The sequence below is a fragment of the Heteronotia binoei genome, chromosome 13, assembly GCF_032191835.1.
Source record: "Heteronotia binoei isolate CCM8104 ecotype False Entrance Well chromosome 13, APGP_CSIRO_Hbin_v1, whole genome shotgun sequence".
Classification (NCBI taxonomy): domain Eukaryota; kingdom Metazoa; phylum Chordata; class Lepidosauria; order Squamata; family Gekkonidae; genus Heteronotia; species Heteronotia binoei.
In genome coordinates, this window is record NC_083235.1 from 4453172 (window position 1) to 4524203 (window position 71032).

The 71032-nt window shown below is 47.9% G+C and overlaps 2 protein-coding genes across 2 annotated transcripts; both read left to right on the forward strand.

Moving 5' to 3' along the window:
* The first annotated feature begins 18995 nt into the window (after positions 1-18995).
* On the forward strand, positions 18996-45065 carry LOC132581292 (uncharacterized). Its single transcript, XM_060252477.1, has 5 exons — positions 18996-19053; positions 24785-24995; positions 38498-38570; positions 40687-40785; positions 43896-45065. Exons 1-5 carry the CDS (start codon positions 19023-19025, stop codon positions 45063-45065), a joined length of 1584 nt encoding a protein of 527 aa, XP_060108460.1. The 5' UTR covers positions 18996-19022.
* Positions 45066-48957: 3892 nt separating this feature from the next.
* BRME1 (break repair meiotic recombinase recruitment factor 1) lies at positions 48958-54563 on the forward strand. The gene is made up of 2 exons (XM_060252889.1): positions 48958-49048; positions 53252-54563. The coding sequence occupies exons 1-2, from the start codon at positions 48963-48965 to the stop codon at positions 53508-53510; spliced, it is 345 nt and encodes a 114-aa protein (XP_060108872.1). The 5' UTR covers positions 48958-48962; the 3' UTR covers positions 53511-54563.
* The last annotated feature ends 16469 nt before the right edge of the window (positions 54564-71032 follow it).

Genomic DNA, 71032 nt, shown 5'->3' on the forward strand with positions numbered 1-71032 from the left:
CAAGCATCAAGAATACAGAGTATCACTTGCCCCAGACAGAGAGTTCCAACAATATGCTGTGACTAATAGCCACTGATGGACCTCTGCTCCAGATGCTGAGCCAATCCTTTCTTGAAGCTGTCTGAGCTTAAGAACATAAGAGAAGCCATGTTGGATCAGGCCAATGGCCCATCCAGTCCAACAGTGTCACACAGCGGCCAAAAAACCCAGGGGCCATCAGGTCCATCAGTGGGGCCAGGACACCAGAAGCCCTCCCACCGTTGCTCCCCACCCAAGCACCAAGCACAGAGCATCACCTGCCCCAGACAGAGAGTTCCAACAATATGCTGTGGCTAATAACCACTGATGGAGCTCTGCTCCAGATGTTGATCCAATCCCCTCATGAAGCTGTTAATGCTTGTAGCTGCCACCACCTCCTGTGGCAGTGAATTGTTTTTGTTATTTCCCTATTTTTTTGTGGGGGGAAATATTAGAAAGATTGTCATATCTTAGGAGTCCAGCAAAGTTTGTCATATTTTAAGAGTTCAGCAAATTCTCACAGGGGTTTTGAACAGCGGAGAGCCCAGAAGCAAAATATTTTCGGGGGGTTGTGGTGGTTAAGAAAGAATGAGCACAATAAAATTTAGAGGTTCTGGAGCTTTGGGGTTTGTAGAATCTTTCGGGCTCAAGTGCCGTGTTCTATTGGAGAAAGTTTTTCTTCCAGACGTTTCGTTCTCGGCTGCGGAGAACATCCTCAGCGGCGTTGCAGCCGGAGCAGGCGCTCTGACCTTCTTGGCTGCTGTGCATTGAGTTCTGGAGCTGTGCTCCTGGGAGCTCCTATCCAAAACAAGGCCTGGCTTCAGTAGATTATAATTGCACTACAAAAGGGTAAATATTTTGCAAGTGGGTATGGTAAGGCTGCCCTGGCAACAAAGTTTCCTACCGCAAGAAATGAGGCAAAACTGTTTCCAGGAGTCAAAAGAACAAAGTATCTTCCCAAACTCCTGCAAATCAAGGTGTATGTTGCAAGCTTCTTACAGAAGCACAAAAGACAAAGCTGAAATTCTAGCTCAGCGGTGGCCATACTGGGAGCACTTTCCCTATGAAGAAAGGTTGAAACGCTTGGGGCTCTTTAGCTTGGAGAAATGTCAACTGAGGGGTGACATGAGAGAGGTTTACAAGATAACGCATGGGATGGAGAAAGTAGAGAAAGAAGTACTTTTCTCCCTTTCTCACAATACAAGAACTCGTGGGCATTCGATGAAATTGCTGAGCAGTCAGGTTAAAACGGATAAAAGGAAGTACTTCTTCACCCAAAGGGTGATTAACATGTGGAATTCACTGCCACAGGAGGTGGTGGCGGCCACAAGCATAGCCACCTTCAAGAGGGGTTTAGATAAAAAATATGGAGCACAGGTCCATCAGTGGCTATTAGCCACAGTGTATGTGTGTATATAAAATTTTTTGCCACTGTGTGACACAGAGTGTTGGACTGGATGGGCTATTGGCCTGATCCAATATGGCTTCTCTTATGTTCTTATGTGACACAGAGTGTTGGACTGGATGGGCTATTGGCCTGATCCAACATGGCTTCTCTTATGTTCTTATGTGACACAGAGTGTTGGACTGGATGGGCTATTGGCCTGATCCAATATGGCTTCTCTTATGTTCTTATGTGACACAGAGTGTTGGACTTGATGGGCTGTTGGCCTGATCCAACATGGCTTCTCTTATGTTCTTATGTTCTCTTTCATACACGTTGTGCGGCTCTTGAAACCTCCACTGCCCTCACTTCACCAAGCCAGTCAGCCACTTGGAGAATGCATTTAAAGTTAAAGTTGCTTTCTTTCCACCTCCCTTCCTCATCTATTTTTTCCCCTTCCTTCCTTCCTTCCCTCCCTCCTTTGAACGAACAAATTGGGACATCTTTGAACATCCAGACCTAGAGTGTTATACAGATACAGTTTTGGGGTATATGGCCCACTGTATTGATATTGTTACAACAAACAAGTGTATTCGAACCTATCCAAATCAAAAGCCATGGATGACTGGCACTGTTAGGTTTCTCTTGCATAGGAGATATAAGGCTTTTAAGTCTGGGGATGCCTCACTTTACAGTGTGGCCAGAGCAAATTTGAAGCGGGGTATTAAACAGGCCAAAGCTGCATATAAGGGCAGGATAGAAGAATGGCTTTCTCAGAATAATTTGAGACAAGCCTGGCAGGGGATTCAGCAGTTAACTAATTTCAAGGCGCTAAAGGCTAGTACGAATGGAAAGCAGGAGCTGGCAGAGGAGTTAAATACTTTTTATGCCCGGTTTGAAGTGGATCAAAAGGAAGCGGAATTACTAGTAACATCATCATTGGGGACCGAGCAAGGTGCTCCTTTCGTTGTGAGGGAGCACGATGTTAGGTGTATAATGAAGGCAGTAAATTCTAGAAAGGCTGCAGGTCCCGATAATATCCCTGGTTGTGTGGTAAAGGAATGTGCAGGGCAGTTAGCCGGGGTGTGGACTGAGATTTTCAATCGTTCTTTGTCACAATCCATTGTTCCCACTTGTTTGAAGGCTTCCCTTATTGTCCCAATACCAAAGAGGACGCCAGCAAAGGTTTTAAATGACTATAGGCCAGTGGCCTTGACTTCTGTGATAATGAAGTGTTTTGAACAATTAGTTCGAAAATATATTATTTCCTGCCTTCCTGTTATTTTTGATGAATATCAGTTTGCTTACAGGAAAAATAGATCTACTGAGGATGCTGTTAATACTGTTCTTTATACTGCTTTATCGCATTTGGATAAAAAGGGGACGTATGTTAGAATGTTGTTTGCAGATTTTAGTTCTGCTTTTAATACAATATCACCCCATAGATTGTTGTCTAAGCTTAAAGATTTGAAGCTGTCGGACTCTATATGTGAGTGGATTTTGAATTTTTTGTCAGGTCGTTCACAAAGGGTTAAAATGGATGGATATATTTCCTCCGTGAAGATCTTAAATACTGGCACCCCTCAGGGATGTGTCTTGAGTCCACTTCTTTTCACTATTTACACATCTGATTGTGTTTCCAGCAGTCTGAGTAACAAAATCATTAAGTATGCAGATGATACAACGTTGGTAGGGCTCATCTCTGAAGATGATGAGTCTGCGTACAGGAGGGAAGTTCAACAGCTGTCCCTTTGGTGTAAAGTAAATAATCTTATTTTAAATATAAATAAGACGAAGGAAATTATAGTGGATTACAGGAAGAGTAGTTTGGACACCCAGCCGTTGTTTATTGATGGTGTTATGGTAGAACAGGTGACAGAATGGAAGTTTCTGGGAATTACCATGAAACAGGATCTAACATGGGGGGCAAATACTTTAGCTCTAGAGAAAAAGGCCCAGCAACGACTATACTACTTAAGACTCTTAAGATCACTACAACTGTCAGGGAGTCTGCTGGTTGCCTTTTATCGTAGTTCCATTGAGAGCATTTTATCTTATTGCCTCTGCGCGTGGTTTGGGAGCTGCACGGAAGCAGAGAGAAGGGTGCTCCAAAGAGTGACGAGAAGAGCACAAAAGATTTGTGGATGTTCTCTCCCCTCATTGGTGGATCTGTATAATATGGCATGTAAAAGGAAGATACAAATGATCCTAAGGGACCATACACATCTGGGCCATTTGCTTTTTGAGATCTTACCGTCAGGTAGACGATATAGAGTGTTGAAGGCTAGGACAAACAGATTTAAGGACAGTTTCTATCCAAGTGCTGTGGTTAGGTTAAATGCAGGGTTATGAAGGATTATCTGTTTTAGATGTATTTAATGGTTTAAATGGTTTTAATGGTTTTATGAATGTTTAATGGTTTTATGAATGTTTATTTAAGGGTTTAAATGGTTTTAATGGTTTTATGAATGTTTATCCGTTTTAGATGTATTTAAATGGTTTTAATGGTTTAAATGGTTTAATGGTTTCAGATGTATTTAAATGGTTTATGAATATGTGTGTTTGATGTGTTGGTATGTTTGTGGAAGAGCACCTCATTTCGTTGCTCTCTTTTTGTTGAGAACAATGACAATAAATTCATCTATCTATCTATCTATCTATCTTCCCTCCCACATCCCTCCTTCCCTCCCACATTTGAGGCTCTCAAACATCTTATGTTTATTCTGTGTGGCTCTTATGTCAAGCAGGTTTGGCCACACGTGAGCTAGCTTTTTGCCATAGACGTGGCGGCCAAGGGACAGCTGTGCCGCTTTGCACGCATGACACCGTGAGACGTTATCGCAGCAGGATCCCGAGGACAATGGAGGAAACTCAGAAGATATCCTGCCCCGAGCAAAAGTTGTGTTTTGCTTTAACACCTCTTTGGCTTCGATACTTTCCCCTCCCTTGTCTTGCAGAAATAACAGCGGCAGAACAACACCACCTATAAAATTAGGATTGTCCAAAGGGCAGCACAGGGAGCAACCTGACAGGAAAGACACCGGCACTTTTGCGCCCTGCAGTCTGTGGGATGCCCACAGTGCCCGATCAGATGATATGTAATGGCCCTGCAAGGTTTGATTTCCAGTAAAGTACACAGCTTGGAGAAACGGCAGCATGATATAGCCCGACCTTGTCAGATCTCAGAAGGGGAGGGACGGTGGCTCAGTGGTAGAGCATCTGCTTGGGAAGCAGAAGGTCCCAGGTTCAATCCCTGGCATCTCCAAAAAAGGGTCCAGGGCAAATACGCATGAAAACCCTCAGCTTGAGACCCTGGAGAGCCATGAATGGGGCTGTGGCTCAGTGGTAGAGCATCTGCTTGGGAAGCAGAAGGTCCCAGGTTCAATCCCTGGCATCTCCAAAAAAGGGTCCAGGCAAATAGGTGTGAAAAACCTCCGCTTGAGACCCTGGAGAGCCGCTGCCAGTCTGAGAAGACAATACTGACTTTGATGGACCGAGGGTCTGATTCAGTATAAGGCAGCTTCATATGTTCAAGCTAAACAGGGTTAAGTGCTGGTTAGCACTTGCATGCAGGGCCAGCGCATGGGGTTCTGCCGCCTGAAGCAGAACCCCGACGCGCGCCCACCCCCCCTCTCACCATAGAAAAGTGCATGGGCCATGATCTCAGAGAGCACTGAGATCTAGTTCCCAAAATCTTTTAAAAATCCCTGGACCAAGGGAGGCCAGACTGAAAACGACGAGGGAGCAAGCCTTCTCAACAATGGCTCCCCAATGGTGGAATCAGCTACCAGAGGAGGTGCGAGCCCTGCGAGACCTAAACCGCCCTCTTTCAGCTCGCATTTCAGATGGAACCCGGTTAATGACATCTAGCCATCCTATACATATTTTGAACTGTAGCACCTTAATTGATAATCTATAATGGTGTAACTGTTTTATCTAACTTTTAACTTAATTTATGAATGTAACTTAGCTATATTCTAACTGTTTTTATAGTAATGATTGTATTTTACTGTAATCATGGTATACACCATGTCCTGTGAGCCGCCCTGAGCCTGCCTTCGGCGGGGCAGGGCGGGATATAAAAATAAATTTATTATTATTAAAATTTACGTTATATTTATATCCTGCCTATTCTATGCAGACTCAGGGCGGCTAACAACATAACAATAGACAGTAAGCAATATTAAAACAATAAAACCATCAGATAAATTGCAATGTCACCCAGAGGTGATGTCATCTCATCAGTCACTGAAGCACCATTTCTGGGCACTGAGGGACCGGGGGAATTCCATCCAGTCCAACACTCTATGTCAGGGATGTCAAACATGCAGCCCGGGGGGCCAAATCAGGCCCCCGGAAGGCTCCTATCAGGCCCCCAAGCAACAGGCTGTCATCTGCTTCCTTCTCCCTGGCTTCCTCCTGCATCACAATTTGCTTTACCCAAGCTTGCTCAATGGCACAGGAGCTACAGAGCAAAGTCTCTATTTTCTCCATTGGCTGAGACTCCTCCCTTCGGGAAGAAGGGTGGGGAGGGAGAGCTTGCTTCAAAGGAAGCTCTGGTTCTTTCCTTCCTTCCCCAGTAGGGGGAGGAGCCTCAGCCAAAAGAAGGAAGAGAGACTTGGCTCAGTAGCTGTGCTGCGCAACTGAGAGAACTTGGATTGCTCAGGAGAAATACAAAGAAAACACCTTTAGGACCAACAAATGCATTGTTTAAGAACTTTTTTTTTTTTTTTAATCTTTGTCTTCGTCTGTGTCCTTTATAAAGTATATATCTCTGCTACCTGGCATTGCATTTTATGACACACATGGCCCGACCCAGCAAGGTCTCATGTATGTCAGATTTGGCCCTCATAACAAATGAGTTCGACACCCCTGCTCTATGTCATACAGTGGCTGAAACCCAGGTGCCATCAGGAGGCCCATCAGAGGGGCCGGAACTCCAGAAGCCCTCCCACTCTTGCCCCCCCCAAGCACCAAGAAGACAGAGTATCACTGCCCCAGACATAAGAACATAAGAGAAGCCATGTTGGGTCAAGCTAATGGCCCCTCCAGTCCTACACTCTGTGTCACACAGTGGCCAAAACCCAGGTGCCATCAGGAGGTCCAACAATGGGGCCAGAACTCCAGAAGGCCTTCTACTGTTGCTCCCCGCCAAGCACCAAGAATGCAGAGCATCCCTGCCCCAGACATAAGAATGCAAGAGAAGCCATGTTGGGTCAGGCCAACGGCCCATCCAGTCCAACGTTCTGTGTCACACAGTGGCCAAAACCCAAGGGCCGAGGCCCACCAGAGGGTCAGAACTTCAGAAGCCCTCCCACTGTCGCCCCCCCAAGCACCAAGAAGACAGAGCTTCACTGCCCCAGACATAAGAATATAAGAGAAGCCATGTTGGATCAGGCCAATCACCCATCCAGTCCAACACTCTGTGTCATACAGTGGCCAAAAAACCCAGGTGCCATAAATTTACAATAAATCATAATTTATTTGCAATAAATCACAGATCTCCAGCAATTCCCATCTTTCTGGATTACTGTGGCCCCTCAGCCATTTTTAATACTTTGTACAATAACCACAGAACAGTTTTGGGAGCACCAGAGTTTAAAATAGACAAAATAGGTACAAGAACAATTCTTAGAAATTCCAGGGCTCAAATGGTTCCTCCTGTTTGTGCTTCAAGGTAACGCCAAAGTGAAGAATTCCTAATTTGTAACAGACCGCAATTTGTTGTAATGTCCAAATTGGGTGATTTGACAAACTATGGTTTGTTTCTTGCTTACATAACATGATTCTAAGCAAGCATTAAACTGTAGTTTAAACTGCAATCTAGTAGCCAAATTGGGCATCGCAAATTGTGACCACAGGAACCCTTTCATCTCAGATTGGCATAATAATAATAATAGTGTAGATTTATACCCCATCTTTCTCTCTGAATCAGAGTCTCAGAGAAGCTTACAATCTCCATTATCTTCCTCCCCCACAACAGACACCCTGTGAGGTAGGTGGAGCTGAGAGAGCTCTCACAGAAGCTGCCCTTTCAAGGACAACCTCTGCCAGAGCTACGGCTGACCCAAGGCCATTCCAGCAGCTGTGTGGGGAATCAAACCTGGTTCTCCCAGATAAGAGTCCGTGCACTTAACCACGACACCAAACTGGCTCTCAGGTCCACCCTGTGGGGTGGGGCTGAGAGAGCTCTCCCAGAAGCTGCCCTTTCAAGGACAACTGTTACGAGACCTATGGCTGACCCAAGGCCATTCCAGCAGCTGCAAGTGGAGGAGTGGGGAATCAAACCTGGTTCTCCCAGATAAGAGTCTGTACACTTAACCACTGTGCCAAACTGGCTTTCATGCGTGTGCATCCTAAGCAGTGTTCCCTCCAAGCTGAGTTAGCGTGAGCTAGCTCACAGATTTTTAGCCTCCAGCTCACGCATTTTTGTCTTAGAGCAGGAAAAATTGCCCCAGAGCACAATAATTTATGCAGTAGCTCACAACTTTAATACCAGTAGTTCACAAAGCAGAATATCTGCTCACAAGACTCTGCAGCTTAGACGGAACTTTGATCCTAAGGTGATCTTAAGATAATCTGGCAGCCAGAAGATCTAGCTCTTTTAGCATTATGCCCCACTTGATGGTGAGCTAGACTTACTTTTAAGGCAAGAGATCTTTCAGGGGTAGTTTGCCATTGCCTGCCTCCGTGTCATGACCCTGGTATACCTTGGAGGTTGCCCTTCCAAATACTAGCCAAAGCTGAGCCTACTTAGTTTTCAAGATCTGATGAGATCAGGCTAGCCAGTTTGGTGTAGTGGTTAAATCTGTGGACTCTTATCTGGGAGAACCAGGTTTGATTCCCCACTCCTCCACTTGCAGCTACAGGAATGGCCTTGGGTCAGCCACAGCTCTTGCAGAGTTGTCTTTGAAAAGGTAGCTTCTTGGAGAGCTCTCTCAGCCCCATCCACCTCCCAGGGTGTCTGTTGTGGGGGGGGGAGATAAAGGAGATTGTAAGCTGCTCTGAGTCTCTGATTCGGAGAGAAGGGCGGGGTATAAATCCGTGGTTGTCTTCTTCTAGCCTGGTCTATCCAGGTCAGACTGGCAAATGCGGGGGAAGAGTGTGGGAAGCACAAGACTGGTTTATTCTTGTTGCAAGCCAATTATGGGTGCTCTGTGAACCTGAGCATAGGCTCTCATTTCTTACAGACAATTAGAAATCACAGCAGACTACAAAAGTTAGCTAAAAAAAATATAACGATGTAAAGATAACAAAGGCATTTGCTCAGTTATAGTTAGGATTATACCAGTTCTTTTTACAGCTGGGAAGCTTCCTGCGAGGGAAGATTTTACAAGCTGCGACTGTAAGCAGAGCCAGAATAAAGAGGGTTCATTATACACGTCGCAGAGTTTCACAAGACAGAGCAGCATTTCCCAATGCAATGCCCTTTAACAGGGCCCTTGAAAGGAAGGCTGTTTAGAGACACGACAAGAGGGCAGAGACGCAGGAGGACTCACCTGCCGAGGTGTGGCAAGGCCTTTGCCTCCCGGTGGCTTCCTGTTTTTGTTCATTGCGCTTCTCTCTGCTCTCAAGCAGGACAAAACAAGGTTAGAGGAGCAGGCCAGATGGCAGCTGGGCATTTTAATGGGATCAGACAGCCCTTGTCCCAGTTATCTGTATTATCTCCCTCTTCTGTTCATCCCTTCTTTCCCTGATTGTAGCCCAACTCAGCTCATTTCTTCACATAGGAGGAGGCGGCTCAGTGACTGCCAAGCAAAGCCAGGTCTAAGGTTCTTGGACACCCCCTCCTTTCCCCTTTTTTCCACTGCCATAGTTCTGTACAAGCTTCATCAGAGGCTACAGGTGAGCCAGTTTGGTGTCCTGGTTAAGTGCATGGACTCTTATCTGGAGGAACTGGGTTTGATTCCCCACTCCTCCACTTGCAGCTGCTGGGATGGCCTTGGGTCAGCCATAGTGGTGAAGTGTGCAGACTCTTATCTGGGAGAACCAGGTTTGATTCCCCACTCCTCAACTTGCACCTGCTGGAATGGTCTTGGGTCAGCCATAGCTCTCGCAGAGGTTGTCCTTGAAAGGGCAGCTGCTGTGAGAGCTCTCTCAGCCCCATCCGCCTCACAGGCAGTGTTCCCTCTAAGCTGAGTTAGTGTGAACTAACTTACAGATTTTTAGCCTCCAGCTCACACGTTTTTGTCTTAGCTCAGGAAGGATGACCCCAGAGCACAATAATTTAGGCAGTAGCTCACAACGTTAATACCAGTAGCTCACAAAGGAGAATTTTTGCTCACAAGACTCTGCAGCTTAGAGGGAACATTGCTCACAGGGTGTCTGTTGTGGGGGAGGGGGAAGGGAAAGGAGATTGCGAGCCGCTCTGAGACTCTTCGGAGTGGAGGGCGGGATATAAATCCAATATCTTCATCTACCTCACGGGGTGTCTGTTGTGGGGGAGGAAGAGAAAGGAGGTTGTGAGCCGCTCTGAGACTCTTCGGAGTGGAGGGCGGGATATAAATCCACTACCATCATCTTCTTCTACAGACAGAATTACAAACGTCAGCATATCTATTAGGGACTGAACTTGCTGGGGGTTCTGGTAACAGCAACCCTTGGGAGGTAGCCCCACTGAAATCAGTGGGACATTTCTATTATACCTTGCTTTTCTCTCCAAAAGAGCCCCGTGGCGCAGAGTGTTAAAGCTGCAGTACTGCAGTCCTAAGCTCTGCTTACGACCCGCGTTCAATCCCCGGCAGAAGTACCCTCTGGGGAACGAGTGGGGAGAGGCGGTCAAGGTCCCGCAAGGCCCCCACCTCCTCTGGCAGTTGATTCCACCAGTAGGGGGCTGCAATCGAGAAGGCCCTCTCTCTGGCGGTCTTTAATTTGGCCTCCTTCGGCCCAGGGATTGCTAGTAGATTTTGAGATCCAGATCTAAGTACCCTCTGGGGAACGTGTGGGGAGAGACGGTCCCTAAGGTAGGCAGGTCCTCGGCCATACAGGGCTTTAAAGGTAACAACCAGCACCTTGTAGCAAATCCAGTATACTACTGGCAGCCAGTGCAGTTTGCGCAGTCCCGGCTGTATGTGCTCCCACTTGGGAAGCCCCAATTTATATTCACTCACTCCAAAGAGTGTTCAGGGTTTGAAAGTTTAGGAAAGGAAAGGTCCCCTGTGCAAGCACCAGTTGTTTCCGACTCTGGGGTGACGTTGCTTTCACAACGTTTTCACGGCAGACTTTTTACGGGGCAGTTTGCCATTGCCTTCCCCAGTCATCTCCACTTTCCCCCCAGCAAGCTGGGGACTCAAATGACTGACCTCGGAAGGATGGAAGGCTGAGTCAACCTCGAGCTGGCTACCTGAAAACCCAGCTTCCGCCGGGGATTGAACTTGGTGTCAGGAGGTGGTGGCTTAATATGCTAATGAATTCCTGCTGGGCTTTTTCTACAAAAAGGCCCTATGTTAAAACAATGGTGACATCAAGGGGTGTGGCCTAATATGCAAATGAGTCCTGTTGGGCTTTTTCTACCCCAACAGCCCCGTTCATGCACAAGGAGGCCTGATTCAGATGAGGACCTCAGGGAAGGGAGATCAATACATTTATTATCTAGAGGAACAGCGTGTGCACACGAAACCTCACACTTTAAATTAAATTGTTGGTCTTAAAGTTGCCCCTGGACTCAAAATTTGTTCAGTTGGTTCATTCACCTTTCTCCACAGTGGGGTCCTATATCATCTTACATCATTACCCGCTCCTCCATTTTACTCTCACAACAACCCTGTGGGGTAGGTCAGTCTGAGAGACCCAGATCTTAGCTCTAGCCCAGGGGCGGCCAAACTGCAGCTCTGGAGCCACACGTGGCTCTTTCACACCTATTGTGTGGCTCTCAAAACCCTCAACTCATCAGTCAGCTTGGAGAAGGCATTTCTCTCTTTAAATCACTTCTCCAAGTCAAGCCAGATGGTGGCTTGGAGAATGCATTTATAGTTAAAGTTGCTTTCTTTCCAACTCTCTCTTCCTTCTCCATTTTCCTTCATTCCTCCCTTCTTGTTTTGTGGCTCTCAAACATCTTGTATTTATTCAACATGCAAAGCTGCCTTATACTGAATCAGACCCTCGGTCCATCAAAGTCAATATTGTCTCCTCAGACTGGCAGCGGCTCTCCAGGGTCTCAAGCGGAGGTTTTTCATGCCTCTTTGCCTGGACCCCCTTTTTAGTTGGAGATGCCGGGGATTGAACCTGGGACCTTCTTGCTTACCCAGCAGATGCTCTGCCACTGAGCCACCATCCCACTTTAGAATGAGTTTCAGTTCTCATCTATATGAACGTATGAAGCTGATTTGTTTACTCAGACTGGCAGCGGCTCTTCAGGGTCTCAAGCTGAGGTTTTTCACCCCTACTTGCCTGGACCCTTTTTAGTTGGCAATGCCAGGGATTGAACCTGGGACCTTCTGCTTACCCAGCAGATGCTCTGCCACTGAGCCACTGTCCCATCCTGAATCAGTCTTGTCTACTCAGACTGGCAGCAGCTCTCCAGGGTCTCAAGCTGAGGTTTTTCACACCTACTTGCCTGGACTGTTTTTAGCTGGAGATGCCGGGGATTGAAGCTGGGACCGTCTGCTTACCAAGCAGATGCTCTACTACTAAGCCACCATCCCTCCCCAAATGAACATATGAAGCTGCCTTCTACTGAAACACACCCTGGGTCCATCAAAGTCAGTCTTGTCTACTCAGACTGGCAGCAGCTCTCCAGGGTCTCAAGCTGAGGTTTATCACGCCTACTTGCCTAGACCCTTTTTAGTTCGAGATGCCGGGGATTGAACCTGGGACCTTCTGCTTACCAAGCAGATGCTCTGCCACTGAGCCACCGTCCCTCCCCTGCTTTCCAGGGTCTCAAGCTGAGGTTTTCCACACCTCTTTGCCTGGACCCTTTTTAGTTGTCGATGCCGGGATTGAACCTGGGACCTTCTGCTTACCCAGCAGATGCTCTACCACTGAGCCACTGTCCCTTCCTGAATCAGTCTTGTCTACTCAGACTGGCAGCAGCTCTCCAGAGTCTCAAGCTGAGGTTTTTCACACCTACTTGCCTGGACTCTTTTTAGTTGGAGATGCCGGGGATTGAAGCTGGGACCTTCTGCTTACCAAGCAGATGCTCTACCACTAAGCCACCATCCCTCCCCAAATGAACATATGAAGCTGCCTTCTACTGAAACACACCCTGGGTCCATCGAAGTCAGTCTTGTCTACTCAGACTGGCAGCCGCTCTCCAGGGTCTCAAGCTGAGGTTTATCACGCCTACTTGCCTGGACCCTTTTTAGTTCGAGATGCCGGGGATTGAACCTGGGACCTTCTGCTTACCAAGCAGATGCTCTGCCACTGAGCCACCGTCCCTCCCCTGCTTTCCAGGGTCTCAAGCTGAGGTTTTCCACACCTCTTTGCCTGGACCCTTTTTAGTTGTCGATGCCGGGATTGAACGTGGGACCTTCTGCTTACCCAGCAGATGCTCTACCACTGAGCCACTGTCCCTTCCTGAATCAGTCTTGTCTACTCAGACTGGCAGCAGCTCTCCAGAGTCTCAAGCTGAGGTTTTTCACACCTACTTGCCTGGACTCTTTTTAGTTGGAGATGCCGGGGATTGAAGCTGGGACCTTCTGCTTACCAAGCAGATGCTCTACCACTAAGCCACCATCCCTCCCCAAATGAACATATGAAGCTGCCTTCTACTGAAACACACCCTGGGTCCATCGAAGTCAGTCTTGTCTACTCAGACTGGCAGCCGCTCTCCAGGGTCTCAAGCTGAGGTTTATCACGCCTACTTGCCTGGACCCTTTTTAGTTGGAGATGCCGGGGATTGAACCTGGGACCTTCTGCTTACCAAGCAGATGCTCTACCACTGAGCCACAGCCCCATTCATGGCTCTCCAGGGTCTCAAGCTGAGGTTTTCCACGCCTACTTGCATGGACCCTTTTTAGTTGGAGATGCCGGGGATTGAAGCTGGGACCTTCTGCTTACCAAGCAGATGCTCTACCGCTGAGGCACAGCTGAGGTTTTCCATGCCTACTTGCCTGGACCCTTTTTAGTTGGAGATGCCGGGGATTGAAGCTGGGACCTTCTGCTTACCAAGCAGATGCTCTACCGCTGAGGCACAGCTGAGGTTTTCCATGCCTACTTGCCTGGACCCTTTTTAGTTGGAGATGCCGGGGATTGAACCTGGGACCTTCTGCTTCCCAAGTAGATGCTCTACCACTGAGCCACAGCCCCATTCATGGCTCTCCAGGGTCTCAAGCTGAGGTTTTCCACGCCTACTTGCATGGACCCTTTTTAGTTGGAGATGCCGGGGATTGAAGCTGGGACCTTCTGCTTACCAAGCAGATGCTCTACCGCTGAGGCACAGCCCCATTCATGGCTCTCCAGGGTCTCAAGCTGAGGTTTTCCATGCCTACTTGCCTGGACCCTTTTTAGTTGGAGATGCCGGGGATTGAACCTGGGACCTTCTGCTTCCCAAGTAGATGCTCTGCCACTGAGCCACAGCCCCATTCATGGCTCTCCAGGGTCTCAAGCTGAGGTTTTTCACGCCTATTTGCCTGGACCCTTTTTTGGAGATGCCGGGGATTGAACCTGGGACCTTCTGCTTCCCAAGTAGATGCTCTACCACTGAGCCACAGCCCCATTCATGGCTCTCCAGGGTCTCAAGCTGAGGTTTTCCACGCCTACTTGCATGGACCCTTTTTAGTTGGAGATGCCGGGGATTGAAGCTGGGACCTTCTGCTTACCAAGCAGATGCTCTACCACTGAACCACCATCCCTCCCCTAATATAAACATATGAAGCTGCCTTCTACTGAATCAGACCCCCTTTGGTCCATCAAAGTCAGTCTTGTCTACTCAGACTGGCAGCGGCTCTCCAGGGTCTCCAGCTGAGGTTTTTCATGCCTCTTTGCCTGGATCCTTTTGAGTTGGAGATGCCGGGATTGAACCTGGGACCTTCTGCTTCCCAAGCAGACGCTCTACCGCTGAGCCACCGCCCCTCCCATGAGGCCCAGCTTGCTGTGGGGGGGGTTAAGCGTAGAGGGCTGGGGAAGGCCCTGGCCAACCACCCCGTCAAAAGTCTGCCGTGAAAACACTGCTGACGTCACCCCAGAGTCGGACACGCCCGGTGCTTGCACGGGGGACCTTCCTTTCCCTTCCCTTCCTTGCATTAAGCAAGTCTGGTCGCCCCTGGTCTGGCTCTCCTAAGGATCCCGGATCCGAAACGGGACGTGCAAATCGCAGGGGGAGCCGAACACGTAACTACGAGCGCACGTGTGAACCCGCCTCCGACGCGTGTCCGGCCTTCTCACAAGGGCCCACCCTCCTCTCCCCGCCCCACCCGGGGAAAAGCGCGGGAAAAGCGACCCCCTTCTGCCCTCCCCTCCTCCGCACTCACTTCCTGCTTCCCTCGGGCAGCCGTCAACAACCCGCTCTGCTTTACGGCTCCGCGGGCCCGACGCTGTCGCAAAACGAAGCCGCCCTCGCGTCCCGTTGCCCTTGCTTTGCGGCAGAGCCTCCTGCGGAGAGGCAGGAGGGAGTCTTAGAGGTACGGGTCTTTTGCCCCCAAAGGAAAAATTCTGGTTCGCTTTCGACGACGAGGGAAGGGAGGGAGGCCGAAGAGAGGGGCTTTTGACAACCGCGCTCCAGTAGGATGTTCAAGTGGGGAGCCGTGTTGGTTGGAAGCAGCAGGAGAGAGCTGGAGTCCGCCTCGAAGACCAACGAAGTTTTATTCTGGGTATAAGCTTCCCTGTGCATGCGCACTTGTTGTATCTGATGAAGTGTGCATGCACAAGGCTTCTATCCAGTATAAAACTTTGGTGGTTTGCAAAGTGCTACTGGACTCAAACTTTGTTAAAGTGCAGAAAAGGGCAACTCGAATGATTAAGGGTGGGAACACTTTCCCAAGAAGAAAGGTTAAAACGCTTGGGGCTCTTCAGCTTGGAGAAACGTCGACTGAGGGGTGACATGATAGAGGTTTACAAGATTACCCATGGGAGAGAGAAGGTAGAGAAAGAACTCCTTTTCTCCCTTTCTCACAATATGAGAACTCGTGGACATTCAATGAAATTGCTGAGCAGTTGGGTTAGAATGGATAAAAGGAAGTCCTTCTTCACCCAAAGGATGATTAACACCTGGAATTCACTGCCACAGGAGGTGGCGGTGGGTACAAGCATAGACGAGAGGGGATTGGATGAACATATGGAGCAGAGGTCCATCGGTGGCTATTAGCCACAGCTTATCGTTGGAAGTCTCAGTCTGGGGCAGTGATGTTCTGTATTCTTGGTGTTTATGGGGGGGGGGGGCGGGCACAGTGGGAGGGCTTCTGGTGTCCTGGCCCCACTGGTGGACCTCCTGATGGCACCTGGATTTTTTGGCCAATATGTGGCACAGAGTGTTGGACTGGATGGGCCATTGGCCTGATCCAACATGGCTTCTCTTATATTCTTATGTCTGGCACATACAGATGCTCTGTATTCTTGGTGCTGGGGTACAACAGTGGAAGGGCTTCTATTGTCCTGACGCCACTGATGGACCTTCTGATGACACCTGGGGTTTTTTGGCCACTGTGTGACACAGAGTGTTGAACTGGATGGGTCATTGGCCTGATCCAACATGGCTTCTCTTGCGTTCTTATGTTTGTTCCGGTATAATATGTAAGGTATAGTAGAGCTGAGGCTGAGAGAGGGTAGATTGTAAGACCCCTGCAATGTAGCCCAGTGTTCTTGTCTGCTTTGCACGTCGCAAGTACATGGGTTTAAGCCAACCTCAGGGAGTAGTCAGACTTGGGTGTCTAGTGCAGAGAATGCCACAGAATGTGTGAAATGAAATTGTTTCAGAAGGGCATTTTTTTTTAGAAAATAAAGGGAACAGGGCTGCAGTTATTGCCCGGGAAATTATTGGCAGTCTGCATTGGACGTTATCATAATTTGTAATCTGCACAATACAAATTGATTGAAAATCCGCCTTGAGTCCCAAGTTAGAAAGGCCAGGAAAATCATGTTAATAATTCAGATTGTAATATCGTTTTGTTGCATCATTCTCCGGTTTTCTTATCCTGCTTTATTGTATCTTTATACAAGTTTCTAGCGTATTCTATAATTCTGTAACCAAGGATGTTTATTTTCATTTTTTTTTTTTTTGCATTTTTAATACATTACACTGTATCGCATAACCAGCCTTGAAGCCAGCAAGTAAATAAATAACACCGCAAATGAGGGGGTGTTTAGTTTTTTGCCTATCTCTATACTCCTATATTTGGAAGGGGGGGAATAAAGCTAGTTTCGAGCAAAGGGCGGGGCTGAGACCCGCGCGAGCAAGGTGGGCGTGGCAGAGGAGAGGGAACGTTTGGTTGGCTGAAAGGCGGTGGAATGTCAGCTGAGGCAACGGTAGAGGGGCGGGGTTAGAGGCTGAGAATTGGCGGGAAGGACTTTGGCGGGAAGTGGTCTCTTTTGGTACTTCAGGCTGTTCCTAAAACGAGGTGGTGAAATTCACCTCAGGTTGTTATAGTGTCGCACAGTGGCCAATATATATATGTGTGTGTGTATATATATACACCCCAGAGCACAATAATTTATGCAGGAGCTCACAGCTTTAATGCCAAGAGCTCACAAAGTAGAATTTTTGCTCACAAGACTCTGCAGCTTAAAGGAAACACTGGTCACTACAGTCTCTAAGTGAAAATTAACTGATTTTTGGATCAGGTTATAGTCTGATAAAAACAACTGAAAGCCAACTAAAATGTACAAAAATTAGGTCCAGTGGGTATCTGGGACTCGGGGGGGGGCTGTTTTTTGGGGTAGAGGCACCAAATTTTCAGTATAGCATCTAGTGCCTCTCCCCCAAATACCCCCCAAGTTTCAAAAAGATTGGACCAGGGGGTCCAATTCTATGAGCCCCCAAAGAAGGTGCCCCTATCCTTCATTATTTTCTATGGAAGGAAGGAATTGAAAAGGTGTGCCGTCCCTTTAAATGTGATGGCCAGAACTCCCTTGGAGTTCATTTATGCTTGCCACACCCTTGCTCCTGGTTCCGCCCCTAATGTCTCCTGGCTCCACCCCCAAAGTCTCCTGGCTCCACCCCCAAAGTCCCCAGATATTTCTTGAATTGGACTTGGCAACCCTAGTAGGCAGCCATGTTGGTCTGAAGCAATAGAATAAAGCAGTAGACAAGTGCACCTTTAAGACCAACTAAGTTCATCAGGCAAATTGTCTGATGAAGTCTGCTTATGAAAGCTTACATTCTAAATAAAATTTAGTTGGTCTTAAAGGTGCACTTGTCTACTGCTTTGTTTTAATGCCAGTAGTTCATGAAGTGAATTACACCATGAGCATTTCAACTATAAAAATGTAAGGGCAAAGGGGAATCAGGTGTCAGTCCTGTGGTAAATTGGCATGAAGTAGAATTTTTGCTCACCAAACTCTACAGCTTAGGGCAGGGGTGTCAAACATGCAGCCCCGGGGGCCAAATCAGGCCCTCGGAGGGCTTCTATCAGGCCCCCAAGCAACTGGCTGTCATCTGCTTCCTTCCTTTTCCCTCTCTATTGCCTCCTTCTGTATCACAGCTTGCTTTGCCAGGCTTGCAAAATCACACAGGAGCCAACTCCAGAGCAAAGCCTCTCTTTTCTCCATTGGCTGAGGCTCCTTCCTTGGGGAAGAAGTGGGGAGGGATAGTTTGCTTTGCCAGGCTCCCTCAATCACAAAGCAGAGCTACTGAGTCTTATCAGCCCCCCCCCCCCGAGCAACTGGCTGTCATCTGCTTCTTTCTCCCTCTCTCTTGCTTCCTTCTGCATCACAGCTTGCTCTGCCAGGCTTGCTCAATCACACGGGAGCTACAGAGCAAAGCCTCTCTTTTCTCATTGGCTGAGGTTCCTCCCTTGGGGAGGAAGGGGGGGGGAGGGATAGCTTTTTTTGCCGGGCTCTCTCAATTGCGCAGCAGAGCTGCTGAGCCAAGCCTCTCTTCCTTCTGGTGGCTGAGGCTCCCCCCCTTCTGGTGATGGAAGGAAAAAGACAGAGCTTCTTTTGCCCAGTTCCCTGGATCCTATGGGAGGAATACAAAGAAAGCACCTTTAAGACTAATGAGTGCTAATTTTAAGCATTTAAAAATATTTTTAAAATATCTAATTGTGTTTCCCTGCGTGCTTTATAAAGTTTCTATCTCCGCTACCTGGCATTACATTTTATGACACACATGGCCCAGCCCGACAAAATCTCATTTATGTCAGATCTGGCCCTCATAACAAATGAGTTTGACACCCCTGGCCCAGAGAGAGGCTTGATTGCTGCCCATCCTGGCTCGAGGTTGACTCAGCCGTCCATCCTTCCGAGGTCAGTAAGATGAGTACCCAGCTTGCTGGGGGGGAAAGTGTAGAGGACTGGGGAAGGCAATGGCAAACCACCCCATTAAAAGTCTGCCATGAAAACGTTGTGATGCGACGTCACCCCAGAGTCGGAAACGACTGGTGCTTGCACAGGGGACTGCCTTTACCTTTTTTACATGTATCTACTATCTACGTATCTACTATGGCATAATATTTACTACTGAAGCAATATATTTTACTTTGACTGACCTTAAGTGCTGTTTCTTTTTAAGGTTTAATGAGCTTCTAACATGAGTAAAAGGAAGAAGACACAAATGTCAGGTACGGCAATATACTCACGATATTCCTGTGCATAAGATCTTCTATTCAGATTTACGTGCAAACTCCATTCAACACCTGATTGGAATGTATGAGTATATCCTTCTAGCTTTATCAGTAAGGAAATGAGAGTGTAAAGGTCAAAGTGAGAGACGCCAGCCTCCAGGCAGGACCTGGAGATCCCCCGGAATCACACCTCATCTCTAGGCTACATTGGGTTGCCAATCCCCAGACGGAGGCCGGGGGGGGGGGGTTCCCTTGGCTTGGAGGTCTTCCCCCTGCTTCAGGGTCATCAGAAAGCAGGGAGGGGGGATGTCTACTGGGCACTCCATTATTCCCTATGGAGACCAATTCCCATAGGGTATAATAGAGAATTGATTTGTGGGTATCTGGGGCTCTGGTGGGGCTGTTTTTGAGGTAGACACACCAAATTTGCAGCATAGCATCCAGTGCCTCTTCTCAAAACACCTACTAAGTTTCAAAAATATTGGACCAGGCGGTCCAATTCTATGAGCCCCAGAAGAAGGTGCTCCTATCCTTATTTCTAATGCAGGGAAGGCATTTAAAAGATGCGTGCCCCCCCTTAAATATGATGTCCAGAACTCCCTTTGGAGTTCAGTTATGCTCATCACACCCTTGCTCCTGGTTCCACTCCAGTGTCTCCTGGCTCCATCCACAAAGTCTCCCAGCTCCACCCCCAAAGTCCCCAGATATTTCTTGAATTGGACTTGGCAACCCTGAGGCTACAGCAGTCAGTTTCCCTGGAGAAAACTGATGCTTCAGAGGGTGGACTCTGCGGCATTCTACTAGGCATTCTATTAGATCCATTTTGGGGGAATACCTGGAGATTTTGGGGGTGGAGCCTGAAAAGGGGCAGGTTTGGGGTGGGGAGGAACTTCAATGGAGTATTAGTGCCATAGAGCCCGCTTCCCAAAGTGGCTATATTCTCCAGGAGAACTGATCTCTGTCATAGGGTTGCCAATCCCCAGGTGGGGGCAGGGGATCCCCCGGTTTGGAGGTCCTCCCCCCGCTTCAGGGTCGTCAGAAAGCGGGGGGAGGGGAGGGAAATGTCTTCTGGGAACTCTATTATTCCCTGTGGAGATTTATTCCCAAAGAAAATCATGGAGAATTCACCCACGGGTATCTGGGGCTCTGGGGGGGCTGTTTTTTGGGGTAGAGGCACCAAATTTTCCCTATAGCATCCAGTGCCCCTCCCCAAAATACCCCCCAAGTTTCAAAAAGATTGGACCAGGGGGTCCAATTTTGTGAGCCCCAAAAGAAGGTGCCCCTATCCTTCATGATTTCCTATGGAAGGAAGGAATTGAAAAGGTGTGCCGTCCCTTTAAATGTGATGGCCAGAACTGCCTTTGGAGTTCAATTATGCTTGTCAGAGCCTTGATCTTGGCTCCACCCCTAATGTATCCTGGCTCCACCCCCAAAATCTCCTGGCTCCACCCCCAAAGTCCCCAGATATTTCTTGAATTGGACTTGGGAACCCTACTCTGTCGTCTGGAGATCAGTTGTAATAGTGAGAGATTTCTGGCCACCACCTAGAATGTGGCCATCTTACATTATATCCACTGAGGTCCCTGTCCTTCTCAGCCTCCCCCCCCCCAAAAAAAAAAATCTCCAGGAGTTTCCCAAACTGGATCTGATAACCCCATGCCCCCACTACCTGTCAGTGACCAAGGGGAATCTACCCCTAGGGCAGGGGTGGCCAAACTTGCTTAACATAAGAGCCACACAGAATAAACATCCGATGTTTGAGAGCTGGAAAGAAGGTAGATGGGGGAGGGAGAAGTGGAAAGAAACCAACTTTAACTTCAAGTGCATTTTCAGGCTTGGAAAATTAATTTAAAGAGAGAAATGCCTTTTCCAAGATTGGGGGGGCACTTCAGGAGCCACACAATAGGTGTGAAGGAGCCACACGTGGTTCCTGAGCTGCAGTTAGGCCACCCCTGGCCTAGGTAAACAAGCAAACCAGCACTTCAATCTTTGCCCATCTTACTTTGAAACAATGACAACGTCTAGTATTTTGATTTTGTTGAGCTGATATTATAACTACTTGAAGAAGTTTCTCATTCTTACAGTATATCCCAGGGGTGGCCAAACTTGCTTAATGTTAGAGCCACGTGGAATAAACGTCAGATGTTCAAGAGCTGAAGACATGAATGTCAGATGTTTGAAAAAACAGGCAGGCAGGAAAATAGATGAGAAAGATGTGGAAAGATAGCAACTTTAACTGTAAATGTATTCTCCAAGAACTATAACTTTTATCGCCTGCCCAAGATAGTCAGCTTCCAGGAAAGATGTGGAGGAGGACTTAGCAAAAAATCACCCACTTCTGCAAATTAAAATGTCATTTGATTGGTGGAACTGCTCTTATACAGGTAGAATGGCAGTTGAGCACGTGGGCAGTAAAATATTAAAATATGAAACTCCTTAAAGGCATGAGATGTTTTCACAGATGTTCCGTGTAATGGCAGCCTAGGGTTTTGCTACCATGTGCATAAGCCTTCCTCCTCCCTTTCTGCTTGGCCAGCTAATTAGAAAATTCTACTGCAAACCATCATATGAAATTGTGTCTAGGCCAGAAAAACATTTCAGTAATTCCAGAGCCCCTTGGCACAGTGTCAAACGCGCTTATTTCTGAACCACATTTTACTAAACAGCTCTCCCTCATTATTTACAACCCAGAGGGCACATAGCGAAAACATCTGGCCCTGGGATGTTTATACTAGAGGCTGGCCGCTGGTACCTCCAAGCCGCCTCCCGCCCCCCCCCCTTTCACACAGACAACTCCACAGAGAAGTGTGAGAAGGTTTGATGTTTTCAATAGCCTAGGATTCCTTAGTAGTAAAATAGATAGTTGCTTAGTAACTTTTGAGCCCGTGACTCAAGTATGCATCTGTGATGGAAGCTTTGATGACATCCTATATAGCAACTGTATAACTGTTTATACCCCATTACTCCCAAGGCTTGTATCCTTGGCAAAGCTCCTGAGTTTCTTACAATAAACCTATCTTTTGATTCAAAACAAAAGGACTCTGTTATAATAATAATAATACATTTTATTTGTATCCCACCCTCCCCGCCGAAGCAGGCTCAGGGCGGCTCACAACATGTAAATCGATATACAACAAAACATTCATACAATTCAATAAATAATACATTAATAAAACCATCATTTAAAACCAACATTGCTATTAAAAATTAACATTTATGGTGCTACATCTCAAACCTTCAGTAAATTTAGTGGCGGAAACGTCAACAGCGGATCTAACTTAACTCCATATTTAGACGAAGGCCATCTTAAAAAGAGTGGTCTTGCAGGCCCTGCGGAATTGATCAAGACTCCGCAGGGTCCGCACTTCATCCGGAAGTTGATTCCACCAGTGTGGAGCTACCAACGAAAAGGCCCGTTCTCGTGTGGTCTTCAGTTTGGCCTCCTTCGGCCCAGGGATTGTCAACCAGTTTTTTCCCGCTGACCTCAGTACTCTCTCGACCATATAGGACTTTAAAGGTAATAACCAGCACTTTGTAACGAACCCGATATACAACTGGCAGCCAGTGCAGCTCACGCAGCCCTGGCTGTATGTGCTCCCACTTCAGGAGCCCTAATAACAGCCTAGCTGCCGCGTTCTGCACCAGCTGCAGCTTCCGGGTTCGGCACAAAGGCAGCCCCATGTAGAGGGCATTACAGTAATCCAGTCTTGAGGTGACTGTTGCATGGATCACTGTTGCTGCCATGATGCTCCAGGAAGGGGGCCAACTGCTTCGCCCGTCTCAGATGAAAAAACGCGGATTTGGCAGTGGCCGCTATTTGGGCCTCCATTAACAATGAGGGCTCCATTAGAACCCCCAAGCTCTTGACTCTGTGGGCCGCTTTCAGTGACACACTGTCAAAAACTGGGAGGGGGATTTCTCTTCCTGGAGTGCCACGACTCAAGCAAAGGACCTCTGTCTTCGTTGGATTCGGTTTCAACCTACTCAGCCTGAGCCAACCTGCCACGGCTTGCAAAGCTAGGTCCAGATTTTGTGGGGCGCAGTCAGGCTGACTGTCCATTAGTCGATAGAGCTGGGTGTCATCTGCATATTGATGACACCCAAGCCCATACCTCCGGGCAATCTGGGCAAGGGGGCGCATGTAGATGTTAAATAACATCGGAGAGAGGACTGCCCCTTGTGGCACCCCACAATCTAGTGAGTGCCTCTGGGACAGCTCTCCCCCAATTGCCACCCTTTGTCCCCTTCCATCAAGGAAGGAGGAAAGCCACTGTAAGGCCAGCCCCCTAATCCCTGCATCGGCAAGCCGGCGGGTCAGTAACTGATGGTCGACCGTGTCCAACGCAGCCGACAGATCTAACAACATCAGCACCGCCACGCCACCTCGGTCCAGATGCCACTGGAGGTCATCTACCAAAGCAACCAGCACTGTCTCCGTCCCATGACCCGGGCGGAAGCCGGACTGGTAAGGATCTAAGATGGAAGCGTCATCCAGAAAACCCTGCAACTGTAACACTACTGCCCTCTCAATAATTTCACCCAAAAATGGTAAATTTGACACCGGTCGATAATTTGCCAATTTGGCCGGATCTGCTGTACTCTTTTTCAAGAGAGGGCGGACCATAGCCTCTTTAAGAGGTGTTGGAAAATGCCCCTCTTAAAGGGATCTATTTATGATGTCCCGTATAGGATATCTAAGTTCCCTCTGGCAAGATTTAATCAGCCAAGAGGGACATGGGTCCAGATATGCCCTATATGGTCAAGGACCTGCCTACCTGAGGGACCGTCTTTCCCCATACGAGCCCCAGAGAGCACTGAGGTCAGCAGGGAAGAACAAGCTGACTTTCCCTGGGCCAAAGGAGGCGAAATTGCAGAATACCCGCGCACAGGCCTTCTCCATTGCAGCTCCATGCCTATGGAACCAGCTCCCAGGAGAGGTGCGGGCCCTGCGGAGTCTTGACCAATTCCGCAGGGCCTGCAAGACCATCCTTTTTAGGTTGGCCTCTGCGGACCGCTGATTAAGGATCGCTGAACTGATGGATCCACTTAAGTGACTTCTGCCTCAGTGATCTTCGCCATTATGCTGACAGAATAGCACCAGGAATACCACTGCCACTGTTAAATTATGTTAAACGTGAATTAGAATGGTTTTAAGATAATGTTGGTTTTAAAAGTTTTTGTATAACTATTGTATGAATGTGTTGTTAGCCGCCCTGAGCCTGCCTAGGCGGGGAGGGTGGGATATAAATAAAATTTTATTATTATTATTATTATTAGATCACAAGTTGTAGGGCGTACAGTAGAGAGAATTCCATCAACTTCCCCCAGGCTAAGTGCGTCAAAGTGGGAAATATCGGCGCTTGACATTTTGGGAGTAGTTCCACCTGGGGACTTAACCGAAGTGGAAACTTTCTACCATGATGGCGGAGAGAGCTCCAGATAATGGAGAGGCCCCCGACAACCCAGAACCGCCGGTTGGTGAGGATCAAGGACCCGACACAGTCCCGTGACATTGCTTTCACAGTGTTTTCATGGCAGACTTTTAACGTGGTGGTTTGCCATTGCCTTCCCCAGTCCTCTACGCTTTCTTGTTATGGTCAGGAGGTCAAAATTGCTCAAACTTAGCTGCTGATAGCTTTCAAAGCACAAGTAATATTTACTATACTCCTTTTGCATAAAACTTCTCTGGTTTCATTGGTTTATGTGGATTCTTTCCTCTTAAAAGAAGAAAACCAGGAGCTCAGCATTTCCAAAGCAAAGAAAACCCACAAGAGGAAGAGCCATAAAGCAAGAGACTCTGATTTAGAAAAGCCAGCAGACGCTTCTGACTCTAATGACATCCTTTCAAAAGCTACTGTGGCTGAAGCAGTTCAAGAATGTCGAGAACACAGCCTGGACAATACAGAGATGGAAATTTTGCCTACACATCTGGATTCAAGGTAACAAGATGCCTTCCAGAGTAATATATGAAATTAGGAAAACATAGGGTTGCCAATCCCCAGGTGGGGTCAGGGGATCCCCCAGTTTGGAGACCCTCCTCCCACTTCAGGGTCATCAAGAAGTGTGTGGGGGGGGAGGGAAATGTCTGCTGGGCACTCCATTATTCTCTATGGAGATCAATTCCCTTGGGTATAATGGAGATCTGTGGATATCTGGGGCTCTAGGGGGGTTGTTTGTTTGAGTTAGAGGAATCAAATTTGCAGCATAGCATCCAGTGCCTCTCCTTAAAACACCCCCTAAGTTTCAAAAGGATTGGGCCAGGGGGTCCAATTCTATGAGCCCCCAAAGAAGGTGCCCCTATCCTTCATTATTTCCGGTGGAGGGAAGGCATTTAAAAGGTGTGTGGTTCCTTTAAATGTGATGGTCAGAAATCCTTTTGGAGTTCCATTATGCTTGTCCCAACCTTGCTCCTGCCTCCACCCCCAATGTCTCCTGGCTCCACCCCCAAGGTACTCAGATATTTCTTGAATTGGACCTAGCAATGCTGTTATAGACATGATACGCCAAACTGTTCAGAAAATGGTATTCCATAAGTAGAGAACAATGGAGTATATTGTCCTTATTTCTTTGCCTGCAATGCATTACACTTCTGTCAAAGGTTATTAATATATGTATGTGTGTTAAGTCCTGTCCAATTAGGGTTGCCAGCCTCCAGGCGGGGCCTGGAGATCTCCTGCTTTTCCAACTGATCTCCAGCTGGCATTTTCTTCCCTGGAGAAAATGGCTTCTTTGAAGGGTGGGTTCTATGGCACTGTACCTTGCTGAGGCCCCTCCCCTCCCCAAACCCCACCCTCTCTCAGATCCACCCCCAAAGTCTCCAGGTATTTTCCAGGACAGACATGGCAATCCTATGTCAAGTTGTTTCCAAACGGTATGAATTAATGACCTCCAAAATGTCCTATTGTTAGCAACCTTGCTTAGATCTTGGAAACAGAGGGCTGCAGCTTTTTGGATAGAATCCATCTCAGGCGGGGTCTTCAACTTTTCCTAGCATGATTGTCTTTTCCAGTGACTCGGCAGATGGATTGTATCTAAAACCCTGTGATTTGTCTTTTTCGTGGTCTGTGGTAGCCATAAAACTCTCCTCCAACACAACAAAATATGTGTCCACCTTTTCACAAGCAAAGATTTATCTCTGGGATCAGATGCTTAACTCTTGTTAAACACTGCAGATGCTGACCTCTAGGTCACTAATTTGCAACTCAACCATTTCTCAAATGCCATGCATCACAAAACCTATTTACTTGACTGTAGATTGGTCTGGAAACACTAAAGAACAGTCAATAGCCACGTGTCTACAGCAGTTGTCAACAACTCTTGTTAACAAACTGCTAAATTCAGGGGTTTCTCACAAGCCTTTCAGAGGGAAATAAGAGAGTAAAAACAACATGGTCATGAAGGAACAATAACAAAAATAATTACAGCGAGAAGTTTGCCGCCTGTGGAAGAGAGGTTATCACAAAGTGTGAATTCTCTGCTGTCTAACTGCAATAAAAGCAGCCCCTCCCATGGCACAGAGTGTTAAGGCTGCAGCACTGCAGTCCTAAGCTCTGCTCATGACCTGAGTTCGATCCCCGGCGGAAACTGGGTTTTCAGGTAGCTAGCTCGAGGTTGACTCAGCCTTCCATCCCTCCGAGGTCGGTAAAATGAGTCCCCAGCTTGCTGGGGGGAAAATGTAGACAACTGGGGAAGGCAATGGCAAACCACCCCGTAAAAAGTCTGCCGTGAAAACGTTGTAAAAGCAACATCACCCCAGAGTCGGTAACAACTGGTGCTTGCACAGGGGACCTTTCCTTTCCTTTCCTTTCCTTTCCTTTCCTTTCCTTTCCTTTCCTTTCCTTTCCTTTCCTTTCCTTTCCTTTCCTTTCCTTTCCTTTCCTTTCCTTTCCTAGGGTTTGCTATGCTGATACAGATACCAGTAGATTAAATTTTGGCTTTTATAGCCATCAGCGTCCTGTGAGCCAGTTACATTGGGGTTTGGAGAATTTTCATTACACATTTCCTAACTTAAAACTTTGCATTACTAATCATGTTTATGCAACGCATTACATACCTTTTCCTCCTTTCAATCTCCTCTACCTTCCCTCCCCCACAACAGACACCCTGTGAGGTAGGTGGGGCTGAGAGAGCGCTTACAGCAGCTGCCCTTTCAAGGCCAACTCCTACAAGAGCTATGGCTGACCCAAGGCCATTCCAGCAGGTGCAAGTGGTGAAGTGGGGAATCAAACCCAGTTCTCGCAGATAAGAGAGCTCTGGCTGACCCAAGGCCATTCCAGCAGGTGCAAGTGGAGGAGTGGGGAATCAAACCCGGTTCTCCCAGATAAGAGAGCTCTGGCTGACCCAAGGCCATTCCAGCAGGTGCAAGTGGAGGAGTGGGGAATCAAACCCGGTTCTCCCAGATAAGAGAGCTATGGCTGACCCAAGGCCATTCCAGCAGGTGCAAGTGGTGAAGTGGGGAATCAAACCCAGTTCTCCCAGATAAAAGTCTGCACACTTAACCACTACACCAAACTGGCTCTCCCTTACCAGTTTAGCAGGAAGGAAGGAAAGGAAGAAGGGAGGGGGAGAGGGGGAAAGAAAGCAATTTAAAATGCGTTCTCCAAACCATCAGCTGGCATTGCTTGGAGAAGTGATTTAAAGAGACAAATGCCTTCTCCTGTCAAGCCTGACTATTTTAGCAAAGGGTGGGGGAGCAAATGTCAAACCCATGCTCTGGTTCATCTCCATTATTTACAACCCATCCTCCACGTCCTCCCTGTCATCTGGCCAAGGATGTTTATATTACTGGGAATGGCATGCTATGTCTGAAGAACCTACTCCTTAAAATTCACAGGCCTGTTATCAGTTCACGTGTTAGTGACAGAATGCTTTTGTAGAGTCAAAGAGAGTTACTGCTGTACCCTTTGAACTATAGATTTGAAAGAAGCGCTTTTTTGTAACGGTTTATGATACCCGATATAGCACGATGTAACCTCCGGTATCTCAGTCTTTCCAAGGACCATGTTCCTTGGGCACCTTCAAGTTCTTAAATAAACTAGTCTATTTGAAATAAAACAAAGGACTTCATTATTGGGAATATCGGGGCTTGACATTTTGGAAAGACTCCCACCGGGGGACTTAAACTAAATTGGAAGACTTTTTAACGCTATGACGGAGAAAGTCCCTGATGACGGAGAAGCCCCCACCCAGCCAGGCACTCCGGCAGATGAGGAGTCGAATACCTGAGAGATCCCGAGGCCCCCTCCGTGGGACGTACTGGACGCATGGAGGTAAGTCAGGAAAGGGTCACCGCTGTACTTCCAGCGCTTATTCATCACCTCAAAAGACTGGGGTCCTTGCAGGTCAACAACCCTGATGGATGCCAGGCCTGATCGCAGAGAAGCAATCCTGGAACTACTACCCCTGCATATTCGACCAGGGGAAGAGGAAAACCCAGGGACTTCCGAGACAAGCGGGGGTGATGGCAGAGAGGATTGAGGAACAGACCCGATCCCCGAAGAGGAGGAGGAGGATCAGAACCCCGACCCCCGGGACTTCCTCTAGCTGATGCAATTCCAGATGGTGGAGATGGCTCAGAATCTCCGCAAAGAAATGCGGACAAATAACGCATTCATGATCCAAGAGGTGAGGAGGCAACTTGACCAAGCTCTAAACCCTCCGGCACCAGCAGGAGAGCAACTGGCCCGCCGCAGCTTCCACCCCCGCTGCCGCCTAACTATGGGAGGGGCCAAAAACTGACGGCTATCTTCGATGGGGACCCCGAAGAAGTAGAGTACTTCACCATTCAGGCGAATAGCTTCATGTACTACTGAGGCAAGTTTAGTCGGGTGGACCACCAAAGTTCCAAACTGAAAGGAGTGGCTAAGCGGTGGTATGTGAGCCTGCACAGGACCCGCAGCCCCGAACTAGATACGGTGGCGGCGTTCCTAGGGGTGATCCTAATACAATATGAAGACCCCCCCCCTCCAGGAGACCAGAGCACTAACGGCTCTCTGAGACATGGAAAAGGGTTCCCGATCAGTGAGGGAATACGTGGCTGACTTTCGGGCCAATGCCGCGAAAGTAAAGGGGGTGGCATGAGCAAATGAAAATTGAGCAATTCCAGAGAGGCCTGAACACAAGTGTCCTGGATCGAGCCCTCAAACAGGGACAACCTACAACCCTGATAGGATGGGTCCAATTAGCAGGGGAAGTCAAAACTAATTTGAAACAAGTGGCTCTCCAGCGTCAACAGCAGCAAGGGGGAAAGGGGGGACATGTGTCTCAGTCTGGGGCAAAGGCTGAAGAAGGCATCCGTTGGGACGGGGGAACCAAAAACCCCTAACCTGTGCTGATGTTTCCGATGCAGAGACCCAAACCACCTAGCTGTTAATTGCCTGGAGAGATCTCGAGGCCCCCCCTTACTCTGAAGCCCAGCGCTCCCAAAGCAAAGAAACCAGATGTGTGTCCAAGGGAACTGGCTAAAGGCAACGTGGCTACCCCAACTCCTTGGGAGGAGGAGATCATCTTGGTGACTGAATCGGGCGAAGAGTCCTGGGGAGAAGAACTGGTGGAAAACGAGAGCGACCTGCACTAAGCAGCGCCAAGCAGCAGGTCAGGGAACTAACGGTGCCATTACAGGTGAGAGTAACGGGAACTTTATTTTTTACACCTTTGACTCTAATGAACCCCAACCTCATGCGAGAGCCTTACTAGACTCGGGGTGCCTGAGAGACATTATCACCCCAAAATTGCTGGAGGCCCTAGGTCTCCAAACAAGCCCTTTACACAACCCCATTCAGCTCAAACAGATGAATGGGACTATAATGAAAGGAGAACCGTGGTCGGGATAGTAGACCACTGGGACATGGAGATTTTTGTAATAGCCCCCTCCTCTTTTTTCGATGTAATGTTAGGGGTAGTTTGGTTAGCCAAACACGAACCAAACATTAAGTGGGGAGATCAAATCATAGATTTCAAAGAACATGTGTGTAAGACCCACACATGGAGGGGGACTTGGGCCCTGAACCACCACCCCTATGTCTCACTATAGAGGAGGTGGGGTCGATCCCCTGGGAATACTGTCAGAACTTGAAGAACTTCAAACGAAACTCATTACTTTGTTTCAAAAGTATAAGACGTTTATTGAGAACTGTGTTCAGGGAAAGCACAAGTTGACTCTGATAATGGGTTCAGCTATCGATACATTCTTTATGCAGTTGTAACAGAAACAATAAAACCATTTCTCACACTCTGGGAGACAGTTGTCTGTTCCCAGGGTCCCTTATCTCCATGGAGGAGGAAGGAGCCCTGCTGTGATGCTTTGGCAGGCTAGCTTCAAAGGACACCTGCAGATGTTTTCCAGAGGCTATCTGTCACCCTTCAGTGGTTACAGTTTGTTTGAAATGCAAAGCATTTGGTTAGTAGGCCTGACTACAAGGACATAGGATTAGTAGGCAGTTTACAATATGGAGTCGGTTAGGCTAATGTTCTCAAGCTCAGCATACATAACAGATACAAGTTCTGACAAATACAGAGACTTGAAGGCGGTGTTCAGTGAGGAGGAAGCCAACGAACTCCCCCCCCCCCCCCAGAGACACTGATTGTGCAATAGAATTATTACCCGGGCAAGGTCTACCCAAAGCAAAAATCTACTCCATGGAGTGGGCAGAGAAAACTGAACTCCGGAAGTTCCAAGACAAGAACTTAGAGCATGGGTTCATATGCCCAGCCACAGCACCCCATGCTGCACCAGTACTGTTTTGAAAAAAAGAAGGATGGGGGGCTAAGGCTTTGCACGGATTTTCACAGGATAAATGCGATTTCAGTCTCGAACGCGTACCCCATTCCCCTCATAAAGGACCTCCTAAGTACAGTATCATAGGGGGAAATATTTACTAAGTTGGATCTGAGAGATGCGTACTTCCAAGTCTGCATAAAAGAAGGGGACGAGTGGAAAACGGCATTCAACACCCCCATGGGGCAGTTCGAATATTTCGTAATGCCGTTTGGATTACAAGGAGCGCCCGGAGTGTTTATGAACTTTATAAACGAGGTGCTCCAGAAGTACCTATACCAAGGGGTGGTGGTGTACCTGGATGATATCATAATCTATTTGGAAGACCTTCCCACGCACATCAAGTTGGTATGAGTGGTATTGGAAACCTTGTATGAACATAAGCTATTTGCCAAACTGTCGAAGTGCGAGTTTCACAAGATGGAACTCGACTACCCAGGATACAGAGTATCGGGGAAGGGGTTAGCAATGAACCCATCCAAAATACAGGAAGTGCTAGCCTGGGAACCCCCCCAAGCACGCAAGAAACTGCATTCCTTTATTGGATTTTCGAACTTTTACCGTAATTTTATTCAAGGGTTCACTCACATCATACTGCCCCTAATAGACCTACTAAAAACAAAAGGAAAGGGGCCAGAGGCAAAACGGCCCGGAGCAAAACTAGTCTGGACAGACAAAAGCCAGGAAGCTTTTGGCCGTCTAAAAAGACTGTTCACTAGTCGACCGATCCTCATCCATCAAAATGAATTAAAACAATTTGTGGTGCAATGCGACGCCAGTGATGTCGCTGTGGGGGGAATTTTAATGCAACCTGACGAGGGGGAAGTCCTCAGACCCTGTGGATGCATCTCGAAAAAATTCTCCCCCGAACAAAGAAATTGGTCCATGTGGGATAAGGAGGCATTTGCTGTAAAATTCGCACTAGAGACTTGAAGATCTTGGTTGGAGGGGGCCCGAGTTCCATTCGAGATTTGGACTAACCACAAAAACTTAGAGGCACTAACAGGCTGCTGAAAACTTACAGAAAAACAAATCAGAGGGGTGGGTTTTTTTGCCAAATTTGATTTTGAATTAAACACATCCCTGGGTCAAAAAACTTCTTAGCGGACACCTTCCTCAGGACAACAGCCAAAAGGAGGAAGTAATTGACTCTTTGATTTCCCCCTCACACCTGGGTGGGCCATAGCCACCAGGTCTCAAAAACTCTGCCAAGCAACTGAAGAGCAATGGGGGGGGGGCAAGACTTAAAGCTGAGGCGGAAAAGAAAAGGGACAGTAGACCGGAGGGGGTGAAAAAGGGTGAAGGAGGATTTTGATACAAAGATGATAAATTGTACGTGCCGGAGAGCATGCGCAAAGAGGTATTACAAGTTTGCCATGACAATAAAACGGCTGGGCATTTTGGCTACGTGAAAATCCTGCACCTAACAAATAGACAATTCTGGTGACCCTTTATGAAAAAGGACATTTCCAAATATGTAGCCTCGTGCCCAATTTGCATCATGGCAAAAAAGGGGGGGGAAACCACCCGGATTCCTGCAACAATTAGAATGCGACACCAGACCCTGGTGAATGGTATAGCTAGACTTCATTGTCGAATTACCCCCCTCCCAGGGAAAAACCATAATCCTGGTAATAGTTGACACCTTCTCAAAGCAAGCGCACTTTGTCCCGTACTCAAAGTTGCCCACAGCCAAAAGGCTGGCACATCTATTCTTCCAACATGTCATAAGATTACATTCATTTCCCAATAAGGTAATTAGTGACAGAGGATCTCAGTTCATTGCCAATTTATGGCAGGAGTTCTGCAAACTAGCCCACATTGAGCAAGGGAATATCAGGGCTTGACATCTCCAAGCCCAGCCAAGCCCAGCCAAAGGCAGAGGGGCTTCGAGAGCCACACAGAATGTAGGAAAGAGCCACAGTTTGGCCACCTCTGGTCTATCCCATGTTGAGTCTTCCTTTTTTCCCCCCTACTGGCTCCAATTTTTCCTAGCATTATCGCCTTTTCTAGTGACTCTTGGCCATGCTGGCTGGGGCTGATGGACGTTGTAGGCAAAAGCATCTGGAGAGCTACCGTTGGCCACCCCTGTTTTATAACATGACCCAAGACTACAGATTATTATTGTTATTATTTACTAAATTTCTATACCCATAGCTAAAGCTGGGCGGTATACAACTATATAAAACAATAAAATAAAATGTATAAAGACATTAAGAATGAAAGATTTTGTCACATTCTCCGGGTGCAGGCAGGCAGGAGTCCAAAGCCAGTCCAAGGTGAAAGTCCAGTAAGACAAGCAGAAGCCAGGTCATCGATGCAGAATCACAAACCGGAATCAGAAGTCAATGTCCAAAAGCCAAAAGGTCAGGGTGCCAAGGAAATCAAGCAGGCCAGAATCAGGAAGGAGTGTGGATGCAAGCCAGAGAATAGACTTGTTGCTTCCACAAGGTTACCAGGTCCTGGGTGGGAGCTATATGGGAGTCTCAATCAGCCTGCTCCCTGGGTGGCAGCGACTCTGCTAGAACTCAGGGCTGAGAGATCTGAAGCCTCGGCGTGCCTCATGTCTTCACTCTGAAAGTTCTTTCCGGAGTCTGCTTCGAACTCTTGAGATGGGAGGAGGAGGAGAGCTTGGAGGAGATCGATCGTCAACAGCTGACACTGGTGCCTGGAGAGTGACTGATGGGCCAGCTGCTGTTTGTTCAGCTGAGGAACTGGCTGGCAACTTTTCCAGGTCTGTTAACCCTTCCAGCTCTTCCTTGTCAGAGCTCATGACAGATTACATCAAATACATAAAAACATTAATAGACAGAAAAACCAGTAAAAAAAAAACAGTTGACAGGGCACTTGATTAATCATGCTAGGCCCCTGAGTAATCCTCTTTTAAAGACTTTGTCAAGATGGCTGTCTTGACCTGGAGCTGGAAAGCAGGGCTGGATTAACAATTAGGCCAAGTGGGCACTGTGGCCTATGGGCCCCCACGCCTTTAGGGGCCCCAAGCAGGCTCCTCCCCCCTTTCCCCACAGCTTACATCCCTCCCAGCCTGCACCCATAGCCAGCAACTGAGCCGCTCTTTGCTCGACTGGCCTGGTGGGGCTGCTGATGGCGTCGTCTCCAAGTTTGCCTCGCTCAACTTCTACCCCTACAGCTTCGTTAAAGGGGCTTTTGAGAAGGGGCCTTCGGGCTGCAGCGGGGGCTGTGGACGGGCGCTCCGACTCTGAGGTTATTTGCAAGGGGGCCCCCAAGATTTTGACTGCCTAAGGGCCTGCACAGGTAGGGCCAGTGCGTGGGAGTAGGCAAAGTAGGCCTTCACCTAGGGCGCCACTTGGTCTAGGGGGCACCACTGGGTGCCCCCTCCCTGATGCCTGACTCTGGCTCCTGACCACTGTCCCCTTGTCCTCGCCCATCACCCAGCTGCCCTCAACAAAGCCAAGCCACCCCCCCTCTCCTCACCCCGATGTGTGACTTGGCCTCCCACCTCATCCTATCCTGTCACCCTCCTTCATAACATGGCCGCCAAGCACTTATTCTCACAATTTTTTTTGATAGCATCGCATTTTTTTTGAAAAATCAGTAAATTAAAAATGTGAAAGGTTTCAAGCTTAGCACTCTTCAATTTCCCTATATTTTTTAATAATTGTGGGGGGCACTGGTGGGTGATTCGCCTAGGGCAGGGGTAGGGAACGTTGGCTCTCCAGATGTTTTTTGCCTACAAGTCCCATCAGCCCCAGCCATTGGCCATGCTGGCTGGGGCTGATGGGAGTTGTAGGCAAAAAGCATCTGGAGAGCCAACGTTCCCTACCCCTGGCCTAGGGCGCTAGAAAGCTTAGCTCCGGCCCTGTGCACAGGGTTTAATCTGGCACTGCTGGAAAGATGGCAGATTTGGTGACGTTTGGCCCTAGTTGGGCTGGAATTAAATTAAAACAAATGGTAACCATATAAACTAAGAATCTGTTAAACATCTTCATTATGCTTTATGCTAATTTGCTGCTCACCTTCTACCTATATATGTATGGACTGGTAATAGGCTTCCCAACCCTCCTGCCCTGGCGGGGGACCCCAGGATTTCCACACTCTTCCCTCGCTCCCCAAAAAAACGGAAGTGGGGGGGAAACAGCACCGGGGAGCATGGCGAGCCGCCCCATCCTGGAGCGGGTGAGGCCGCCGCACCGCCGCCTCCCCGCCCACCGCAGCTGCTCCTCCGAGATGGGCCCAGGCTGAGCCCATCTCGGAGGAGCAGCCAAGAGGTGGCAGCAGCGCAGGCAAAACCAGGGGAGGGCGGAGGCAGGCCAGGAGCATGGCGAGCCGCGAATCCAGGTCCTTCTAGGACCCGGACTCGCGGCTCGCCACGCCCCCGGCCCGCCTCCACCCCCCCTCCGATTCCACCCCAGAGGCAAAGCGGAGCGGGCGAGGCCGCCGCGCCACCTCTTCTCTGCTCACCGTGGCTGCTCCTCCGAGATGGGCTCAGGGTGAGCCCATCTCAGAGGAGCAGCCACGGCGAGCGGAGAAGAGGCGGCAGCAGCGCAGCGGCGTCGCCCGCTCCGAGACGGGGCGGCTGGCCACGCTCCCCGGCGCCGTTTCCCCCTCCCCCTAGCTCCACCCCAGTGTCTCCTGGCTCCACCCCCAAAGTCTCCTGGCTCCACCCCCAAAGTCCCCAGATATTTCTGGGATTGGACTTGGCAACCCTAACTGGTAATTTCTGTTTCATTGTATCTGGAAAAGTGTGGATGGGTGTGAAAGCCTATACCTTGAATAAAACTTTGTTGGTCTTAAAGGTTCCACCAGACACAAATTTTATTCTATGACCAAAGTACGACATCCTCAGTTTAGTCACTTTCGCTTCTAGAGAGAGCTTAGGCGCTGCAACAAACATAAGCAAAACATGTTACAGATCAACAGATTTTTGTATCAACATATCATGGGCAAAGAGACTACTGTTGCTGTTTTGCCCTGAATCTTTTACAGATATACAGAAAGACGCTGCAGAATTTCCCCTAGAGTTATAAAAATAAAGAGACACCTTAAAAATAAAAGATTTAATATGGCACAAGTTTTGGGGGGACTGCAGATTACTTTATATCCTCAATTTGCAGGTGTAAATCTGCATAGAGGAAAAATAATTAAGAGTGAGGTTAAAACGGTGAGAACAAATGTTAGGAAGACGTTTCTATATGAAGCAGAGTTGGCCCTGATCGGTATTTGGATGTCCAGGGTTGCTACGCAGAGGCAAGCAATGGCAAACCACCTCTGTTCGTCTCTTGCCCTGACCCAGATGGCCCAGGCTACCCCTATCTTGTTGTATTTCAGAAACTAAGCGGGGTTGGACCTGGTTAAGGCCTGTATGGAAAGCCACCAAGGAAGTCACGGTTGCTATGGGTTGAAATTACGTAAATCAAAAGTGTTTCTGGCTCAGCATTAGGAAGAACTTCCTGACCATTAGAGCGATTCCTCGCTGGAACAGGCTTCCTTGGAAGGTGGTGGGCTCTCCTTCCTTGGAGGTTTTTCAACAGAGGCTAGATGGCCATCTGACAGCAATGAAGATCCTGTGAATTTAGGGGGAGGTGTTTGTGAGTTTAGAGTGGTTCCTCAGTGGAACAGGCTTCCTCCTTGGGAGGTGGTGAGCTCTCCTTCCTTGGAGGTTTTTAAACAGAGGCTAGATGGCCATCTGACAGCAATGAAGATGCTGTGAATTTAGGGGGAGGTGTTTGTGAATTTAGAGTGGTTCCTCAGTGGAACAGGCTTCCTCCTTGGGAGGTGGTGGGCTCTCCTTCCTTGGAGGTTTTTCAACAGAGGCTAGATGGCCATCTGACAGCAAGGAAGATCCTGTGAATTTAGGGGGAGGTGTTTGTGAGTTTAGAGTGGTTTCTCAGTGGAACAGGCTTCCTCCTTGGGAGGTGGTGGGCTCTCCTTCCTTGGAGGTTTTTCAACAGAGGCTAGATAGCCATCTGACAGCAATGAAGATCCTGTGAATTTAGGGGGAGGCGTTTGTGAGTTTAGAGTGGTTCCTCAGTGGAACAGGCTTCCTCCTTGGGAGGTGGTGGGCTCTCCTTCCTTGGAGGTTTTTAAACAGAGGCTAGATGGCCATCTGACAGCAAGGAAGATCCTGTGAATTTAGGGGGAGGTGTTTGTGAGTTTAGAGTGGTTCCTCAGTGGAACAGGCTTCCTCCTTGGGAGGTGGTGGGCTCTCCTTCCTTGGAGGTTTTTCAACAGAGGCTAGATGGCCACCTGACAGCAAGGAAGATCCTGTGAATTTAGGGGGAGGCGTTTGTGAGTTTAGAGTGGTTCCTCAGTGGAACAGGCTTCCTCCTTGGGAGGTGGTGGGCTCTCCTTCCTTGGAGGTTTTTCAACAGAGGCTAGATGGCCATCTGACAGCAATGAAGATCCTGTGAATTTAGGGGGAGGCGTTTGTGAGTTTAGAGTGGTTCCTCAGTGGAACAGGCTTCCTCCTTGGGAGGTGGTGGGCTCTCCTTCCTTGGAGGTTTTTAAACAGAGGCTAGATGGCCACCTGACAGCAAGGAAGATCCTGTGAATTTAGGGGGAGGTGTTTGTGATTTTCCTGCATTGTGCAGGGGGTTGGACTAGATGACCCTTGAGGTACCTTCCAGCTCTAGGATTCTAGAATTCTATGCAGAGGCAAGCAAAGGCAGACCACTTCTGAACATCTCTTGCGTTGAAAACCCTATGGGGTTGCCGTAAATGAGCATCGACGTGACTTCACTTTCCAACACTGCTGTTTTAGACTAAGAGTCATTGATGGGCTGCAGCTAATGGCTATAGGTGACATCCTGGTGTTCTTTCACTTTCTCTTCTGGGCTTGTTATACACTTGGCTGCTTCTAACTCAGTGGCTCCCAACCTTTTTTGGCACCAGGGACCAGTTTTGTGGAAGACAATTTTTCCACGGACCGGTGGGGTGGGCGGCACTGCGGGTTTTGCTGCCCCCTTGCCCATGCCCCATCCCTGCTCCCCATGGTGGGTTATTTAAATCGGGGGAGACTAGGGCTGCTTCTGTCACCTCGTTGCTAGGTGGCCAGATGGCAGAAGGGATCAATGTGCCTCCCCCTCCCATTGAAAGACCCCCATAGATCAGCTGATAGGTGGAGGGTCTATAAATGAGGTGTAGGCAAAGGTCATAGCAGTGCTGCCCCTTCCGCCCACCTGGGACCAGTGTTCCCTCTTAAGTTGAGTTAGTGTGAGCGAGCTCACAGTTTTTTAACCTCCAGCTCACACATTTTTGTCTTAGCTCAGGAAAAATGGCCCCAGAGCACAATTAATGCAGTCGTTCACAGCTTTCATGCCAGTAGCTCACAGCTTCAATACCAGTAGCTCACAAAGTAGAATTTTTGCTCACAGGACTGCAGCTTAGAGGGAACATTGCCTGGGACCCACCCTTGGAGTGAGGTCACAGCACCTTCTTCATCCACCTGGGTGGTGCGGTGCCTCTGTCTCGTGGCCCAGTTGCTAACAGGCCACTGACTGGTATTGGTTCAGGGGCTGGGGACCCCTGTTCTAACTAACAATCCAATCTCGTTACACTGTTTTCTTACTCCATTGGGTAGATATTATAGTTTGTAAGAAAATCTGGCGTGAATCCCTGTCTGACAGCCTAGAATTAGAGTTGCTAATTTGTGGATCCCAAACCAGATTATTTTTTCCCCCTTACCAGTTTAGCGGAAGAGAGCAAAGAGGCTTCCTCTGAAAGAAAAGGATGTGTTAAGAGCTTTGTGCCTCCCTCTCAAGTAAGCATTTTCTGAACTTTCATATGAAATTTTGACATTAACCTGAATTGTCCTCCTGTTCTCTGCCAGTCAGAGCCCCGTGGTGCAGAGTGGTAAAGCTGCAGTACTGCAGTCCTAAGCTGTGCTCATGACCTGAGAGGAGAGCCAGTTTGGTGTAGTGGTGAAGTGTGCGGACTCTTATCTGGGAGAACCGGGTTTGATTCCCCACTCCTCCACTTGCAGCTGCTGGAATGGCCTTGAGTCAGCCATAGCTCTGGCAGAGGTTGTCTTTGAAAGGACAGCTGCTGTGAGAGCCCTCTCCAGCCCCACCCACCTCACAGGGTGTCTGTTGTGGGGGAGGAAGGTAAAGGAGATTGTGAGCCGCTCTGAGACTCTTCGGAGTGGAGGGAGGGATATAAATCCAATATCTTCTTCTTCTTCTGGTGGAAGCTGGGTTCAGGTAGCCGGCTCCAGGTTGACTCAGCCTTCCATCCTTCCAAGGTCGGTAAAACGAGTATCTGGCTTTCTGGGGGTAAAGGGTACATGACTGGGGAAAGGCAATGGTGAACCACCCCGCAACAAAAAGTGTGCCAAGAAAATATCATGATGTGACATAACCCCTTGAGACAATAATGACCTGAGTTCGATCCCAACAGAAGCTGGGTTCAGATAGCCAGCTCAAGGCTGACTCAGTCTTCCATCCTTCTGAGGTTGGTCAAATGATCCAGCAGGGCTCTTCTGATGTTCTTCTCAGGGGAAGGCCTCGGCCTCTCTTCCCTGTTGTTGGCCCTCCAGAGGAACTGGCTGGCCACTCTGTGAGACAGGAGGCTGGACTAGATGGACTCTCACTGGTCTGATCCAGCAGGGCTCTTCTGATGTTTTTCTCAGGGGAAGGCCTCGGCCTCTCTGCTCTGTTGTTGGCCCTCCAGAGGAACTAGCTGGCCACTGTGTGAGATAGGAGGCTGGACTAGATGGACTCTCACTGGTCTGACCCAGCAGGACTCTTCTGATGTTCTTCTCAGGGGAAGGCCTCGGCCTCTCTGCCCTGTTGTTGGCCCTTCAGAGGAACTGGGTGGCCACTGTGTGAGACAGGAGGCTGGACTAGATGAACTCTCCCTGGTCTGATCTAGCAGGGCTCTTCTGCTGTTCTTATGAAGGCCTCGGCCTCTTTGCCCTGTTGTTGGCCCTCCAGAGGAACTGGGTGGCCACTGTGTGAGGCAGGAGGCTGGACTAGATGGACCCTCCCTGGTCTGATCCAGCAGGGCTCTTCTGATGTTCTTCTCAGGGGAAGGCCTCGGCCTCTCTGCCCTGTTGTTGGCCCTTCAGAGGAACTGGGTGGCCCCTGTGTGAGGAAGGAGGCTGGACTAGAGGGACCCTCACTTGTCGGACCCAGCAGGGCTTTTCTGATGGGTCTCATGAAGGCCTCGGCCTCTTTGCCCTGTTGTTGGCCCTCCAGATGAACTGATTGGCCGCTGTGTGAGGCAGGAGGCTGGACTAGATGGACCCTCCCTGGCCTGATCCAGCAGGGCTCTTCTGATGTTCTTCTCAGGGGAAGGCCTCGGCCTCTCTGCCCTGTTGTTGGCCCTCCAGAGGAACTGGTTGGCCCCTGTGTGAGACAGGAGGCTGGACTAGATGGACCCTCCCTGGTCTGATCCAGCAGGGCTCTTCTGATGTTCTTCTTAGGAGAAGGCCTCGGCCTCTCTGCCCTGTTGTTGGCCCTCCAGAGGAACTGGCTGGCCACTGTGTGAGACAGGAGACTGGACTAGATGGAGCCTCTCTGGTCTGACCCAGCAGGGCTCTTCTGATGTTCTTCTCAGGGGAAGGCCTCGGCCTCTCTGCCCTGTTGTTGGCCCTCCAGATGAACTGGTTGGCCGCTGTGTGAGAAAGGATGCTGGATTAGATGGACCACAAGAATGATCCAGTAGATCTCTTCTTATGTTCTTATGTTTTTCACAGCAATATTAACCTCGGTCAGTTTCTGTGTTGAATCATCAGGAGTTTAGAGCAGCAGGTCAATATATATGTTGTTCCTGAGCCAGATAAATTCATCCAATTAGTAATCTTCCTGTTCAATAATGGAAGTAGTTGATGGAGAATATCAGATTTTTGAAAATCAAATTCTTATTGTTGGTTGCAGGGTGGGAAGTTGGTACCCATGTTTGCAAAGACAAAAAATAAAGTTCCTGAAAGATGTGAAGGAAATGATGGTAGTTCTTCAGCAATTCAGATGAAACAGGTAAGAAAGTTAGTTTTGTAAGCAGCAACAAGCAGCCCTGTTTGTTCGTATAATCTATCTAGATGTCTCTCTTTAGTCGGATATGGGAACAATACATCCTAAACAAAAATTTACAGTGTATTTTATGTTGTACTAGCAGTTAAAAACAAACATTTGTGTTGCTGTTGTTCACTTAAATAATGAAACTCAGTGCTCTCTTTTTTTGTGCTTATATGATTCATTAACTGAGTAAACACTTAATCTCTTGGAAGGTTATTCCAGTTTGTCTCATCGAAGCTCTTTAGCAGTTTTGTAGAGCTTCTTAATGTTTGGTCACTCAGGACCTGTATTTCATTTAGCACCATTTTGTTTTGGATTGGCATTATGTTACTTGACCAGTTGAAATTCTTACTAACGAGGGTAAGTGATCCGCTTCATGAAAAGTTTCTCAAGGCTTCAAAGAAATCCTACAGAGAGAGAGCGAGAGAGCTGTGATCACCTGGGTAGTAATGGAGATCAATATTTGACAAAAGTTGATTCTTCGCTTCTCCTCATGATGGTTTTGTAGCAGTTGTTGGCATTCATTTAAGGCTCCAAATCTCTTAGATCTTAACAGGAGCGGTCCCTTCGGGATGCCAGCCTCCAGGTGGGGTCTGGGGACCCCCCCAGAGTTACAGCTCATATCCAGACTGGAGAGTAGGGTTGCCACGTCCGATTCAAGAAATATCTGGGGACTTTGGGGGTGGAGCCAGGAGCAAGGTTTTGACAAGCATAATGGAACTCCAAAGGGAGTTCTGGCCCTCACATTGAATTTTGAAAGAGACTGCGCACCAAATGCCTTCCTTCCATTGGAAATAATGAAGGATAGGAGCACCTTGTTTTGGGGCTCATAGAATTGGACCCCCTGGTCCAATTATTTTGAAACTTGGAAAGTGTTTGGAGGCGAGGCATTGGATGCTATGCTGCAAATATGGTGCCTCTACTCCAAACAACAGCCCCCCCAGAGCCCCAGATACCCACAGATCAATTCTCCATTATTCCCTATGGGAATCAGTCTCCATAGGGAATAATGGAGTGCCCAGCAGACATTTCCCTCCCCCCCGCTTTCTGATGACCCTGAAGCGGGGGGGGGGAGATCTCCAAACCGGGGGATCCCCTGCCCCCACCTGGGGATTGGCAACCCTATTACAGAGATCAATTCCCCTGGCTGCTTTGGAGGGTAGACTTTATGGCATTGTCCCCCAGTGGGGTCCATATCCTCCCTAGGCTCCATCTCCAAATCTCCAGGAGAGCCAGTTTGGTGTGGTGGTTAAGTGCGCGGACTCTTATCTGGGAGAACCGGGTTTGATTCCCCACTCCTCCACTTGCACCTGCTAGCATGGTCTTGGGTCAGCCATAGCTCTGGCAGAGGTTGTCCTTGAAAGGGCAGCTGCTGTGAGAGCCCTCTCCAGCCCCACCCACCTCACAGGGAGTCTGTTGTGGGGGAGGAAGGTAAAGGAGATTGTGAGCCGCTCTGAGACTCTTCAGAGTGGAGGGCGGGATATAAATCCAATATCTTCATCTACCTCACAGGGTGCCTGTTGTGGGGGAGGAAGGGAAAGGAGATTGTGAGCCGCTCTGAGACTCTTCGAAGTGGAGGGCGGGATATAAATCCAATATCTTCATCTACCTCACAGGGTGTCTGTTGTGGGGGAGGAAGGGAAAGGAGATTGTGAGCCGCTCTGAGACTCTTCGGAGTGGAGGGTGGGATATAAATCCAATATCTTCTTCTTCTTCTTCTTCTTCTTCTTCTTCTTCTTCTTCTTCTTCTTCTTCTTCTTCTTCTTCTTCTTCTTCTTCTTCTTCTTCTTCTTCTTCTTCTTTTCCAACCTGGACCTGGCAACTGTACTCCTCACATCCCCTGCTGGTGGCCAAAAGGGACTTTGCAATGCTAGAGCCAGTTTGGTGTAGTGGTGAAGTGCGCAGACTCTTATCTGGGAGAATCGGGTTTGATTCCCCACTCCTCCACCTGCAGCTGCTGGAATGGCCTTGGGTCAGCCATAGCTCTGGCAGAGGTTGTCCTTGAAAGGGCAGCTTCTGTCAGAGCTCTCAGCCTCACCCACCTCACAGGGTTTGATTCCCCACTCCTCCACTTACAGCTGCTGGAATGGTCTTGGGTCAGCCATAGCTCTGGCAGAGGTTGTCCTTGAAAGGGCAGCTGCTGTGAGAGCCCTCTCAGTCCCACCCACCTCACAGGGTGTCTGATGTGGGGGAGGAAGATAAAGGAGATTGTGAGCTGCTCTGAGACTCTGAGATTCAGGGTGGAGGGCAGAATATAAATCTAATGTCCTCGCAGTCTTCTACTCTACTGTTCCAATTTTTATGAAAGTCTGGCTTGAATATTTTTTTTAAATAAAGATAACTTTTATTGAAACTTTATCATAGTTTACAAACCAACAAAGTAACACCCCCCCCTAAATAAATAGATAAATAAATAAATAAAAATCCTAAGCAAAACATAGTAGCTTTTCATTCGAGATAAACGATATACAACATAGGCCTATCCACAGTACATTAATATAATTCAAGATCAGCATATTTGAGTGGAATTTTACAGTCTTCAGGACAAGTAGAATTAACATTTCAATATTTTTTAAAGGTTTAGGTTATTTTTTTAAAGGTTTGATTTATGTCCTGCCCTCCCCTCTGAAGGTGGCTCACAGTTTACAATTAAACAGCAATAAAACATCGAGTTAAACATTAAGTTAAAAACCATTACGTTAAAAACAATTCAGGTGCTCATTTCAATACAATTTAAAGATGGCATTCAGTGGTCTTAAACATATGGTATGTAAACATATGTGTTATGATCTTGATCCATTTTCAAATTTTATGCAAAAAAGACAGACAGACAGACAGACAGATGATAGAAGTAACCATGGATTTGGACTTAGATGCCCATTTCCCCAAATTTATTCAAAATGGCTACAACAAATTAAAGAGTTCCGGAATGTGCCTCCCACGGTTCAGTGTTTCTGGCGGTCCATCACTGTCTGGTAGAAGAGGTTGGTCTGGTCAGTTTTGCTGAAGCAGACATAAAATGGTAAATGTCTACTACTGTCTTTTGTATTCCTTATCCTTTCTCACTTCAGATTGTGCTAGAGTCCTCTGAAGCAGAATGTATGGTTAGAAACGCACCGCGGGACACAGCAGGGAAAGCTTTCCAAAGCACTGCGGCTCTTTCAGAATCTCTAGAGTTGATAGATTTACCAGCGACAAACAAGGAAGATACTGGAGATCAAGGGATTCTTCATTGTGAGGAAACACTAGATACAAAAATTCAAAACCAGGACAGGATCATAAGCATAAATAATGGTGATGCCATACCAAGATTCATGGATTCCCAGCTAGAAGTAGCACAGAAACCAACAAATATTTCAGCACCATGTGCTACAGCAGGGAAAGCTTTCCAAAGCACTGTGGCTCCTTCAGAATCTGTAGAGTTGATGGATTTACCAGTGACAAAAAAGGAAGATCTTAGAGATCAAGGGATTCTTCATTGTGAGGAAACACCAGACGTAAAAATTCAAAACCAGGACAGGATCATAAACATAAATAGTGGTGATGCCGTACCAGGATTCATGGATTCCCAGCTAGAAGAAGCACAGAAACCAACCAATATACTAGCCAACATCTCTGAAAAGCAGATGATGAAAAGCAAGAAACGGGTTTCCTTTTTTCTGTGCACATCAGATAACAAAGATATCGAAAGTCTCGAAGAGAGGGCACTCTCAGGGTCTTCTGGCCATGTTAAAAATAGTCAAAATGAAGATGCTCTAGAAGGTCCAACTCTGCAATCTGCCAATGGGACAAAAAATAAATGTGAGAAATTAGTACCTATAATAAAAAAATCAAAATTTGATACTTGTGACCCGAGACCCAATGAGATAAGCGAAACATTGTCCGAGAGAGATGCAGACCAACAGACGGATGAAAAAGAAAAACCTGTAATGTGTGAGGAAAACAAACTTGCTTGTGTAGAGGGCTGTTTCTCTTCTACAGAAATTTCACAGCTGGACAGAGCGGTACTAAGGAGTGAATCTAGCAGAGAAAATTCTGGATCAGAAGCCCAGGGGTCTCTCCTTTCAGGAGACAAAGGATCCAGTACAAGTGCACCAAACAGCCCTGATACTGTGGCCCAAAGGTGTTCAGTGCTCCAAGATCCCAATTCTGTGGGTCTAGATTTTCTGCTTGACAGTCAGCTACAAGACGTCTTTGAAAGTGACAGCCTTGATCATCTATCACACAAGGTAATTCAATAGGTCATGGGTACAATCCTGAAACCAACCTATAAACTGTTTAGGTCAGCAGCTAAACCCTACAGCAGCAGAACTTGCAGATGTTGGTGCGAACTCCAGAGATAAACCAGCAGAATGCTCTCCTATTGGTGTAAACCTGGACCGATTTCACACTAGACTTGTTCTGAGTGGAGAGCCCTTTTGCTGCTGGCGCTTCTCTCGGTTTTCACACAAGCTGCCCCAGAGCTGTGAGTTGGCCCACTGCTTTTCCACAGCAAATGAGATCCTCTTCCAAGTGGTTTCTGCTTGCCATGGAAAAGCAGCGGGCCAGTTCGCAGCTCCGGGGCAGCTCGTGCAAAAACTGAGAGAAGCGCCGTGGCAAAAGGGCTCTCCACCTGGAACAAGCCCTAGTGCGAAATCAGTTCTGGTGTTGGCAGCGGTGTGCTAACAGAGGAGCCAGAAATGGGTGGCAATAGGGAGGGCATCGCTTAGTATCCAAATCTTCCTCAGTCCATGTCCTGCCCCCTGCACAACATTACACTGGTGTAAATATAAACAATAATAGCCCCGGGGCGCAGAATGGCAAAGCTGCAGTACTGCAGTCCGAGCTCTCTGCTCATGACCTGAGCTCAATCCTGGTGGAAACTGGGTTCAGGGAGCCGGCCCAAGGTTGACTCAGCCTTCCCTTCTAATGAGGTTGGTCAACTGAGTCCCCAGCTTGCTGGGCTGGGGGGGAAGTGTAGATGACTGGGGAAGGCAATGGCAAACCACCCCATAAAAAGTCTGCTGTGAAAATGTCGTAATGCAACATCACCCCAGAGTTGGAAACGACTGGTGCTTGCACAGGGGACTACCTTTTTAAATACCAACCGTCCTGTTGAACTCGGAGTGAAAATTAATCCCCTCTGCCACCTGACACCCTGCCTCACAGAATAGTTAAGGTTGTTACCATCTAACAACTCCATCCTAAGCAGAGTTGTGCCCATCTAATTCCACTGAAGTCAACTGGCTTAGAAACGAGTAACTCTTGCTGTATGTTTCCATGGCAGCAGTTGCAAACAACCACACCTTTCCTGGTACTTTGCACTACTGTTAGGAGAAAAATCCTGAACTGGAAGTGTTGAGGGTTTTGAAGAAGACCTGCCCTGCTCCTGCCACTGTCTAAATACAAGCTGTACGATGGCATTACTGTTAACACTGGTGTGATGCTGTGTCAATTTGGAATTCCCTGTCGCAGCGTAGATACAATCTACAAAAAGTCCTTTGTTGCTATATTTAAAAACTTGCCTATGCCTCTATACCAGGGGTGGTCAAACTTGCTTAACGTAAGACCCACACAGAATAAATGTCAGATGTTTGAGAGCCATAGTAAGACATGAACATCAGATGTTTGAGAGCCACAAGGGAGGCAGGTAAATAGATGGGGGAGAGAAGTGGAAAGAAAGCAACTTTAAATGCATCCTCCAAGCCACTGGCTGGCTTGACTTTTGAGAAATGCCTTCTCCAAGCCAGCCAACGGAGTGGTAGGGGCTTAGAGTGCCACAGAATGTGTGTGAAAGAGTCACACGTGGCTCCTGAGCCACTGTTTGGCCACCCCTGCTCTCTACTTTATTCCTCTCTTACACAAACACTCTCTCTCTCTCTCTCTCTAGCCTGTCTCTCTGGATGTTCAATGCAGGGCAAGAGAAACAAAAGCAATTGCTAATGTGGCTCATCCGAGCAATGCCAGGTAAGTGAATTTCCCAGCATCAGCTTTCTTCACCAGTGCAAGCGTGAAGTCATTGGAACATCAAATGAGTATTTTCATCTTTATACCGTCCTTTGCCAAGGTAAAAAGAGCTCCGTGGTGCAGAGTGTTAAAGCTGCAGTACTGCAGTCCTAAGCTCTGCTCACGACCTGAGTTCGATCCCTGGTGGAAGCAGGGTTTTCAGGTAGCCAGCTCGAGGTTGACTCAGCCTTCCAGAGTTCCAAGGTCGGTCAAATGAGTACCCAGCTTGCTGGGGGGAAAGCGTAGATGACCGAGGAAGGCAATGGCAAATCACTCCATAAAAAGTCTGCCATGAAAACATAAAAGCAACGTCACCCCAGAGTTGGAAACAACTGGTGCTTGCACAGGGGACCTTTCCTTTTCCTTGCCAAGGTAACAGAAATTTAAGGGGTAAAAGAGAGCCAGTTTGGTGTAGTGGTTAAGTGTGCGGACTCATATCTGGGAGAATCAGATTTGATTCCCCTTTCCTCCACTTGCACCTGTTGGAATGGCCTTGGGTTAGCCATAGCTCTCGCAGGAGTTGTCCTTGAAAGGGCAGCTGCTGTGAGAGCCTTCTCAGCCCCACCCACCTCACAGGTTGTCTGTTGTGGGGGGAGAAGATATAGGAGATTGTAAGCTGCTCTGAGTCTCTGATTCAGAGAGAAGGGCGGGGTATAAATCTGCAGTCGTCGTCGTCTAAAATGCTATCACACAGAATGCACCATTAACATATATACTTGATAGAGTTCTTCACGTATAAGATACCTCTTTCTGAAGTCTGGCATTTGGATTGGGTTAAGGATCTCATCTCACGTTGTGTCTTCCTCACTTCCTTCTGCCTTTAACTTTTCCTAGAATTCTTGTCTTATCCAGTAACTCTTGTCTTCTCACGTGACCAAAATCTGATAGCCTCAAGTTTGATCATTTTAGCGTTCTAGGGAGAATTCAGGCTGGATTTGGTCTAGAATCCACTTTTTTTGTCTTCTTAGCAGTCCACAGTAGCCATAAAACTTTCCTCCAATACCACATTTCACATGAATCAACTTCCTCCCTGTGGGCTTTCTTCATTGTCTAGCTTTTACACCCAATCTGGATTGACTCGATAAAGGAAGCCACAAGGGCCCTCCGTTTGCGAGACTTGAGCAAGGCTGTTAATGGCATAACATTTTGGAGAACAAAGTAGGAGTCCAATAGCACCTTTAAGACCAACAAAGTTTTATTCCGAATGTAAGCTTTCGTATGCATGCATACTTCTTCAGACAAGGAATGAAGAAGTATGCATGCAGGAGCTCCTTTGCATATTAGGCCTCCTGATGCAGTCAATCCTCCAGTAGCTTACCAAAAAGAGCCTTGTAAGCTCTTGGAGGATTGGCTACATCAAGGGTGTGTGGCCTAATATGCAAAGGAGCTCCTGCTAGAATTCCACCCCTGCTTATAGCTATGGTCAGAGCATTTGTGCAAGTAGTTGGTACTGGTGTTTTTAGGGAAAGGAAAGGTCCCCTGTGCAAGCACCAGTCGTTTCCGACTCTGGGGTGATGTTGCATCACGACGTTTTTACAGCAGACTTTTTACGGGGTGGTTTGCCATCGCCTTCCCCAGTCCTCTACACTTTCCCCCCATCAAGCTGGGTACTCATTTGACCGACCTTGGAAGGATGGAAGGCTGAGTTAACCTGGAGAGGGCTACCTGAAAACCTAGCTTCCACCGGGGATCGAACTCAGGTCATTTTTAGACATGTGCCTAAAACTACTTGTACCAGCCTGAACAGAGGATCAAGATGACTGGTAATATCATGCAGAACTGAATATCCTCACTTTCATGCAGACAGTTAACCTATGAGAATAAAAGTGAATGTTCGTGGAATTTTGAATTCAGCAGCACTATTATAATATCATACCTTTTTGTGTTGTGCCGATAATCCATCCAAGCACTTGTGTGCTGAAAGAGCAAGTTTTAACGATGAGCCAATTAGGGTTTTACATGAGTACCTTGTGAAAACACTTTGAATATAAAATGACTTAATTTCTGTTTATCACTTCAGTCGAGTCATTTAAAAAGGAGTGACCCCCTCTTACACACACATGCATTTTTTAAAAAAACCTCTTAGGAACGTAACCTATTTTTGATCTGTGCTCTAGTTCATTTAAATTTATTCTTTTAAAACCAGGGATGAGATGACAGCGAGAATCTGTGATCCATCAAAGGAAGAAGATGCAACAAATGTTGTTTGTGGACTGATTAAAGAGCTGTCTAATCTCAAGTAAGGACATCTTTTCACGTTGCATACAGATCCAAGTGGGCAGCTGTGTTGGTTTGAAGCAGTTGAACAAAGCAGGAGTCAGTTTGCACCTTTAAGACCAACAAAATTTTATTCAGGACGTAAGCGTTCGTGTGCTAAAAACACACTTCTTCAGACCTGACCCCTCGTCTGAAGAAGTGTGTTTTTAGCACACGAAAGCTTATGTTCTGAATAAAATTTTGTTGGTCTTAAAGGTGCAAACTGACCCCTGTTTTGTTCATGTTGTATACAGTGCTTCATACAACACATGGTGAAAGAATAATTATACACACTGTAACAACCATTTCCATGGCATCTAAAGCAACTTCATAGCCTTCTGTGTTATCAAAGCTTCACTAGACTTGTCCTGTCAACTGCTCAGAGAAAGCACAAATACTCATGAATGATATGACTCCACAAGCGATGTGATGGGAGTGGTTGTGGTTGCAGCATTTCTTAACTGCTGATGTACTGTAAGTTTCTACAGACCAGGCAAAGGGTGATAGCACTAGCTTAGCATTGTTGTTGACGGTCTTATCTTTCTCTAAGGTGTCGTTTCCTAACAGTCAGCCTCCCTCTAAATGGTATGCGTGTAGTTTTCTGTCCTGTGTTCACTGGCATTCCCTATCATACTTTTGCTTTGTTTTGCCATTAGTTGGAATACTATACATTTGGAATACTTACAATTCTGGTCACCGCACCTCAAAAAAGATATAGCATTGGGAAAAGTGCAGAAAAGGGCAACTAGAATGATTAAAGGGTTGGAACACTTTCCCTATGAAGAAAGGTTAAAACGCTTGGGGCTCTTTAGCTTGTAGAAACATCGACTGCGGGGTGACATGATAGAGATTTACAAGATTATGCATGGAATAGAGAAAGTAGAGAAAGAAGTCCTTTTCTCCCTTTCTCACAATACAGGACTCATGGGCATTCAATTAAATTGCTGAGCAGTTGGGTTAGAATGGATCAAAGGAAGTCCTTCTTCACCCAAAGGGTGATTAACACGTAGAATTCACTGCCACAGGAGGTGGTTGCGGCTATAAGCATAGCCAGCTTCAAGAGGGGATTGGAGAAGCATATGGAGCAGAGGTCCATCACTGCCTATAAGCCACAGGGTATTGTTAAAACTCTCTGTTTGGGGCAGTGATGCTCTGTATTCTGGTGCTTGGGGGGGCACAGTGGGAGGGCTTCTAGCCTCACTGGTGGACCTCCTGCTGGCACCTGGGTTTTGTCTTGTTTTTGCCGCTGTGTGACACAGAGTGTTGGACTGGATGGGCCATTGGCTTGATCCAACATGCCTTCTCTTATGTTTGTATGTTCCACACTAGACCTTTAATCCTGGTTCAGCCCTGTTCCCAAACTGACATTCTATACTTGAATAATGGAATCATAGAAACCAACTCTATGAGTTTATGATTCTATGATTCTAGTGTAGAAAACCAGTTTAGGGATAGGATTGAATCAGTATTACTAGCAGTAAGTTCAGTTTAGTTTAGTTTAGTTATAACCCGCCCTCCCCACCAATACAGGCTCAGGGTGGCTCACAAACACAATAGAATAACAATAAAAACAGTTACAGTAAATTAAACATTAAAATAAACAATATAAAACAGTTTAAACAATTTGGTGCTAATTCTGTATCATTTAGGATGGCATTCAGTGTTCTTGGACATCCAATTGGATCTAATATCGCAGTGGTGTTCGTCATTCAGTTAAAAGCTAACTGGAATAATATTGTCTTGCAAGCCTTGTGAATCTGAGTGAGGACCCACAAGGCTCTGACCTCCTCAGGCAGTTGGTTCCACCAATGGGGTGGTATATAGAGGAAGTATATCTTCACAGCACTTAAAGGACAGCATTTACTATATCAAAAGGTGGCTTTAACAACTGTGGAGGATAGGTTTATTGATGGCTATTAGCTATGATGGGAGGGAAGGCAGCATGGTATAGCCCAGGGGTGGCCAAACTTTCTTAATGTAAGAACCATATAGAATAAATGCCTGATGTTTGAGAGCTGCAAGACATGAACGTCAGATCTTTGAGAGCCAGAAGACAGGGAGGGTGGGAGGGAGGAAGGAAGGAAGGAGGGAGGGAGGGGGGAAGGAAGGAAGGAAGGAAGGAGGGAGGGGGGAAGGAAGGAAGGAGGGAGGGGGGAAGGAAGGAAGGAAGGAAGGAAGGAAGGAAGGAAGGAAGGAAGGAAGGAGGGAGGGAGGGGGGAAGGAAGGAAGGAAGGAAGGAGGGAGGGGGGAATGAAGAAGGGAGGGGGGAAGGAAGGAAGGAAGGAAGGAAGGAAGGAGGGAGGGAGGGGGGAAGGAAGGAGGGAGGGGGGAAGGAAGGAGGAAGTACTTCTTCACCCAAAGGGTGATTAACATGTGGAATTCACTGCCACAGGAGGTGGTGGCGGCCACAAGCATGGCCACCTTCAAGAGGGGGTTAGATAAAAATATGGAGCAGAGGTCCATCAGTGGCTATTAGCCACAGTGTGTATGTGTGTGTGTGTATATATATATATATATATATATATATATATATATATATATATATATATATATATATATATTTGGCCGCTGTGTGACACAGAATGTTGGACTGGATGGGCCATTGGCCTGATCTAACATGGCTTCTCTTATGTTCTTATGTTCTTATGAGGGAGGGAGGGGGAAGGAAGGAACACATTTTATATTTTTTAATTGGTCTTTTACTGTTTTTACTGTTGACTGTTTTATGATGTAACCCGCCTGAGCCTGTTCTACGGGAAGGGCGGGCTAAAAATTGAATAAAAATAAAACTAAAACAAAGGAACGAAGGAAGGAAGCCAAATAGAGTTCTTGTATTGTGAGAAAGGGAGAAAAATGCTTTCTCTACCTTCTCTATTTTGTAAACCTCGGCCCTCAGTTTCTCCAAGCTAAAGAATCATAGAATCACACAGAGATGGAAAGGACCATAGAGGCCATCCACTCAATGCAGGATCAACCTACAGCATCACGGACAAGGGTTTGCCCAGCTGCTGCTTCAATGAGGGGGAGCTCACCACCTCCCTAGGTAGCCGATTCCACTGTTGAACAAACTCTAACTGTCAAAACGTTTTTTTCCTAATACCCAGCTGGTTGCCTAATAGCCAGCCCTAACTAACCTTTCTTCATAGGGAAGATGTTCATCTCTTCAGTCATTTTAGTTGCCCTTTTCTACTCCTTCCAATGCTATATCTTTTTTGAGGTGCAGTGATGAAAACTGTACAAAGGCCACACCATAGCTCTATAAAAAGGTAAAGGTAGTCCCCTGTGCAAGCACCAGCCATTTTCGACTCTGGGGTGACTTTTTACGGGGTGGTTTGCCATTGCCTTCCCCAGTCATCTATGCTTTCTCCCCAGCAAGCTGGGTACTCATTTGACCGACCTCGGAAGGATGGAAGGCTGAGTCAACCTCGAGCCGGCTACCTGAACCAGCTTCCGCTGGAATCGAACTCAGGTCATGAGCAGAGGGCTCTGATTGCAGTACTGCAGCTTTACCACTCTGCACCACGGGGCTCTTTTCCATAGCTCTATACCAGGGCATAATAATACCGGCCGTTTTGTTTTCAATCCTTCCTTTCAAAGTTTTTCCCTCCCCAAGACACATGTGGAGGAGGAACTGTGGCTCAGTGGTAGAGTATCTGCTTGGTAAGCAGACAGTCCCAGGTTCTATCCTTCGCATCTCCAACTAAAAAGGGTCCAGGCAAGTAGGCGTGAAAAACCTCAGCTGGAGACCCTGGAGAGCCACTGCCAGTCTGAGTAGACAATACTGACTTTGATTGACGGAGGGTCTGATTCAGTATAAGGCAGATTCATATGTTCATGTGCAGCATGGTAAAGGCTACTCCATGTTCTATTAACCTGTAGGAATCTTAGCAACATTTTCCAATTATGAGCGTATTTGCCAATTACATGAATATCTAATGGCTCCGTGACATTTGATAACGAAAGCTATCTTTCCTGATCTACTTGCGCCTATTAAATCCCTTCTGTTCATTTGGGTTCTTTCTCAAAACCAGCTTCAGTTAAAACTGATATACTGAACATGAAGGAAGTTTGCATGTGAGTAAATTGGTGGGGCCGGGGTGGGCGAACTGCTTCATCTATCTCTGCAGGTTGAGGGAGAAGTCTGCTCATGTGGAGCGCATTGTGAGTTGTGTTCCTTTCTGTCTAGCCGACTGGTCATGGGTACCCACAGGGATCTGGATTCCTTCAGGAGGCTGAAATTCCGGAGACCCAGGCAATCGGGAAAGCTTTTGCCTCACAGCATGACAAATATGCCTTGTACAGTGAAGAAGAAGAAAAGGACATCGCTTTCAAACGCCGCAGCAAGTAGTTTTAACTTACGTAAAGATTTTCTCGGTTCTAGTGACGTTTCATTGGCTGTGGCAAGCAAAGCAACCGTGATGCACGATGTAGAAACAGAAGTTTAAGACCACTATGGCAGAGCAGAGGTCAGTCACTTAAAAATGATAATTACTTACCCAGACCTTAATGACCCTTGAACTGTATCAAGGTGAAACTAGGCATTCTATGGGGAAACCTTTGTTAGGAAACCTGCAGGTCTGGTTTTGCTGCCTTTTAAAACTAGTTAACTGCTCCCACTGGGCTTCTAATTTTGAAGACCAGAAATGGTGCTAGAAGTCAAGGGTATTCAATTAATTCTTTTCTGTATTGCTTGGTCCATAGTGTCCTTTCCCAACTACAGTAAATTCCTTTTGAGGGCGGGTGGGGGGGGGGGGGGAGGAAGATCACTTTATCCCTGTGTGATTTGGATTCCCTTCCCACAGTTCCACTTTCCTAATCTTCAAAGCAGCGGTGTTGAACTATTAATTAGCATTCAGGTTCTGTTCTTTGTAGCTCCCCCAGTCATAGATCTTTTCAACATATTTGTGTAGTCTGGTGCACAGCAATGTAAAGGGCCCTTGCAGATAATAATTGGGTCTACCACCTTGGAACAAACCATTGCCTTGACATCCCTAAAAATGCATGCACAAACTACTGTATTCTTTACCCATATTAATGGTCAGATTTCCCCTGTTGAAAGTGGAAACCTCTGTCATGAACTATCTGCAGTCTTTCCTGTAAATGTAGCTCTTTTAGAATGTAAATGGTAAAAACAAAAGCCTATTTAACGGTCAGTTTCACTCTGGAAGGTATACCTGCAAAATGTTGATAATGCTTATTGACTTAGGTCTGTTGTATTATATTGCTTTAAAATTAACTAGTTTTGAGGGAAAACAATGTGCTATGCCAACCCAATGGAAGCAGAGTTCTACTGATGCTAATGTGTAAGAGTTGCCTTATATTTAAATTTCTCCCACTGAAACGTAAAGTGTTTAACTTTGTTGCACTCAAGTCTTTGTTTGTAGTTATTGTTTACCTTATGCCTTTAGAATTTTGTCGTCAGAAAAGCACATGCAACATCTTTTGTTTATATTTAAAACATATGTTTTTGTGAAATAAAGAGGTAACGTTTTGTAACAATTAAGTACTTTTGTTAACAAAGAAATAACATTAACTATACAAAGTAATTACCAAAAAACTGGTAAATGAAACAAAAACTTGTACAACAAGCATGCTGAATAAGGAATACTTGGAATATTCACGGAAATTTGCCTCTCAGGAGACACTAACGTCAAGAATGAAACAAAGTTTAACTTCAACAATGAGACAAACTAAACATGGCTGCGAGATACTCCAAAGAGGAGGAATATCTGGATAGAAAACTGGTGAACTGCACTGATGGAACTTGTGCTGAGAAAACTGCCAGATTCCCGGAGTGATGTGCCTTTTTAGCGTAGTCTGTTGTCTACGCTCCTGACCCTGTAGCTTCTCTGGACCGGCTTTTGGACGTTTGGGTTGATTCCTGCAGATCACCCACTAGATCAGCGCTGTCACAATCCCAACTTTCCTACCCTTCAGGAAAAGTGCAAGCTGTGCTACAGTGATGGAAGTGCCTAAAAAGAGAACAAACAGAAATGTATTTTTAATTTAGATTCAGGTGAGTAGCCATGTTTGGTCTGAAGCAAAGTTCCAATGGCAACTTTAACAAAGTTTAATTCTGGGTGTAAGCTTTTGTGTGTATGCACACTTTTTCAATGAGTGCACAAGTTTATACTCAGAATTAAACTTCGTTGATCTCAAAGGTCCCTCTGGACTCAGACTTTGTTCTGTTCTCCTCAAAACACCCCCCCCCCCAAGTTTCAAAAGGATTCAACAGGGGAGTCCAATTCTATGAGCCCCAAAAGAACATGTCTCTATCCTTCATTATTTCCAAGTGGTCCCTTTTATTTATTTATCAGATGCGGTCCCTTTATTTATTTTTCAGATTTATATCCCACCCTCCCCCAACAGGCTCAGGGCGGCTAACAACAGTTTAAAAACATTAGCAGTTTACAAACATATTACAATTAAATATATAAAAACATTCCCATACATATTAAAAATCTGTGGCAAGCTTCTGATTTCCATTATATTAGTTCAGTGAGGTTGTCGATGCTGAAGGTAATAGCCACCTCCCCCTAACCATTAAAGGCGAGTTTGAGTAGTTCGGTCTTACAGGCCCTGCGGAACTGTGGCAGGTCCCGCAGGGCCCTGATGTTTTCGGGGAGGGCGTTCCACAAAGTGGGGGCGATTCCCGAGAACGCTCTGGCTCTAGTGCTGGTCAATCGAGCCTCTTTCGGTTCAGAGATCTTAATAATAATATTTAATTTATATCCCGCCCTCCCCGCCAAAGCTGGCTCAGGGTGGCTTAAGGAGATTTAAATGTGATGGCCAGAACTCACTTTGGAGTTCAATCATGCTTGTCACACCCTTGCTCCTGGCTCCACCCCCAAAGTCCCCAGATATTTCTTCATTCTGAAGGTGACCACCCAGAAGGTTACACTGAAGAACGTGGAACTGGCGTGAGCAAAAGCCATGCCAGATGGGCTGTAGGAAGGAGGAGGGTTGGTTGAGCTTGAGTGGGAAAGCTGGTTGTATCCACCGGTAGGAATTAGGGCTGCCAACCTCCAGGTGGAGGGAGGGAGATATCCAGACTTACCACTGCTCTCCAGACAACAGAGATCAGTTTCTTGGAGAAAATGGCTGTTTCAAAGGGTGGACTCTAGTATGGAAGGAAGGAAGGAAGGAAGGAAGGAAGGAAGGAAGGAAGGAAGGAAGGAAGGAAGGAAGGAAGGAAGGAAGGAAGATTGTGAGGACTTCTAGTGTCCTGGACCCACTGATGGACCTCCTGATGGCACCTGGGTTTTTTGACCACTGTGTGACTGGGTGGAGTGTTGGACTGGATGGGCCATTGGCCTGATCCAACATGGCTTCTCTTGTGTTCTTCTGTGACACAGAGTGTTGGACTGGATGGGCCATTGGCCTGATCCAACATGGCTTCTCTTATGTGACACAGAGTGTTGGACTGGATAGGCCACTGGCCTGATCCAGCAGGGCTTCTCTTACGTTCTTATGTGACACAGAATGTTGGATTGGATGGGCCATTAGCCTGATCCAACAGGGCTTCTCTTATGGGAAGGAAGGAAGGAAGATGGGGGAGGGAGGAGAGGTGGAAAGAAAGCAACTTAAATGCCTTCTCCAAGCCACTGGCTGGCTTGGCTTGGCGAAGTAATTTAAAGAGATAAATGATTTCTCCATTCTGGCCAATGGGGGAGGGGGAGGTGGCTCCAAGAGCCACATAATATGTCTGAAAGATATGTGGCTCCCACACCGCTGTTTGGCCACCCCTGCCTTATACCTTTGCCCTAAGACTGAGTTTGTTGTAGTGGTTAAGTGTGTGGACTCTTATCTGAGAGAATTGGGTTTGATTCCCTACTTCTCCACTTGCAGCTGCTGGAGTGGCCTTGGGTCAGCTATAGCTCTCGCAGAGTTGTCCTTGAAAGGGCAGCTGCTGTGACAGCTCTCTCAGCCCCACCCACCTCACAGGGTGTCTGTTGTGGGGGGAGAAGATAAAGGAGATTGTGAGCCACTTTGAGATTCAGCGTGGAGGGTGGGATATAAATCTAATATCATCATCATTTTTGCATTGGTTGTTTTTCATGTTGTCTCTGATTGCCCTGTTTCATATCCTGTAACCCCCCTTGAGTCTCATAAGAACATAAGAGAAGCCATGTTGGATCAGGCCAATGGCCCATACAGTCCAACACTCTGTGTCACACAGTGGCCAAAAAAGGCAGGTGCCATCAGGAGGTCCATCAGTGGGGCCAAGGCACTAGAAGCCCTCCCACTGTTGTCCCTCCCAAGCATCAAGAATACAGAGCATCACTGCCCCAGACAGAGAGTTCCAACAATACGCTGCAGCTAATAGCCACTGATTGACCTCTGCTCCAGATGTTTATCCAAACAGAATATGTTTATCTCAGCCAGAAAGGTGGACTAACCAAGAAACGAAATGAAGTCAAGCAAGTGAAATCAAATAAAGTGGGATCAGCGGCCCCAGTGCATTCTCTTTGCATGGAAGCAGTTACACTTCCCCCCTCTACCGCTTTTGGCAAGGCAATCTAGGGTTGCCAACATCCAGCTGGGGTTTGGAGCTATACTAGAATTACAGCGGATCTCCAGACAACAGATATCCCTGGGAGAAAATGGCTGCTCCAAAGGGTGGACTCTGTGGCAGGAAATAGGGTTGGCAGGTCTGTGTTAGCAAATACATGGAGTCTTTGGGGGTGGATCTGCGGGAGGGTGGAGTTTGGGGAGGGTAGGGGCCTCAGCATGATAGGAGGCCATAGAATCCACCCTTCATAGAATCTGAGTTGGAAGGGACCTCCAGGGTCATCTAGTCCAACCTCCTGCACAATGCAGGAAACTCACAAATACCTCCTCCTAAATTCACAGGATCTGCATTGCTTTCAGATGGCCATCTAGCCTCTAAAAACCTCCAAGGAAGGAGAGCCCACCACCTCCCAAGGAGGAAGCCTGTTCCACTGAGGAACCGCTCTAATGTTCAGGAAGTTCTTCCTAATAGAATCCTAGAGTTGGAAGGGACCTCCAGGGTCATCTAGTCCAACCCCCTGCACAATGCAGGAAACTCACAAACACCTCCCCCTAAATTCACAGGATCCTCATTGCTGTCAGATGGCCATCTAGCCTCTGCTGAAAAACCTCTAAGGAAGGAGAGCCCACCACCTCCCGAGGAAGCCTGTTCCACTGAGGAGGAACCGCTCTAACGGTCAGGAAGTTTTTCCTGATGTTGAACTGGAAACTCTTTTGATTTAATTACAACCCGTTGGTTCTGGTCTGACCTTCTGGGGCCACAAAAAGCAATTCTGCACCATCCTCTATAATGTGACCTTCAAAGCATCCATTTTCTGCAGGGGAGTGGATCTCTGCCAGCTGGAGATCAGCCGTGAAAGTGGGAGATCTCCAGGTCCCCACTGGAGGCTTGGCAACCATAGCATCAAACCCTGCTTAAGTCCCTCTCCAACCCAGCCTTCCTAGGATCCATCCCCAAATCTCCAGGAATTTCCCGGAAACACTCCCTAGCTGCGTGGCTTCTCCCCATCCCATCTTAAAAGAAAAGGGGGCACTTCAGACAATTGGAAAAGAGCCGGAGTTCAGGAGCTCCTTAAAGACTAACAAAAATCTGTGGCAGTGGAGGCGCTCTTGCTCCCTTCGCTTTCGCTCCGCGCGCAAGTTACTGCATGTTCCGTTTTTGCGCTGGCACTGACTCGCTCTGCACTCCGCCTCGAGTCCGACTCCCTGCGAAAAAGGCGGACTACATAAAGAACTTCAGTCGCTACATACTTACCTCTCAACGGACGGAAGGACCGGCTGAACCGTTTCCATGTTGCTAAAGCTGCGGGTGGGGAGAAAACAAAACATCCCGTTTTAAACCCAGATCTCTCCCCCCCACACACCCCTTTCCTTCCTTCTCTCCCTCCCACCGCCCGCCACCTGCCTTCCTTTTCTTCCGGCCGGCGGAGTTCCGCGGGCTGCTGTTGTAGACCGAGATGTATCCCTGCCTGGTCAGGGGGCAGAAACGCTTGGTGTGGGCCTTGTCGCCTTTGGCCCCGCACTGGGGACAGGTGTACTGTCGGAGGATGGGGCATGCCACGCGCCCCTCCGCGTCCTTGAGGTTGTGCGAGGCGTAGATGCTGTGCGATTCTCCGTTGTGTCTGCAGAAAGAGCAGATGCGCTCCTCGGGGGCGGGTTGGGCGGGCGCCTCCGGGTCGTGGGGGCCTCCGGGAGCCTCCTGCCGGGGCTCCGGCTTGGCCAGCTCGGCGACCACTCGGGCTAACTGGAAGTAGTCCTTCCAGACGTCGAAGCGGCGCTCCTCTGGGCCCGGGATCGGGTTTCTGGCCATGTGCAGACTGCTGGGATGCCGCGTGCAAAAGCAACCAGCTCTGCTAACCGCCGCCCCCCTCGGTAACAGCTTGGAGCCAGAGTGTCTAGCTCGTTTTGACCCGTCCTCTCTCCGCCCCCCGCCCAATCTCTTAAAACACCGCCTTTACAAACAAAAAAAGGGGAGTCAATTGCACCTTTAAGACCAGCTTAATTTTATTCAAAACGTAAGCTTTCGTGTGCATGCACACTTCTTCAGACGAGGAATGAGGGACAGTAAGCACACGAAGGCTTACGTTCTGAATAAAACTAAGTTGGTCTTAAAGGTGCAATGGACTCCTATTTTGTTCTACTACTTCAGACCAACACGGCTGTCTATTTGGATTTAAAAAAATGTTTTTACTCCAGATATTGGGCGGGTGGAGAGAGGGAGGGAGGGAGGAAGGGGCCAAGCAAGCTAGACTGGACTCCAACTTCGTTCTGCAGCTTTAGACCAATGAGCTTGGGGCTTGTCCATATTCACTCTGCTATATGTTTAGTTAAATCCTTTGTCCTCCGACTTTTCCCCTAAGGTTCAAGGCGGATTACACAGAATAGTGAGTGCAACAGAATTGGAAGGGGTGGGGGGCAAAACCAACCCGCAGTCTGAAAACAGAATGAAAGGAAAGCGTCAAGTTTAATATGGCAAACAGGATTCAGGTGAGTAGCTGTGTTGGTCTGAAACAGCAGTACAAAGTTTGAGGCCAGGTAAGGTTGCCAGCCTCCAGGTGGGGCCTGGAGATCTCCAGCTTTTACAACTGATCTCCAGCTGGCAGAGATCAGTTCCCCTGGAGAAAATGGCTGCTTGAAAGGGTGGACTTTAGGGCATTGGACCATGCTGATTCCCTTCCGCTCCCCAAACCCCGCCCTCTCCTGGACCCACCCCAAAGTCTCCAGGTATTGTCTAATCCAGACCTGGCAACCTAGTCTAGTGGCAACCTTGAAGATCAACAACATTTTATTTGAGGTATAAGAAGAAGAATTGCAGAATTATACCCCGCCCTTCTCTCTGAATCAGAGACTCAGAGCGGTTTACAATCTCCCATATCTTCTCCCCACACAACAGACACCTTGTGAGGTGGGTGGGGCTGAGAGGGCTCTTACAGCAGCTGCCCTTTCAGGGACAGAGAGTCAGAGCAGCCTACAACCTCCTTTCCCTTCCTTCCCCACAACAGACACCCTGTGAGGTGGGTGAGGCTGGAGAGGGCTCTCACATCAGATGCCCTTTCAAGGACAACCTCTGCCAGAGCTATGGCTGACCCAAGGCCATTTTAGCAGCTGCAAGTGGAGGAGTGGGGAATCAAACCTGGTTCTCCCAGATAAGAGTCCGCACACTTAACCACTACACCCAACTGGCTCTCTATTAGATTGACCAACTGGCTCTCTATTATGGTTGACCTAAGGCCGTTCCAGCAGGTGCAGGTGGAGGAGTGGGGAATCAAACCCAGTTCTCCCAGATAAGAGTCCGCACACTTAACCACTACCCCAAACTGGCTCTCTATAAGCTTTTGCGTGCAAGCAGAATACCTGAATGTATACACATTTGCATTTTGAGTAAAAAACAACAGTTAATTGGGTTTGCCTGTATCCTTTATAAAGTTTATGTCTCAGTACCGGCAGTACGTTTTATGGCACATGTGGCCCAGCCTGTCAAAGTGATGTTTATGTCAGATTCTTGTAACGAATAAAGTTGACACCTCTGGGTCACAGTGTGGAAAAGTTAGAATCTGAGAGATGCCAGTTCAAATTTCCACCTTACCAGAGAAGCTGCAGCCAGCCCCACCCTCTCAGCCTAACCTACCTCACAGGGTCGTCGTGAGGATAAAACAGAGGAGGGAAGTGGGGTAGGCATAAACAAAGCAAACCCGTCGTTTTCACTTTGGAATACAGAGCAGCAGACACAAGCAGTAAAGGAAAACAGCTCTTGCAGCAACTGAATTTCAGCGGAGACAAATGGTGTTTGTCTGAGGGGGAGATGGCTGCTGGGAGTTGGGTTCAGTGTTTCCTCTAAACTGAGTTAGCGTGAGCTGGCTCACAGATTTTTAGCCTCCAGCTCACACATTTTTGTCTTAGCTCAGGAAGGATGACCCCAGAGCACTCTAATTGATGCAGCAGCTCACAACTTTAATACCAGCAGCTCACAAAGTAGATTTTTTTGCTGACAAGACTGCAGTTTAGAGGGAACATTGGTTGGGTTGCCAGCTGCGACTTAGGGGATTCCTGGAGATTTTGGGATGAAGCTCAGGGAAGGCAGAATTTGAGGAGGGGGGAGCTAGATGGAACTTGGGTCATTTCATAGAAAAAGAGGTGCTGGAGCTCATTAGCACAACTCATTTGCATATGCTGCATACCCCTGACAGCACCAGAAGGTGTACTAAATTATATCTTAAGAACATAAGATGAGCCATGTTGGATCAGGCCAATGGCCCATCCAGTCCAAGACTTTGTGTCACACAGTGGCCAAAAAAACCAAGTACCATCAGAACATAAGAGAAGCCATGTTGGATCAGGCCAATGGCCCATCCAGTCCAATACTTTGTATCACACAGTGGCCAAAAAACCCAAGTGCCATCAGAACATAAGAGAAGCCATGCTGGATCAGGCCAATGGCCCATCCAGTCCAAGACTTTGTGTCACACAGTGGCCAAAAAAACCAAGTGCCATCAGAACATAAGAGAAGCCATGTTAGATCAGGCCAATGGCCCATCCAGTCCAACACTCTGTGTCACACAGTGGCCAAAAAAACCCAAGTGCCATCAGGAGGTCCACCAGTGGGGCTAAAAGCCCTTCCACTGTGCCCCCCTCCAAGCACAAGAATACAGAGCATCTCTGCCCCAGACAGAGATGGCTACCCCCCCACCTTTGGCTATCCCCCCACCTTGTTTTGTGGGGGAAAATATGAGAAAGTTTGTCAAATCTCAGAGTTCAGCCAAATTCTCCCAGGGGGTTTGAACAATGGAGCACAGAAGCAAGCATTTGTGGGGGGAGAAAGAAAGAGCACAATAAAATTTAGAGGCTCCAGAGCTCTGCTCCTGTGAGTTTCTGCCCAAAACGAGGCCTGCTACCAGCTATGCTGAAAATCTGACTCAGCCTCCCCCGGCTCGCATTTCTTGCAGTGCTCAGAGAGCCCATTGTGATTGGCCCAGCTCAAATAGGCCAATAAGTCCTATTGGAAAACAGGTTGCTATTAATTACCATCTAATTTAGCATCCTGAAGAAAACATAAGAAGCCATGCTGGATCAGGCCAATGGCCCATCCAGTCCAACACTCAGAATCATAGAGTTGGAAGGGACCTCCAGGGTCATCTAGTCCAACCCCCTACACAAGGCAGGAAGCTCACAAACACCTCCCCCTAAATTCACAGGATCTTCATTGCTGTCAGATGGCCATTCAGCCTCCGTTTAAAAACCTCGAAGGAAGGAGAGCCCACCACCTCCCGAGGAAGCCTGTTCCACTGAGGAATCGCTTTAACGGTCAGGAAGTTCTTCCTAATGTTGAGCTGGAAATTCTTTTGATTTAATTTCAACTCACTGGTTCTGGTCCGACCTTCTGGGGCCACAGAAAACAATTCCACACCATCCTCTAAAGGACAGCCCTTCAAGGACTTGAAGATGATGATCGTATCCCCTCTCAGCCGCCTCCTCTCCAGGCTAAACATGCCCAGTTCCTTCAACCTTTCATCATCTAGTCCAACCCCCTGCACAACGCAGGAAACCCACAAATACTTCCCCCCTAAATTCACAGGATCTGCATTGCTGTCAGATGGCCATCTAGCCTCTGTTGAAAAACCTCCAAGGAAGGAGAGCCCACCACCTCCCGAGGAGGAAGCCTGTTCCACTGAGGAACCGCTCTAGAACGTAAGAACATAAGAGAAGCCATGTTAGATCAGGCCAATGGCCCATCCAGCCCAACACTCTATGTCACACAGTGGCAAAAAAATTATATATATATATATATATATATATATACACACACACACACATACACACACACACACACACACATATACACACTGTGGCTAATAGCCACTGATGGACCTCTGCTCCATATTTTTATCTAACCCCCTCTTGAAGGTGGCTTTGCTTGTGGCTACCACCACCTCCTGTGGCAGTGAATTCCACATGTTAATCACCCTTTGGGTGAAGAAGTACTTCCTTTTATCTGTTTTAACCTGTCTGCTCAGCAATTTCATCGAATGCCCACGAGTTCTTGTATTGTGAGAAAGGGAGAAAAGTACTTCTTTCTCTACTTTCTCCATCCCATGCATTATCTTGTAAACCTCTATCATGTCACCCCGCAGTCGACGTTTCTCCAAGCTAAAGAGCCTCAAGCATTTCAACCTTTCTTCATAGGGAAACTCACAAACACCTCCCCCTAAATTCACAGGATCTTCATTGCTGTCAGATGGCCATCTAGCCTCTGTTGAAAAACCTCCAAGGAAGGAGAGCCCACACCTCCCAAGGAGGAAGCCTGTTCCACTGAGGAACCGCTCTAAACTCACAAAGACCTCCCCCTAAATTCACAGGATCTTCATTGCTGTCAGATGGCCATCTAGCCTCTGTTGAAAAACCTCCAAGGAAGGAGAGCCCACCACCTCCCAAGGAAGAAGCCTGTTCCACTGAGGAACCGCTCTAAACTCACAAACACCTCCCCCTAAATTCACAGGATCTTCATCGATGTCAGATGCTCATCTAGCCTCTGTTGAAAAACCTCCAAGGAAGGAGAGCCCACCACCTCCCGAGGAAGCCTGTTCCACTGAGGAATCACTCTAACGGTCAGGAAGTTCTTCCTAAGGTTGAGCCGGTAACTCTTCTGATTTAATTTCAACCCATTGGTTCTGGTCCTACCTTCCGGGGCCACAGAAAACAATTCCACACCATCCTCTCTATGACAGCCCTTCAAGTACTTTAGCGGGCCAGGAAGGAGCAATTTAAAAATAACCGGGCCACCGGGGGTGGGGGGGGGGAATTTGGAAAACCCTGCACTAGACCCAAAAGGGGAGGGGGAACCCAACTTGAAAATCAGGTCAGGAATCAAAAGGTTGAACTACTGGAAAATAGAATAAAATGCAGATATTCATTACCAGTGTTCCCTTTAGCTGTTCACAAAGCTGTGGAACTTTGTGAGCAGAAATTCTACTTCTTGAGCTCCTGGCATTGAAGTTGTGAGCTACGGCAGGAATCAGTTTGCTCTGAGGCCACTTTCCTTGAGCTAAGACCAAAATGTGTGAGCCAGGGGCTACAAAACTGTGAGCTAGCTCACACTCACTCGGCTTAGAGGGAACACTGTTCATTACACAGTGCACAAAATAAGAACATAAGAACAGAAGAGAAGCCATGTTGAATCAGGCCAGTGGCCCCTCCAGTCCAACACTCTGGGTCACATAAGAACCTAAGAGAAGCCATGTTGGATCAGGCCAATGGCCCATCCAGTCCAACCCTCTGTGTCACAGAAGAACATAAGAGAAGCCCTGTTGGATCAGGCCAGTGTCCCCTCCAGTCCAACACTCTGTGTCACATAAGAACATAAGAGAAGCCCTATTGGATCAGGCCAGTGGCCCATCAAGTCCAACACTCTGTGTCACATAAGAACACAAGAGAAGCCCTGTTGGATCAGGCCAGTGGTCCCTCCAGTCCAACACTCTGTGTCACATAAGAACACAAGAGAAGCCCTGTTGGATCAGGCCAGTGGCCCATCCAGTCCAACACTCTGTGTCACATAAGAACATAAGAGAAGCCCTGTTGGATCAGGCCAGTGTCCCCTCCAGTCCAACACTCTGTGTCACATAAGAACATAAGAGAAGCCCTATTGGATCAGGCCAGTGGCCCATCAAGTCCAACACTCTGTGTCACATAAGAACACAAGAGAAGCCCTGTTGGATCAGGCCAGTGGTCCCTCCAGTCCAACACTCTGTGTCACATAAGAACATAAGAGAAGCCCTATTGGATCAGGCCAGTGGCCCATCAAGTCCAACACTCTGTGTCACATAAGAACACAAGAGAAGCCCTGTTGGATCAGGCCAGTGGTCCCTCCAGTCCAACACTCTGTGTCACATAAGAACACAAGAGAAGCCCTGTTGGATCAGGCCAGTGGTCCCTCCAGTCCAACACTCTGTGTCACATAAGAACATAAGAGAAGCCCTATTGGATCAGGCCAGTGGCCCATCAAGTCCAACACTCTGTGTCACATAAGAACATAAGAGAAGCCCTGTTGGATCAGGCAATGGCCCATCCAGTCCAACACTCTGTCACAGAAGAACATAAGAGAAGCCCTATTGGATCAGGCCAGTGGCCCATCAAGTCCAACACTCTGTGTCACATAAGAACATAAGAGAAGCCCTGTTGGATCAGGCCAGTGGCCCCTCCAGTCCAACACTCTGTGTCACATAAGAACATAAGAGAAGCCATGTTGGATCAGGCCAATGGCCCCTCCAGTCCAGCACTCTGTGTCACATAAGAACATAAGAGAAGCCCTATTGGATCAGGCCAGTGGCCCATCAAGTCCAACACTCTGTGTCACATAAGAACATAAGAGAAGCCCTGTTGGATCAGGCAATGGCCCATCCAGTCCAACACTCTGTGTCACAGAAGAACATAAGAGAAGCCCTATTGGATCAGGCCAGTGGCCCATCAAGTCCAACACTCTGTGTCACATAAGAACATAAGAGAAGCCCTGTTGGATCAGGCAATGGCCCATCCAGTCCAACACTCTGTGTCACAGAAGAACATAAGAGAAGCCCTATTGGATCAGGCCAGTGGCCCATCCAGTCCAACACTCTGTGTCACATAAGAACATAAGAGAAGCCCTGTTGGATCAGGCCAGTGGCCCCTCCAGTCCAACACTCTGTGTCACATAAGAACATAAGAGAAGCCATGTTGGATCAGGCCAACGGCCCATCAAGTCCAACACTCTGTGTCACACAGTGGCAAAAAATTTTATATACACACATACACTGTGGCTAATAGCCACTGATGGACCTGTGCTCCATATTTTTATCTAAACCCCTCTTGAAGGTGGCTATACTTGTGGCCGCCACCACCTCCTGTGGCAGTGAATTCCACATGTTAATCACCCTTTGGGTGAAGAAGTACTTCCTTTTATCTGTTTTAACCTTTCTGCTCAGGAATTTCATCGAATGCCCACGAGTTAAAAAATGATATGCGCAGGATACCATTGAAAACCTCAGATCATAATACTGCAGCAACAAGGTGAAGTTGCACTGTTGAACAAGAGGGCATTGTAGAGCTGGGGAAAGCACCTAAGAGGGCAACCAAGAGGCTTAAGTGGTAAGAGCGTCTCTCCCCCACTCCCCAGCCCTTGAGTGCAATCCAATTAAGCTGATGTGTAGTAGATTCGGGATGAACAAAAAAAGTGATTAAAGTGTGGAATTGGCTTCCAACAATGGCCACAAGCTGCAGAGAACTTTAAAAAGGGATTAGTCAGATTCATGATGACCAATAGGGTTGCCACGTCTGACTCAGTGCTTGCCTGGGGACTTTGGGGGTGGAGCCAGGAGGAAGGTTGTGACAAGCAAGATTGAACTCTGAAGGGAGTTCTGGCCATCCCATTGAAAGGAACTTTTAAATGGTTTCCCTCCATTTGGGAATAATGAAGGATAGGGGCACCTTCTTTCAGGGTTCATAGGATTGTACCCCTGGTCCAATCTTTTTAAAATATGGAGGGTGTTTTGAGGAGACGCACCAGATACTATGCTGAAAATTTGCTGCCTCTACCTCAAAAAACAGTCCCCCCCACACCCGAGCCCCAGAAACCCATGAATCAATTCTCCATTATACCCTATGGGAATCTGCCTCCATAGGGAACAATGGAGTGTCCAGCAGACATGTCCCTCCCCCTTCCGCTTTCTGATAACCTTGAAGCAGAGGGAGGGCCTCCAACCTAGGGGACCTCCTTCTCCCACCTGGGGATTGGCGACCCTAGCAAAAAGAACCTTCACATTCAACTCTAAATACCAGGAGGCAAAATCAGGGGAAGGCCTCAGCCTCTGTGGCCTGTCATTAGCCTAAGAGAGTAATTGGATGGCCACTGTGAGCACAGGATGCTGGTCTAAATGGACCCTCCCTGGTCTGATCCAGCAGGGATCTTTTGCTGTTCTTCTCAGGTGAAGGCCTCAGCCTCTCTGCCCTGTTGTTGGCCCTCCAGGGGAACTGGCTGGCCATTGTTTGAGACAGGATGCTGGACTAGATGGACCCTCACTGGCCTGATCCAGCAGGGCTCTTCTGGTGTTCTTCTGAGTAGAAGGCTTCGGCCTCTCTGCCCTGTTGCTGGCCCTCCAGAGGAACTGGTTGGCCCCTGTGTGATACAGGAGGCTGGACTAGATGGACCCTCCCTGGTCTGATCCAGCAGGGCTCTTATATTCTTATGATGTTCACATTCACACAACAGACAAAGCCACACTTGAGAGTAACTTTGGATAACAAGCCTTCAAGCCGTGGTTTCAGATACTGGTTTGAGATACCCTAACCAACCATAGATGCTTTTGAGATGTGGTGTTGGAGAAGACTCTTGACAGTCCCTTGGGCTGCAAGAAGATCAAATCCATCAGTCCTAAGGGAAATCCACCCTGACTGTTCACTGGAAGGTCAGATGCTGAAGCCGAAGCTCAAATACTTTGGCCACCAAATGAGAAGGGAGCACTCCCTGGAGAAGATCCTGATGCTAGGAAAGACAGAAGGCAAAAGAAGGGGACGGCAAAAGATGAGATGGCTGGACAGTGTTACAGATGTAACAAACACAAATTTGAGCAGACTTCGGAGGATGGTGGAAGACAGGAGGGCCTGGCGTGACTTGGTCCATGGGGTCGCAAAGAGTCGGACTTGACTATGCGACTGAACAACAACAGCCAACCATACTGTTAAATCAGGTCTCCCTGCATTTTGGTCTCTTTGCAAGCTGACACAGTGTACCCAAGCTCTTCAGGGAATTAAGATAGTTCTGGGTAACTAAAATCACCATTTTAATGGTTTGTGGATTGCCCTTCTCAAGGCCATCTTTTCAAAAAAGACCCTGTGTAACAATCCCTCCTTTCTACCCTGCCCAGGCCCTCATTATACAAATTTCCATAATGAATGAGCAAGACACATTCATTTGGATGGACCATTAACAGCAGATTAGAGGATTTGAACATACTGTAAGGACTAACAGATGCTGAAAAAAGAATTGGTAGGTCTTTTTTGGAAAACACCTGGAGGCTTTGGGGGTGGATGCGGGAGAGAAGAAGACTGCAGAAGAACACTGTTGATTTATACGGGCCCTTCTCCCTGAACCAGAGACTCAGAGCGGATTACAATCTCCTATATCTCCTCCCCCCACAACAGACACCCTGTGAGGTGGGTGGGGCTGAGAGAGCTCTCCCCAGAAGCTGCCCTTTCAAGGACAACTCTGCAAGAGCTATGGCTAACCCAAGGCCATTCCAGCAGCTGCAAGTGGAGGAGGGGGGAATTAAACCCGGTGCTCCCAGATAAGATCCACACACTTAACCACTACACCAAACTGGCTCTACCAAAGGGTGGGGTTTGGGGAGGGGTGGGGCCGCCACAGCATGGTCCAATTCCAGTCTACCCTTCGAAGCAGCTATTTTCTCCAGAGGAGATGATCTCTGCCAGCTGGAGATCAGTTGACAAAGTGGGAGATCTCCAGGCCCCACGTGGAGGATGGCAACCTTAACTAGGAGAACTGATCTCTGCAGTGTGGAGCGGAGGTGTAATTCCAAGGGATCCCCAGGTCCCACCTGGAGGCAGGAGAAAGGTGGACTAGAAATAACCTAAATAATAATTTAAAATTACAAGTGCTTAGTAATATTACTTCGCATTTCAGAGTGTTCATAAATACTTCCCGCGGCATGATTCTTACAACATCCCTGTCAAAGAGACGCATAGAAGCCCTGGATTATTCCTTGAAGATAGAGCTGATATATTTCCTGATTTCCATACACTGAAATATGTCTTTAGTTTGCAGATACTGACTCATAGAATCATAAAGTTGGAAGAGACCTCCAGGGTCACCTAGTCCAACCCCCTGCACAATACAGGAAACTCACAAACACCTCCCCCTAAATTCACAAGATCCTGTCAGATGGACATCTAGCCTCTGTTTAAAAACCTCCAAGGAAGGAGAGCCCACCAAGGAAGCCTATTCTGCTGAGGAACCGCTCTGACCGGCAGTTCTTCCTCATGTTGAGCCAGAAACGCTTTTGATCTAATTTCAACCCACTGGTTCTGGTCCTGCCTTCAGGGACCACAGAAAACAACTCCACCCCATCCTCCATATGATAGCCCTTCATGGACTTGAAGATGGGGATCCTATCACCTCTCAGCCACCTCCTCTCCAGGCTAAACATCCCCAGCTCCTTCCACCTTTCCTGCTAGGGTTGCTAGCCCCCCCCCCCAACCACCAGCAGGGGATAGGGTTGCCAGATCCAGGCTACGAAATTCCTGGAGATTAATTGGAGGTGGAGCCTGGGGAGGACAGGGACATCAGTGGGGTATGAATACCACAGAGTCCCCCCTCCAAAGCAGCCCTTTCCTCCAGGGGAACTGATCTCTGTAGTCTGGAGATGAGCTGAAATTCCAGGGGATCCCCAGGTCCCCCCTGGAGGCTGGCATCCTTGAACCTCAGTGGGGCACAAGGCCACAGAGTCCCCCCTCCACAGCAGCCCTTTCCTCCAGGGGAACTGATCTCTGTAGTCTGGAGAGGAGCTGGAATTCTGGGGGATCCCCAGGTCCCACCTGGAGGCTGGCATCCCTGAATCTCAGTGGGGCACAAGGCCACAGAGTCCCCCTTCCAAAGCAGCCCTTTCCTCCAGGGGAACTGATCTCTGTAGTCTGGAGAGGAGCTGGAATTCTGGGGGATCCCCAGGTCCCACCTGGAGGCTGGCATCCCTGAATCTCAGTGGGGCACAAGGCCACAGAGTCCCCCTTCCAAAGCAGCCCTTTCCTCCAGGGGAACTGATCTCTGTAGTCTGGAGAGGAGCTGGAATTCCGGGGGATTCCCAGGTCCCACCTGGAGGCTGGCATCCTTGAACCTCAGTGGGGCACAAGGTCACAGAGTCCCCCCTCCAAGCAGCCCTTTCCTCCAGGGGAACTGATCTCTGTAGTCTGGAGATGAGCTGGAATTTCAGGGGATCCCCAGGTCCCACCTGGAGGCTGGCATCCTTAGGTTCATGTCCATTTGTATAAAACAAAAGTCCTATTCACATGTAACAGTGAGTGCCTATACATCCTCCTTGCCACATTCATAGACAATCAGACTCTGAATCCCAGAGCAAGGAAGCAGCGTCAGGGGACGGCCTTGACTTCTATGCCCTGTCCTTGGCCCTCCAAAGCAACTGGCTGGCCAGTGTGTGAGACAGGATGCTGGACTAGATGGACCCTCACTGGTCTGATCCAGCAGGGCTCTTCTGACGCTCTTCTCAGGGGAAGGCCTCAGCCTCTCTGCCCTGTTGTTGGCCCTCCAGAGGAACTGGCTGGCCACTGTGTGAGACAGGAGGCTGAATTAGATGGACCCTCCCTGGTCTGATCCAGCAGGGCTCTTCTGATGTTCCTCTCAGGGGAAGGCCTCGGCCTCTCTGCCCTGTTGTTGGCCCTCCAGAGGAACTGGTTGGCCCCT

Coding starts and splice junctions, on each gene's coding strand:
- LOC132581292 (XM_060252477.1), top strand. CDS start 19,023: ATGAGTAAAAGGAAGAAGACACAAATGTCAG. Junction 38,571..40,686: donor GCTTTGTGCCTCCCTCTCAA/GTAAGCATTTTC, acceptor TGTTGGTTGCAG/GGTGGGAAGTTGGTACCCAT. Junction 40,786..43,895: donor CAGCAATTCAGATGAAACAG/GTAAGAAAGTTA, acceptor TTCTCACTTCAG/ATTGTGCTAGAGTCCTCTGA.
- BRME1 (XM_060252889.1), top strand. CDS start 48,963: ATGACAGCGAGAATCTGTGATCCATCAAAGGAAGAAGATGCAACAAAT. Junction 49,049..53,251: donor AAAGAGCTGTCTAATCTCAA/GTAAGGACATCT, acceptor CTTTCTGTCTAG/CCGACTGGTCATGGGTACCC.